Source organism: Salmo salar, unplaced genomic scaffold (genome assembly GCF_905237065.1).
Source record: "Salmo salar unplaced genomic scaffold, Ssal_v3.1, whole genome shotgun sequence".
Taxonomy (NCBI): domain Eukaryota; kingdom Metazoa; phylum Chordata; class Actinopteri; order Salmoniformes; family Salmonidae; genus Salmo; species Salmo salar.
The window spans coordinates 4,130-75,150 of record NW_025550560.1 but is presented as its reverse complement, the minus strand read 5'-3'; the positions used below and the strand labels follow the sequence as shown (position 1 = coordinate 75,150).

General features: G+C 40.1%; 4 protein-coding genes and 2 long non-coding RNA genes across 16 annotated transcripts in view; all 6 read left to right on the top strand.

Moving 5' to 3' along the window:
* Positions 1-15,300: 15,300 nt before the first annotated feature.
* Positions 15,301-17,961, top strand: LOC123739528 (uncharacterized). Of its 2 annotated transcripts, none has more exons than XM_045713868.1 (6): positions 15,301-15,413; positions 15,597-15,632; positions 15,898-16,197; positions 16,298-16,591; positions 16,732-16,815; positions 17,143-17,961. In XM_045713868.1, exons 1-6 carry the CDS (start codon positions 15,386-15,388, stop codon positions 17,283-17,285), a joined length of 885 nt encoding a protein of 294 aa, XP_045569824.1. In that variant the 5' UTR covers positions 15,301-15,385; the 3' UTR covers positions 17,286-17,961. The 2 variants fall into 2 exon arrangements, with proteins under 2 accessions (XP_045569824.1, XP_045569823.1); XM_045713867.1 differs by having other exon boundaries at positions 16,717-16,815.
* Positions 17,962-19,582: 1,621 nt separating this feature from the next.
* Positions 19,583-22,396, top strand: LOC106567180 (uncharacterized). Its single transcript, XM_045713869.1, has 5 exons — positions 19,583-19,955; positions 20,139-20,174; positions 20,448-20,747; positions 20,848-21,125; positions 22,235-22,396. Exons 1-5 carry the CDS (start codon positions 19,928-19,930, stop codon positions 22,394-22,396), a joined length of 804 nt encoding a protein of 267 aa, XP_045569825.1. The 5' UTR covers positions 19,583-19,927.
* A 16,827-nt stretch (positions 22,397-39,223) lies between these two features.
* LOC123723825 (uncharacterized) lies at positions 39,224-43,113 on the top strand. 3 transcript variants are annotated; one of them, XM_045713860.1, is made up of 10 exons: positions 39,224-39,380; positions 39,559-39,594; positions 39,861-40,160; positions 40,399-40,554; positions 40,680-40,778; positions 41,021-41,122; positions 41,230-41,257; positions 41,350-41,390; positions 41,478-41,509; positions 41,649-43,113. In XM_045713860.1, exons 1-10 carry the CDS (start codon positions 39,353-39,355, stop codon positions 41,808-41,810), a joined length of 984 nt encoding a protein of 327 aa, XP_045569816.1. In that variant the 5' UTR covers positions 39,224-39,352; the 3' UTR covers positions 41,811-43,113. The 3 variants fall into 3 exon arrangements, with proteins under 3 accessions (XP_045569816.1, XP_045569814.1, XP_045569813.1); XM_045713858.1 differs by having other exon boundaries at positions 40,261-40,554; positions 40,695-40,778; XM_045713857.1 differs by having other exon boundaries at positions 40,261-40,554.
* A 142-nt stretch (positions 43,114-43,255) lies between these two features.
* On the top strand, positions 43,256-45,628 carry LOC123739529 (uncharacterized). Its single transcript, XR_006767737.1, has 7 exons — positions 43,256-43,711; positions 43,838-43,867; positions 44,156-44,493; positions 44,585-44,692; positions 44,786-44,810; positions 44,911-44,954; positions 45,339-45,628. It is a non-coding gene; the product is annotated as an uncharacterized lncRNA (long non-coding RNA).
* A 4,968-nt stretch (positions 45,629-50,596) lies between these two features.
* LOC123723749 (uncharacterized) lies at positions 50,597-67,816 on the top strand. 7 transcript variants are annotated; one of them, XM_045713866.1, is made up of 10 exons: positions 50,597-50,721; positions 50,900-50,935; positions 51,203-51,502; positions 51,768-51,896; positions 52,037-52,120; positions 52,387-52,476; positions 52,584-52,611; positions 52,696-52,736; positions 52,824-52,855; positions 52,995-54,543. In XM_045713866.1, exons 1-10 carry the CDS (start codon positions 50,694-50,696, stop codon positions 53,151-53,153), a joined length of 927 nt encoding a protein of 308 aa, XP_045569822.1. In that variant the 5' UTR covers positions 50,597-50,693; the 3' UTR covers positions 53,154-54,543. The 7 variants fall into 7 exon arrangements, 6 of the variants coding, with proteins under 6 accessions (XP_045569822.1, XP_045569821.1, XP_045569818.1 ...); XM_045713865.1 differs by having other exon boundaries at positions 52,022-52,120; positions 52,995-54,150; XM_045713862.1 differs by having other exon boundaries at positions 51,600-51,896; positions 52,995-54,144.
* A 1,307-nt stretch (positions 67,817-69,123) lies between these two features.
* Positions 69,124-71,021, top strand: part of LOC123739530 (uncharacterized) — a 3,041-nt gene continuing 1,143 nt past the window's right edge. Inside the window, exons 1-5 of one of the 2 annotated variants that reach the window (XR_006767739.1) lie at positions 69,124-69,632; positions 69,811-69,846; positions 70,113-70,412; positions 70,513-70,806; positions 70,932-71,021. The exon at positions 70,932-71,021 is cut by the window's right edge and continues 9 nt beyond it. This is a non-coding gene — a long non-coding RNA (uncharacterized lncRNA). The remainder of the gene's footprint in view (positions 69,633-69,810; positions 69,847-70,112; positions 70,413-70,512; positions 70,807-70,931) is intronic. The other variant, XR_006767738.1, reaches the window with a different exon arrangement.

The window sequence follows — 71,021 nt, the reverse complement described above, 5'->3', positions numbered from 1 at the left end:
GATCTAGGTTGGGCAAAATTAAAAATGGCGGTGTTCGCTTTAGCAATCTCACTAGTATAAAGACCTCCTCCATTCCTGCCATTATTGAAAGAGATTGTGATACCTCACATCTCAAAATTGGGTTACTTAATGTTAGATCCCTCACTTCCAAGGCAGTTATAGTCAATGAACTAATCACTGATCATAATCTTGATGTGATTGGCCTGACTGAAACATGGCTTAAGCCTGATGAATTTACTGTGTTAAATGAGGCCTCACCCCTGGTTACACTAGTGACCATACCCCCCGTGCATCCGGTAAAGGCGGAGGTGTTGCTAACATTTACGATAGCAAATTTCAATTTACAAAAAAAAAACAATGACGTTTTCGTCTTTTGAGCTTCTAGTCATGAAATCTATGCAGCCTACTCACTCACTTTTTATAGCTACTGTTTACAGGCCTCCTGGGCCATATGCAGTGTTCCTCACTGAGTTCCCTGAATTCCTATCGGATCTTGTAGTCATAGCAGATAGTATTCTAATTTTTGGTGACTTTAACATTCACATGGAAAAGTCCACAGACCCACTCCAAAAGGCTTTCGGAGCCATCATCGACTCAGTGGGTTTTGTCCAACATGTCTCTGGACCTACTCACTGCCACAGTCATACTCTGGACCTAGTTTTGTCCCATGGAATAATGTTTTTCCTCATAATCCTGGATTATCGGACTACCATTTTATTGCGTTTGCAATTGCAACAAATAATCTGCTCAGACCCCAACCAAGGAGCATTAAAAGTCGTGCTATAAATTCTCAGACAACCCAAAGATTCCTTGATGCCCTTCCAGACTCCCTCTGCCTACCCAAGGACGTCAGAGGACAAAAATCAGTTAACCACCTAACCGAGGAACTCAATTTAACCTTGCGCAATACCCTAGATGCAGTTGCACCCCTAAAAATTCAAAACATCTGTCATAAGAAACTAGCTCCCTGGTATACAGAAAATACACGAGCTCTGAAGCAAGCTTCCAGAAAATTGGAACGGAAATGGCGCCACACCAAACTGGAAGTCTTCCGACTAGCTTGGAAAGACAGTACCGTGCAGTATCGAAGAGCCCTCACTGCTGCTCGATCATACTATTTTTCCAACTTAATTGAGGAAAATAAGAACAATCCGAAATTTCTTTTTGATACTGTCGCAAAGCTAACTAAAAAGCAGCATTCGCAAATGGAGGATGGCTTTCACTTCAGCAGTAATAAATTGATGAACTTCTTTGAGGAAAAGATCATGATCATTAGAAAGCAAATTACGGACTCCTCTTTAAATCAGGGTATTCCTCCAAAGCTCCATTGTCCTGAGTCTGCACAACTCTGCCAGGACCTAGGATCAAGGGAGATACTAAAGTGTTTTAGTACTATATCTCTTGACACAATGATGAAAATAATCATGGCCTCCAAACCCTCAAGCTGCATACTGGACCCTATTCCAACTAAACTACTGAAAGAGCTGCTTCCTGTGCTTGGCCCTCCTATGTTGAACATAATAAACGGCTCTCTATCCACCGGATGTGTACCAAGCTCACTAAAAGTGGCAGTAATAAAGCCTCTCTTGAAAAAGCCGAATCTTGACCCAGAAATGATAAAAAACTATCGGCCTATATCGAATCTTCCATTCCTCTCAAAAAATTTAGAAAAAGCTGTTGCACAGCATCTCACTGCCTTCCTGAAGACAAACAATGTATACAAAACGCTTCAGTCTGGTTTTAGACCCCATCATAGCACTGAGACTGCACTTGTGAAGGTGGTAAATGACCTTTTAATGACGTCAGACCGAGGCTCTGCATCTGTCCTCGTGCTCCTAGATCTTAGTGCCGCTTTTGATACCATCGATCACCACATTCTTTTGGAGAGATTGGAAACCCAAATTGGTCTACATGGACAAGTTCTGGCCTGGTTTAGATCTTATCTGTCGGAAAGATATCAGTTTGTCTCTGTGAATGGTTTGTCCTCTGACAAATCAATTGTAAATTTCGGTGTTCCTCAAGGTTCCGTTTTAGGACCACTATTGTTTTCACTATATATTTTACCTCTTGGGGATGTCATTCGAAAACATAATGTTAAATTTCACTGCTATGTGGACGACACACAGCTGTACATTTCAATGAAACATGGTGAAGCCCCAAAATTGCCCTCGCTAGAAGCCTGTGTTTCAGACATAAAGAAGTGGATGGCTGCAAACTTTCTACTTTTAAACTCGGACAAAACAGAGATGCTTGTTCTAGGTCCCAAGAAACAAAGAGATCTTCTGTTGAATCTGACAATTAATCTGGATGGTTGTACAGTCGTCTCAAATAAAACTGTGAAGGACCTTGGCGTTACTCTGGACCCTGATCTCTCTTTTGAAGAACATATCAAGACTGTTTCAAGGACAGCTTTTTTCCATCTACGTAACATTGCAAATATGAGAAACTTTCTGTCCAAAAATGACGCAGAAAAGTTGGTCCATGCTTTTGTTACTTCTAGGCTGGACTACTGCAATGCTCTACTTTCCGGCTACCCGGATAAAGCACTAAATAAACTTTGGTTAGTGCTAAATACGGCTGCTAGAATCCTGACTAGAACCACATTTTTTTATCATATTACTCCAGTGCTAGCCTCCCTACACTGGCTTCCTGTTAAGGCAAGGGCTGATTTCAAGGTTTTACTGCTAACCTACAAAGCATTACATGGGCTTGCTCCTACCTATCTTTCCGATTTGGTCCTGCCGTACATACCTACACGTACGCTACGGTCACAAGACGCAGGCCTCCTAATTGTCCCTAGAATTTCTAAGCAAACGGCTGGAGGTAGGGCATTCTCCTATAGAGCTCCATTTTTACGGAATAGTCTGCCTACCCATGTGAGAGACGCAGACTCAGTCTCAAACTTTAAGTCTTTACTGAAGACTTATCTCTTCAGTAGGGACTATGATTAAGTGTAGTCTGGCCCAGGAGTGTGAAGGTGAACGGAAAGGCTGGAGCATTGAACCGCCCTTGCTGTCTCTGCCTTGCCGGTTCCCCTCTCTCCACTGGGATTCTCTGCCTCTAACCCTATTACAGGGGCTGAGTCACTGGCGTACTGGTGTTCTTCCATGCCGTCCATGGGAGGGGTGCGTCACTTGAGTGGGCTGAGTCACTGACGTGGTCTTCCTGTCTGGGTTGGCGCCCCCCCTTGGGTTGTGCCGTAGCGGAGATCTTTGTGGGCTATACTCGGCCTTGTCTTAGGATGGTAAGTTGGTGGTTGGAGACATCCCTCTAGTGGTGTGGGGGCTGTGCTTTGGCAAAGTGGATGGGGTTATATCCTGCCTGTTTGGCCCTGTCCGTGGGTTTCATCGGATGGGGCCACAGTGTCTCCTGATCCCTCCTGTCTCAGCCTCCAGTATTTATGCTGCAGTAGTTTATGTGTCGGGGGGCTAGGGTCAGTCTGTTACATCTGGAGTATTTCTCTTGTCTTATCCGGTGTCCTGTGTGAATTTAAATATGCTCTCTCTAATTCTCTCTTTCTCTCTTTCTTTCTTTCTCTCGGAGGACCTGAGCCCTAGGACCATGCCTCAGGACTACCTGGCCTGATGACTCCTTGCTGTCCCCAGTCCACCTGGCCGTGCTGCTGCTCCAGTTTCAACTGTTCTGCCTGCGGCTATGGAACCCTGACCTGTTCACTGGACGTGCTTGTTGCACCCTCGACAACTACTATGATTATTATTATTTGACCATGCTGGTCATTTATGAACATTTTAACATCTTGACCATGTTCTGTTATAATATCCACCCGGCACAGCCAGAAGAGGACTGGCCACCCCTCATAGCCTGGTTCCTCTCTAGGTTTCTTCCTAGGTTTTTGGCCTTTCTAGGGAGTTTTTCCTAGGGAGTTTTTCCTAGCCACCGTGCTTCTTTCACATGCATTGCTTGCTGTTTGGGGTTTTAGGCTGGGTTTCTGTACAGCACTTTGAGATATCAGCTGATGTACGAAGGGCTATATAAATAAATTTGATTTGATCTTACAGTTTTTAACATGATGCTCCTATACTGCCTGCGTCTGAGTGATAGAACGGGGAGAACAGGCCATGGCTCAGGTTGCTGGGGTCCCTGATTATCTTCTTTGCCTTCCAGCGACACTTGTCTCTGATTGGGGATCATACTTAGGCAGCCCTTTTCCCACCTGTGATTGTGGGATCTTGTTTGTGTGTAGTTGCTTTCTGCACTGCATATAGCTTTCCATTCGTTTTCTGTTGTTTTATCCCGTTGTCATTTTTATTAAAAAATAAAATGTACGCCTACCACGCTGCTCCTTGGTCCAGTTCTTCAGAACAGCGTAGCAAATCAGCTATATTTTGGAGTGAGGCAATTTGATATGGGGATATCAAACAGAAAGAGAAACGCTACACTTATTTTCCAATCACTCATATTGATACCACATAAAACTAACAGATCAAAAACTACACGGAATCTGCTAATAATGTGTTGCCTACAGTTTGTAGAAGACAGCTAGCTACATTTTGAAGTGTTGCATTTTGATTCAAGTGGGTCGCCAACGAGGTAAGTGTAATGCAACACTTTTTCTTTTTACCACTTCCATCAATATCATGCTGAAATCAAAAGAACACGGTCAAATGTTTGGGCTGTAGCGTTGTTGGTTAGATGAGAACTTATAGAAGGCTTACAGTATTGGCCTATCTATATTTTGAAATGTCGGATGTTGATTTTCGTCAAGCGACTTTTATAGAGACCAAGAGACCAGGGCCTCCCGAGTGGTGCAGCACAATTGGCCAAGAGTCGTCCAGGTTAGGGGGTGGTTTGGCTGACCTGATTTCCTTGTCCCATTGGCCTCTAGAGACTCCTTGTGGCGGCCAAGTGCCTTCAAGCTGACTTCAGTTGCCAGCTGGACAGTGTTTCCTCCGACACATTGGTGCGGCTGGCTTCCGGGTTAAGCGAGCAGTGCGGCTTGGCAGGGTCGTGTTTCGAAGGATGCATGGCTCTCGACCTTCGCCTCTCCCGAGTCCGTAACATGTCTGGGAAGAAGTTGGTTGCTTAAACAGAAAATATCTATAACATCCGACAACTAAGAAAACCCAATAAATCAGTTACTGAACTATTTTTGATCATGTCTCTGCTATGTGGCTCAGTTGGTAGAGCATGGCACTTGCATCACCAGGTTTGTGGGTTTGATTCCCATGGGGGACAAGTATGAATGAAAATGTATGCACTCACTAAGTCGCTCTGGATAAGAGTGTATGTGTCACGTCCTGGCCAGTATAAGGGTTAATTGTCATTGTAGTTTGGTCAGGACGTGGCAGAGGGTATTTGGTTTATGTGGTTCGGGGTGGTGTGTTTGTTGTAGGGGATTTGATTTATGTATTCCGGGGTTTTTGGGCACTGTTCCTTGTTTATGTATTTCTATGTTGATCTTGCTGGTTGTATGTCTATGTTTGGTTAATTGGGGTTGGGACTCTCAATTGAAGGCAGGTGTTGTCAATTTGCCTTTGATTGAGAGTCCCATATATTAGGGTGTGTTTGTCTTTTGTGGGAGAATGTTTTTGCACTGCGTTTTGTACAGCCTGCAAAACTGTTGCTGTCGTGAGTATCATTTATTGTTTTGTTTTTTCACTGTGGATGCTTTGCGTGTGTCTCATTAAAAGAAAATGAGTATTCACAACTCTGCTGCATTTTGGTCTACTCCTCAACACCACGACATAAGACGTGACAGTATGATGAAAATGTATATTTAGGTTAAATTCTTGTTTGTATATGTGTACTGTATGTGCAAGGTGTACACAGTTACTGTCTTGTTTGAAAAGTACACTTTAATGGCAAGCAATTAAATCTTAATCACAAGGGTTCTCACATTTGAAATTGTTGTGTTCTAGTTACCTATATTTTGACTAAATTCAATTAAGGTGCACATTTTTTTATTTTATTTCACCTTTATTTAACCAGGTAGGCAAGTTGAGAACAAGTTCTCATTTACAACTGCGACCTGGCCAAGATAAAGCAAAGCAGTTCGACAACATACAACAACACAGAGTTACACATGGAGTAAAACAAATATTCAGTCAATAATACAGTAGAAAAATAAGTCTATGTACGATGTGAGCAAATGAGGTGAGATAAGGGAGGCAAAAGGCAAAAAAAGTCCATGGTGGCAAAGTAAACACAATATAGCACGTAAAACACTGGAATGGTAGATTTGTAGTAGAAGAAAGTGCAAAGTAGAAATAGAGATAATGGGGTGCAAAATAAAATAAATAAAATAAATATATACAGTAGGGGAAGAGGTAGTTGTTTGGGCTAAATTATAGATGGGGTGCAAAATAAAATAAATATATACAGTAGGGAAAGAGGTAGTTGTTTGGGCTAAATTATAGATGGGCTATGTACAGGTGCAGTGATCTGTGAGCTGCTCTGACAGCTGGTGCTTAAAGCTAGTGAGGGAGATAAGTGTTTCCAGTTTCAGAGATTTTTGTAGTTTGTTCCAGTCATTGGCAGCAGAGAACTGGAAAGATAGACGGCCAAAGGAGGAATTGGCTTTGGGGGTGACCAGAGAGATATACCTGCTGGAGCGCGTGCTACAGGTGGGTGCTGCTATGGTGACCAGTGAGCGGAAATAAGGGGGGACTTTACCTAGCAGGGTGTTGTAGATAACCTGGAGCCAGTGGGTTTGGCGACGATTATGAAGCGAAGGCCAGCCAACGGAAGCGTACAGGTCGCAGTGGTGGGTAGTATATGGGGCTTTGATGACAAAACAGATGGCACTGTGATAGACTGCATCCAGTTTGTTGAGTAGGCTATTGGAGGCTATTTTGTAAATTACATCGCCAAAGTCGAGGATCGGTAGGATGGTCAGTTTTACGAGGGTATGTTTGGCAGCATGAGTGAAGGATGCTTTGTTGCGAAATAGGAAGCCAATTCTTGATTTAACTTTGGATTGGAGATGTTTGATGTGAGTCTGGAAGGAGAGTTTACAGTCTAACCAGACACCTAGGTATTTGTAGTCCACATGTTCTAAGTCAGAACCGTCCAGAGTAGTGATGCAGGACAGGCGGGCAGGTGCAGGCAGCGATCGGTTGAAGAGCGTGCATTTAGTTTTACTTGTATTTAGGAGCAGTTGGAGGCCACGGAAGGAGAGTTGTATGGCATTGAAGCTTGTCTGGAGGGTTGTTAACACAGTGTCCAAAGAGGGGCCAGAAGTATACAGAATGGTGTCGTCTGCGTAGAGGTGGATCAGAGACTCACCAGCAGCAAGAGCGACATCATTGATGTATACAGAGAAAAGAGTTGGCCCAAGAAATGAACCCTGTGGCACCCCCATAGAGACTGCCAGAGGTCCGGACAACAGGCCCTCCGATTTGACACACTGAACTCTATCAGAGAAGTAGTTGGTGAACCAGGCGATGCAATCATTAGAGAAACCAAGGCTATCGAGTCTGCCGATGAGGATGTGGTGATTGACAGAGTCGAAAGCTTTGGCCAGGTCAATGAAAACGGCAGCACAGTATTGTTTCTTATCGATGGCGGTTACGATATCGTTTAGGACCTTGAGTGTGGCTGAGGTGCACCCATGACCAGCTCTGAAACCGGATTGCATAGCAGAGAAGGTGCGGTGGGATTTGAAATGGTCGGTAATCTGTTTGTTGACTTGGCTTTCGAAGACCTTAGAAAGGCAGGGTAGGATGGATATAGGTCTATAGCAATTTGGGTCAAGAGTGTCCCCTCCTTTGAAGCGGGGGATGACAGCAGCTGCTTTCCAATCTATGGGAATCTCAGACGACACGAAAGAGAGGTTGAACAGGCTAGTAATAGGGGTTGCAATAATTTCGGCAGATCATTTTAGAAAGAAACGCTCCAGATTGTCTAGCCCGGCTGATTTGTAGGGGTCCAGACTCTTTCAGAACATCAGCTGAATGGATTTGGGAGAAGGAGAAATGGGGAAGGCTTGGGCGAGTAGCTGTGGGGGGTGCAGTGCTGTTGACTGCAGTAGGGGTAGCCAGGTGGAAAGCATGGCCAGCCGTAGAAAAATGCTTATTGAAATTCTCAATTATAGTGAGTTTATCGGTGGTGACAGTTTCCTATCCTCAGTGCAGTGGGCAGTTGGGAGGAGGTGTTCTTATTCTCCATGGACTTTACAATGTCCCAGAACTTTTTTGAATTTGTGTTGCAGGAAGCAAATTTCTGCTTGAAAAAGCTAGCCTTAGCTTTTAACTGCCTGTGTATATTGGTTTCTAACTTCCCTGAAAAGTTGCATATCACGGGGGTTGTTTGATGCTAATGCAGAACGCCATAGGATGTTTTTGTGTTGGTTAAGGGCAGTCAGGTCTGGGGAGAACCAAGGGCTATATCTGTTCCTGGTTCTAAATTTCTTGAGTGGGGCATGCTTATTTAAGATGGTGAGGAAGGCATTTAAAAAAATAACCAGGCATCCTCTACTGACGGGATGAGGTCAATATCCTTCCAGGATACCAGGGCCAGGTCGATTAGAAAGGCTTGCTCGCTGAAATGTTTCAGGGAGCGTTTGACAGTGATGAGTGGAGGTCGTTTGACCGTAGACCCATTACGGATGCAGGCAATAAGGCAGTGATCGCTGAGATCTTGGTTGAAAACAGCAGAGGTGTATTTAGAGGGCAAATTGGTTGGGATGATATCTATAAGGGTGCCCGTGTTTACGGCTTTGGGGTGGTACCTGGTGGGTTCATTAATAATTTGTGTGAGATTGAGGGCGTCAAGCTTGGATTGTAGGATGGCTGGGGTGTTAAGCATGTCCCAGTTTAGGTCACCTAGTAGCACGAGCTGTGAAGATAGATGGGGGGCAATCAGTTCACATATGGTGTCCAGAGCACAGCTGGGGGCCGAGGGTAGTCTATAGCAGGCGGCAACGGTGAGAGACTTGTTTTTAGAGAGCTGGATTTTTAAAAGTAGAAGTTCAAATTGTTTGGGTACAGACCTGGATAGTAGGACAGAACTCTGCAGGCTCTCTGCAGTAGATTGCAACACCGCCCCCTTTGGCTGTTCTATCTTGTCTGAAAACGTTGTAGTTAGGGATGAAGATTTCAGAGTTTTTGGTGGACTTCCTAAGCCAGGATTTAGACACGGCTAGGACATCCGGATTGGCAGAGTGTGCTAAAGCAGTGAATAAAACAAACTTAGGGAGGAGGCTTCTAATGTTAACATGCATGAAACCAAGGCTATTATGGTTACAGAAGTCATCAAAAGAGAGCGCCTGGGGAGTAGGAGTGGAGCTAGGCACCGCAGGGCCCGGATTCACCTCTACATCACCAGAGGTACAGAGAAGTATGAGGATAAGGGTACGGCTAAAAGCTATAAGAATTGGTCGTCTGTGACGTCCGGAATAGAGAGAAAAAGGAGCAGGTTTCTGGGGGCGATAAAATAGCTTCATGGTATAATGTACAGACAAAGGTATGGTAGGAAGTGACAGTTTTACAGTACTCCAAAGCACATGTTTACCATAGTACACATCCCACTTGTAAATTTACTTGATAAATTACTTTCAAAATTGACAAACAGATCCAATTGGAAAGCCCAGTGTTCATGTGGAGAAGACTGGGAATTACCTCAATCTTCGATGTGATGCCAAGGCTGGCACCTCATGCTACTTTTATCTGAACAATGGTGACTCACATTTTATTAAACTACCCTACAGAGACAATGTCTGTGGGGAGACTGGCAGAAGAGGAACTGCAGAGGAAGAGGAGCTTGCTGGAGAGATCTTCATCACCTGTGCTGTGGAGCTGGTGACGGAGGGTGAAGATACTGTGACATCACAGCATAGTGAACCCCTCGGTATCACCATAGATGGTGAGGAAGACTAGAGCCCATCAATTTCTGTGATTTCAAAAGTGTCAATTTTCTATTGGTCTATTGTTGTATTGCAAGACAAATATATTATTATTGTACACATATCAATGTTTTATTTATTTCAGTTGTAAATCCTCCAGGAGCAACTAGTTCCCCGTCAGAGTTCAATTTAATCAAACCTGGTGAGGAGAAGACAAGCAGCAATGTCACAGCCCAAGGAAGAGGTGAATGAAATTGGTTTGGTTTTAGATTTACTTTGAAAATATTATGACAATCCTCTGTCTGTGTATTACTGTATTGCAAGACTAATACTGTATATAATTATTGTACATACTGTGTATATCATTGTTTTATTTACTTTGGTTGTAAATCCTCCTGGAGCCACCAGTTCCATCCCACTTGGAGAGGATAGGTCAGTCAGTAGTATAACTACACAAGGAGAAGGTGTATTAAATAAACATGGTTATTGTGACCTCAGTTTGTTGAAGTACATCAGCAAGTGCTTATTCAGATACTGTTTTTGATAGTGATGTCCTTATCCCTTCCTGAATCCGTATCAGATCCCCTTCTACCAGTATACCAGTCTTCGTGCCGTTGTCTGTGTTATAATTTTTTTAAACATTTTATTTCTCCTTTATTTAACCAGGTAGGCTAGTTGAGAACAAGTTCTCATTTGCAACTGCGTCCTGGCCAAGATAAAGCATAGCAATTCAATTTTGCAGCTCTTTCAGAACATCAGCTATCTGGATTTGGGTGAAGGAGAAATAGTGGGGGCTTTGGCGGGTTGCTGTGGAGGGTGCCGGGCAGTTGACCGGGGTAGGGGTATTCAGGTGGAAAGCATGGCCAGCCGTAGAGAAATGCTTGTTGAAATTCTCAATTATAGTGGATTTATCGGTGATCATCCTGCTGTTGGAATTTGTTCTGTGTCTTCTCAAATTAAATCAAATCAAATGTTATAAGTCACATGCACAGAACGAGCGTCTAACCGACAGTGCAGTTGAAAAAAATACGGATAGGAATAATAGACAAAAGTAACAAGTAATTTAAGAGGAGCAGTAAAACAAAATATATACACTGCTCAAAAAAATTAAGGGAACACTAAAACAACACATCCTAGATCTGAATGAATGAAATAATCTTATTAAATACTTTTTTCTTTACATAGTTGAATGTGCTGACAACAAAATCACACAAAAATAATCAATGGAAATCCAATTTATCAACCCATGGAGGTCTGGATTTGGAGTCACACTCAAAATTAAAGTGGAAAACCACACTACAGGCTGATCCAACTTTGATGTAATGTCCTTAAAACAAGTCAAAATGAGGCTCAGTAGTGTGTGTGGCCTCCATGTGCGTGTATGACCTCCCTACAATGCCTGGGCATGCTCCTGATGAGGTGGCGGATGGTCTCCTGAGGGATCTCCTCCCAGACCTGGACTAAAGCATCCGCCAACTCCTGGACAGTCTGTGGTGCAACGTGGCGTTGGTGGATGGAGCGAGACATGATGTCCCAGATGTGCTCAATTGGATTCAGGTCTGGGGAACGGCGGGCCAGTCCATAGCATCAATGCCTTCTTCTTGCAGGAACTGCTGACACACTCCAGCCACATGAGGTCTAGCATTGTCTTGCATTAGGAGGAACCCAGGGCCAACCGCACCAGCATATGGTCTCACAAGGGGTCTGAGGATCTCATCTCGGTACCTAATGGCAGTCAGGCTACCTCTGGCGAGCACATGGAGGGCTGTGCGGCCCCACAAAGAAATGCCACCCCACACCATGACTGACCCACCGCCAAACCGGTCATGCTGGAGGATGTTGCAGGCAGCAGAACGTTCTCCACGGCATCTCCAGACTCTGTCACGTCTGTCACATGTGCTCAGTGTGAACCTGCTTTCATCTGTGAAGAGCACAGGGCGCCAGTGGCGAATTTGCCAATCTTGGTGTTCTCTGGCAAATGCCAAACGTCCTGCACGGTGTTGGGCTGTAAACACAACCCCCACCTGTGGATGTCGGGCCCTCATACCACCCTCATGGAGTCTGTTTCTGACCGTTTGAGCAGACACATGCACATTTGTGGCCTGCTGGAGGTCATTTTGCAGGGCTCTGGCAGTGCTCCTCCTGCTCCTCCTTGCACAAAGGCGGAGGTAGCGGTCCTGCTGCTGGGTTGTTGCCCTCCTACGGCCTCCTCCACGTCTCCTGTTGTACTAGGCCTGTCTCCTGGTAGCGCCTCCATGCTCTGGACACTACGCTGACAGACACAGTAAACCTTCTTGCCACAGCTCGCATTGATGTGCCATCCTGGATGAACTGCACTACCTGAGCCACTTGTGTGGGTTGTAGACTCCATCTCATGCTACCACTAGAGTGAAAGCACCGCCAGCATTCAAAAGTGACCAAAACATCAGCCAGGAAGCATAGGAACTGAGAAGTGGTCTATGGTCACCATCTGCAGAACCACTCCTTTATTGGGGGTGTCTTGCTAATTGCCTATTTCCACCTGTTGTCTGTTCCATTTGCACAACAGCATGTGAAATGTATTGTCACCATCTGCAGAACCACTCCTTTATTGGGGGTGTCTTGCTAATTGCCTATAATTTCCACCTGTTGTCTGTTCCATTTGCACAACAGCATGTGAAATGTATTGTCACCATCTGCAGAACCACTCCTTTATTGGGGGTGTCTTGCTAATTGCCTATAATTTCCTACTGTTGTCTGTTCCATTTGCACAACAGCATGTGAAATGTATTGTCAATCAGTGTTGCTTCCTAAGTGGACAGTTTGATTTCACAGAAGTGTGATTGAGTTGGAGTTACATTGTGTTGTTTAAGTGTTCCCTTTATTTTTTTGAGCAGTATATATACGGGGGGGGTGCCGGTACAGAATCAATGTGCGGGGGCAACAGTTAGTTGAGGTAGTATGTCCATGTATGTTGAGTTAATTGAAGTGACTATGCATAGATGACAACATAGAGGGGCAGTATAGACGTGGTGCATGCCTTCTCATACTCATACACAAATTGTAATGGATGTAAGAACTTCATTTCATTACTCTTTTGTTTCTGAGGATGTTCCTCAGAAACTTGCAGTGTATTTTAGCTTTAAAAATTCTTCTAAACTTTAATTTCCGGCTTTGAAATTTCAGACTTGATTTGCCCTAAAAGAAATGTATCAATCCCAAGAAAAATATCCATTCATTATCATCCACATAATAATTCACATTTCCTGTTGCGGCAGGATTCTTTTCCTGCTGTAGCAAACTGGCTCAAATTAAGATCCTACATCTGTTTGTTCCGGAGGATTTTGTCATGTATTTTATTAGCTATACAACCTGGCGGCAGGATTTGTTTTCATCATACTTTTATCTCTGAAGTTGATCCACAAGGCAATGTCAAACGGAGGTAACAGTGGTCTATTTATTCATAAATATTTACTCATGCATGTTTTTACATTATCTGTTTGAATGTACTGGTGAATTGTCGGGTCTTGATCAAAACCATCTAAGCTGCGTTGTGTGTGTGTAGAACAATGCTCTTTACTCCCCACTGCTTGTTAATGTATTTTATATTATGCAAAGTGTTTCATGTGTAATGAGTTTATATGTCTAAAATACAGCTATTTTATTAGCATTTCATTTTTTCTGCTCATGGATGTTGTGTTTTCCAGTGGAAATAAAGCTTGTACATTATATTGTAAATCTTGTTGGAAATGTTTATTTTCTTTGGAAGTTGAGGAGCCACTCTGAGAGGAGACAGCATTGTGTTTAGATTACACAGCAGTTGAGATTCAAAGGTCTTCAACGGTCCGATGACTCATGATGTTCACAGTTGTACCTGAGCTTTAGCAGTGTGTCGAGTCTGTTTGTCACGTAGATGTGACCACAGTGAGGGTACTGATAATGCAGGTACACTTCTATTTCTAGAGATGAGAAGGCACCAACATCACCCCTGCAAACAGCTTGCTGTTTATACAGTATCTTCATACTGTATAAAGCTCATGTCTATTTCCATCAATAGAAATTACTTGTCAGAGAACATGAAGAGGTGTGGAATGACACAGTAATGGAATTGTGGTCATGATCTACATTTTAGTCATTTAGCAGATGCCCTTATCCAGAGCAACTTACAGTAGTGAATGCATACATTTAATTTCGTGCATTTCTTTTTTTTTGTACTGGCCCCCCCCGTGGGAATCAAACCCACAACTCTGGTGTTGCACACACCATGCTGGCGTTGCAAACACCATGCTCTACCAACTGAGCCACAGGGAAGACTAGGCTGAGATGTGCTACAATGTGCCATTGTGCTGGAGCTGGTCCCCTAACATGCTGTCCCTAGCCCTCAAACCCAGATGGATGAGAATGAGATCTATCATTCAACAATTTAAATAACCAACATGCCTGTTGTATTTGCTTCCAAAAAACTAAGTTAGCCAAAACACCACAAAGTAATGTGATCCATGTATGCAATCCAAGCCCAAAATTAGTTGGCACAGACTGATTACTCTGACTGGAAATATGTATTATGTAAACTAAATAACATGGATCAAGGTATCTGACATTTCCTCATTTGGAGAAGCATTAGTCACCTCCATTACAAAGCTATGAAAGTCATGGGGTGAAAAGCTCAAACAAGAAACTATCCATCAAATTGTCAAACTTCAAATAAACCCAATAGATCAGTAACTGAACTCATTCGATCATGTCAATGTGTGTGTTCTGTTGGCTTCTGAGAATATGAAAATCTACTTATGTCACTGATGGGGTGCTAAGTTTGAGAGGGTCTACACCAGAAGTTTATGGTTATAGGAGGAAGGTAAATAGTGTGCAATTAAGCTTGGAATGTGTTGAGTGCAGGGAAGCGATTACATGGGACAGGCATTGATAAGGGGAGAGGGCCATGGATTAGGGATGGAGGGGGGTTGAGGTCAGGTCAGGTTATGTTAAGGGAGAAATAGACATTTATGGCCCGTATCACTAGTGTCCTGCCTAGCAGTAAAGAACGATGTTTGTGCAGATATGTAGAAGGAGACTCAGCCCATGAGGAAAGGTTAAATATCAGTGCTTGTGTGAAAATGTCTTTGTCTAATGCAGCTGTATTGATACTCTCGGAAGAATATACTTGGTTAAGCTTTCATAATGTCTGTTGAGATGTTTCACTCTGAGAATTAGAACCACAGTTGTTAGGGTTATGTTGCTGTTAAGCTACTGCATATTTAGTTTTGGTTTTGTATTTGTGTGTGTATAGTTTAAAGTAACTCTTTGAAAAGTCAACAAGATTATTTGATCAATTAATTACAAGAGTTCTCATATTTCAAATAGCTGTGCTGTAGTTACCTATATTTTCAGGAAGTTTAATGTAGGGTGGACCACATGGACAGCTCCTTAGTGGTCAATGAAAATAAGGACATTTTCTTCAGCGTCACTAATGATCTGTCACAACATCAGACGTTAGTCTCCATATCCTACTCTAGGTTTTTCTGTGTCCTACCAAACACAGATCAGTTTTCTCACATGACAATCTATGTGTGGAGTTCACTTCACTGACGGAAGAAAGTGGAAAATATGTCTTTGTCTTATATTCTTCTCATTTGTGAGTATTCAATTATTTTAGTCTTTGGATCAATACGTCTTTACACTGATTTAAAGTTTTGGTAATGTGTTACTTAATGTACTGTATGCTTTATAACTTGTTCTAAGTATGTATGAGCCTTTATTATGCCTTATAGTAAGGCTTGTAAAATGTCTCACTAAGTTGTTTTTACCTTGTTCGAAGATGTTGCCGGTGTTGCGGTAAAAGAAAGTTGTGCAGGTACATATTACCAAATGTCACTTCATTAATTGTCCAGCTCAACAGCTATTGATTTATTTCAGGCATAAAATAATTTTTTGATGGCAGATTTGTACACTACTGTTTCACAACTAATATGGAGTAGCACAATGCTTAAAGTGCCATATCTTTATTAAGAAATGTATTTAGTTGCAAATAGAGAGACAAGGAAGTGATATCCACATACAAATACGTTCTGAATCAAGATTCTCGAAATGTCTTATATTCTCTCTATTTCTCTAAACAGATTCGGTTCCCACTCCCACTATTGTATTTTCCTCTGGGTACATCAATGTAGCTACACCTGTTACAGTACGCTGTGAGTCACCAAAAGGCACAGAGTGCAATTTCTACAGAGATCACGACCCCAACCCTATAAGAAAAGTGGATTACAAGCAGGGTGCTTGCCAGTTCAATTTGTTATGGAATGAGTTCAAAAAGTGGAACAAGACTGAAGTAGATCTCAGCTGTGTAATTCTACAGAATAGAGAAGATAATACGATCAAAACCTCAAAACCTAGTGATGCTCGAAGACTTAATGTGGGTGGTAAGTGACAGTTTTACAGTACTCCAAAGCACATGTTTACCAGGGTACACTTCCCTCTTGTTAACTGACTTCATAAATTACTTTTACAATTTACTAACAGATCCAATTGGAAAGCCCAGTGTTCATGTGGAGAAGATTAGGAATTACCTCAATCTTCGATGTGAGGCCAAGGCTGGCACCTCATGCTACTTTTATCTGAACAATGGTGACTCAAACTTCAAAAAACTACCCTTCATAGACAATGTCTGTGTGGGGAGAGTGGCAGAAGAGGAACTGCAGAGGAAGAGGAGCAGTGCTGGAGAGATCTTCATCACCTGTGCTGTGGAGCTGGTGGTAGAGGGTGAAGATACTGTGACATCACAGCATAGTGAACCCCTCGGTATCACCATAGATGGTGAGGAAGACTAGAGCCCATCAATTTCTGTGTTTTTAAATGTGTCAATCTTCTGTTGGTCTATTGTTGTATTGCAATACTAGTATATTATTATTTTACACATATCAATGTTTTAATTATTTCAGTTGTAAATCCTCCAGGAGCTACTAGTTCCCCATCAGCGTTCAGTTTAATCATAACTGGCCAGGAGGAGACAAGCAGCAATGTCACATCCCAAGAAAGAGGTGAGTAACATTGGTTAAGTTTAAGATTAACTGTGAAAATATTATCATGACAATCCTCTCTCTGTGTATTACTGTATGGCAAGACTAAAACTGTATATAATTATTGTACATACTGTGTATATCATTGTTTTATTTACTTTGGTTGTAAATCCTCCTGGAGCCACCAGTTCCATCCCACTTGGAGAGGATAGGTCAGTCAGTAGTATAACTACACAAGGAGAAGGTGTATTAAATAAACATTGTTATTGTGAGCTAAGTTTGTCTAAATACATCAGCAAGTGCCTATTCAGATACTGTTTTTGAGAGTGATGTCCCTTTCCCTTCCAGAATCCGCCTCAGAGATCCCCTTCTACCAGTATACCAGTCTTCGTGCTGTTGTCTATGTTATCATTCTGCTGATGGAATTTGTTCTGTGTCTTCTCTGGTATAGACGTGGTACATGCCTTCTCATACTCATACACAACATGTAACGGATGTAGAAACTTCATTTGATTGAAATGAGAATTTTCACAGCAGGAAATGCAGACTTGCAGTGCATTTGAGCATTAAAAATGCCTCTCATGTTTGTAATTTCTGCTTTGAAATGTCAGACTTGATTTGACCGAAAAGAAATGTATCAACCCCACCAAAAATATCCATTAATTATCATCCACATAATAATTCACATTTCCTTTTGCTGAAGAATTAATTTCCTGCTGTAGCAAACTGGCTCAAATTAAGATCCTACATCTATTTGTTGTTCCGAAGGCTTTTGTCATGTCTTTTATTAGCTATACAACCTGGCGGTATGATTTGTTTTCATCATACTTTTATCTCTGAAGTTGATCCACAAGGCAATGTCACTCGGAGATAAGAGTGGTCCATTTTTTCATAAATATTACTCATGCATGTTTTTATATTATCTGTTTGAATGTACTGGTGAATTGTCGTGTCTTGACCAAAACCCAACTAAGCTGCAATATGAGTGTGTAGAATAATGCTCTTTACTCCCCACTGCTTGTTAATGTATTTTATATTATGCAAAGTGTTTCATGTGTAATGAGTTTATATGTCTAAAATACAGCTATTTTATTAGCATTTAATTTTTTCTTCTCATGGATGTTGTGTTTTCCCAGTGGAAATAAAGGTTGTACAGTATATTGTAAATCTTGTTGGAAATGTTTAATTTATTTGGAAGTTGAGGAGCCACTCTGAGAGGAGACAGCATTGTGTTTAGATTAGACAGCAGTTGAGTTTCAAAGGTCTTCAACGATCTTCAGCGGTCCGATGACTCATGATGTTCACTGTTGTACATGAGATTTAGCAGAGTGTGTCGAGTCTGTTTGTCACGTAGATGTGACCACAGTGAGGGTACTGATAATGCAGGTACACTTCTATTTCTGGAGATGAGAAGGCACCAACATCACCCCTGCAAACAACACCGCAAACGGCTTGCAATACATATCTTCATACTGTATGAAGCTCATGTCTATATCCATCAATATAAATGACCTGTCAAAGAACATGAAGCGGTGTGGAAAGACACAGTAATGGAATTGTGGTGATGATCTAGGCTGAGATGTGCTACAATGAGCCATTGTGCTGCAACTGGTCCCCTAACACTCTGTCCCTAGCCCTCAAACCCAGATGGATGAGAAAAACATCTATCATTCAACAATTTAAATAAATAACATGCCTGTTGAATAATTTCTGGATATATTGCAAGATTCACATAAAAAAATGTCCAACCTTTAAAAAGAAACTGGTGCGTCCTACAAGGAGTTGATGTCAATGTTATCCAGCACTATCCAGTACTCTTACAGAAATGTTATTTATTTGAGAAACAATCCATAACCTTTCCACCTGTGGTTTACCAAAAAATGTGAAACAATTTATTGGTGGTGATGAAATAAAAAACAACAAAAATATATTTGGATTCCTGTTTTCCATTTCTTCAATGCTTGGATTTGCTTCCAAGAAACGAAGTTCGCCAAAACACCACAAAGGTATGTGATCCATGTATGCAATCCAAACCAAAAATTAGTTGGCACAGACTGTTTACTCTGACTGGAAATATGTATTATGTAAACTAAATAGACATGGATCAAGGTATCTGCCATTTCCTCATTTGGAGAAGCGTTAGTCACCTCCATTACAAAGCTATGAAAGTCATGGGGTGAAAAAGCTCAAACAAGAAACTATCCATCAAATTGTCCAACTTCAAATAAACCCAATAGGTCAGTAACTGAACTCATTTGATCATGTCAATGTGTGTGTTGTTTTGGGTTTTGAGAATATGAAAATATACATATTAATGTCACTGATGGAATGATAAGGTTTAGAGGGTCTACACCAGAAGTGAATGGTTATAGGAGGAAGGTATATAGTGTGAGCAATTAAGCTTGGAATGTGTTTAGTGCAGGGAAGTAATTACATGTGGAAGGCATTGATAAGGGGAGAGAGCCATGGATTAGTGATGGAGGGGGGTTGAGGTCAGGTCAGGTCACTTTAGGGAGAAGTAAAAGTATATGGCCCGTATCACTAGTGTCCTGCCTAGCAGTAAAGAACGATGTTTGTACAGATATGGAGAAGGAGACTCAGCCTATGAGGAACAGTTAAATATCAGTGCTTGTGTGAAACTGTTTTTGTCTAATGCAGCTGTATTGATACTCTGGGAAGAATAAACAAGGTTAAGCTTTCATAATGTCTTTTCAGTTTTTTTACTCTGAGAATTAGAACCTAACAGTTGTTAGGGTGATGTTGCTTTTAAGCTTCTGCATATTTAGTTTTGGTTTTGTTTATTTGTGTGTGTATAGTTTAAAGTAACTCTGAAAAGTCAACAAGTTTATTTGATCAATTAATCACATGAGTTCTCATATTTGAAATAGCTGTGCTGTAGTTACCTATATTTTCAGGAAGTTTAATGTAGGGTGGACCACATGGACAGCTCCTTAGTGGTCAATGAAAATAAGGACATTTTCTTCAGCGTCACTAATGATCTGTCACAACATCAGACGTGAGTCTCCATATCCTCCTCTGTAGGTTTTTCTGTGTCCTACCAAGCACACATCAGTTTTCTCACATGACAATCTTTGTGTGGAGTTCACTTCACTGACGGAAGAACGTGGAAAATATGTCTTTGTCTTATATTCTTCTCATTTGTGAGTATTCAATTATTTTAGTCTTTGGATCAATATCTGTTTACACTGATTTTAAGTTTTGATAATATGTTACTTAATGTACTGTATGCTTTATAACTTGTTCTAAGTATGTATGAGCCTTTATTATGTCTTATAGTAAGGCTTGTAAAATGTCTCACTAAGTTGTTTTTACCTTGTTCGAAGATGTTGCCGGAGTTGCGGTAAAAGAAAGTTGTGCAGGTACATATTACCAAATGGCACTTCATTAATTGTCCAGCTCAACAGCTATTGATTTATTTCAGGTATAAAAGTATTTTTTTGATGACAGATTTGTACACTACTTTTCACAACTAATATAGAGTAGCACAATGCTAAAAGTGCATTATCTTTATTAATCAATGTATTTAGTTGCAAATAGAGAGACGAGGAAGTGATACTCCACATACAAATACGTTCTGAATCAAGATTCTTATCACTCACAATTTCATAGATTCTCTCTATTTCTCTAAACAGATTCGGTTCCCACTCCCACTATTGTATTTTCCCCTGATTACATCAATGTAGCTACACCTGTTACAGTACGCTGTGAGTCACCAGAAGGCACAGAGTGCAATTTCTACAGAGATCACGACCCCAACCCTATAAGAACAGTGGATTACAAGCAGGGTGCTTGCCAGTTCAAGTTGTTGTGGAATGAGTTCAAAAAGTGGAACAAGACTGAAGTAGATCTCAGCTGTGTAATTCTACAGAACAGAGAAGATAAAACGATCAAAACCTCAAAACCTAGTGATGCTCGAAGACTTAATGTGGGTGGTAAGTGACTGTTTTACAGTACTCCAAAGCACATGTTTACCAGAGTACACTTCCCACTTGTTAATTGACTTCATAAATTACTTTCACAATTTACTAACAGATCCAATTGGAATGCCCAGTGTTCATGTGGAGAAGATCGGGAATTACCTCAATCTTCGATGTGAGTGCAAGGCTGGCACCTCATGCTACTTTTATCTGAACAATGGTGACTCACACTTCAAAAAACTACCCTACAAAGACAATGTCTGTGTGGGGAGAGTGGCAGAAGAGGAACTGCAGAGGAAGAGGAGCAGTGCTGGAGAGATCTTCATCACCTGTGCTGTGGAGCTGTTGGTAGAGGGTGAAGATACTGTGACATCACAGCGTAGTGAATCCTCGGTATCACCATAGATGGTGAGGAAGACTAGAGCCCATCAATTTCTGTGATTTCAAATGTGTCAGTCTACTGTTGGTCTATTTGTTGTATTGCAAGAATAATATATTATTATTGTACACATATCAATGTTTTAATTATTTCAGTTGTAAATCCTCCAGGAGCTACTAGTTCCCCATCAGCGTTCAGTTTAATCATAACTGGTCAGGAGGAGACAAGCAGCAATGTCACAGCCCAAGGAAGAGGTGAGTAACATTGTTTTGGTTTTAAATTAACTGTTAATAGTCCTAAGAACTTCAAATTGCAAGTTTAGTGAATGACTCTGCTTCTAAATGTACAACTATTGATACGTTTCTGACATCTCTAACCTGTTAAGTATCTCGATAGTCACTGTTAGTAAAGCTAATTTGCACAAACATTCTAGTCATTGTAAGGTCAGGTTATACTGTACAAATGACTCACTGTCATTGAGCCTTCATTCAGTTTCTTCAGGTCCAGTGTTCCTCGTCATCATCAGTCTGGGTGCTGGTTCCCTTTTCCTGGTTCTGCTAGCTGGGTCTGTGCTGTGTGTTCTCCAACGAAATTGTGGTGCGTGCTTTCAGATAGGTTTAGTCATAACACATTCTTATTATGTTCCAAATGCTACTTTGAGTTATTTTCAAAATTTCTAAATTATCTCTATGCATCTTTTGAAGGGGTTCAATGCAGGCCTGTAAATACTGGGTAAGACTGGTGTATTCATTTTAGATTCACAATATATTATCTTTATTCATGCACAGCTATATCTTTCTGACTGTACTGCATTGTCTCGACAGAAGCCCACCTGATCAGCAAGACCAAACCCCACCTTGTGTCTGTGAGTATGAGAGTTAGCTAAATCACCACTGCCTTTATCTTCTTTTGTTCAGTGTTTTATTTTCCCTCATTCTCTCATTTGAAACAGATTCTGTCATCACAAAGCCGTCTAGGGATGAGGTGAGTTGGTTTGAACCAGTGCAGTGTGAAGTAGCCTAATATGCACTTTACTACCACGATATCAAGCAATATTGCCAATAGCACCAATTACAACCCTACTGTGCACACAGCTCAAAGTGACTTGAGCTCTCTCTTACAGGAAGAGGACAGTAGTCTGCAATACGCTACTGTGACATCTACCAGTGACCAAGCTAGTCTTCAATATGCAACAGTGACATCTACCGGTAACCAAGTTGGACCTGGGCGCACCAAGATCAAGTTTGAAAAAGCTGGAGAGTACGCCCTCTTAGCAGAATCATAGAAGAAGAAACATTTTCTGGATAACATGTTTTGCCATAGTTTACAGTTACAATCCTATCTTTTTTTCTTCGTATTGGATCATAATTTACTCATAGTACAAAAACAAATCCTGCCACAATAACAAAGACTAAAGATATCTACTCCTTTCTGAAAACAAGCAGCTTCAACTATTTGCATTTTAGGTTAATATAAATAAATTAAAAATAAACTTTGTCTGAAATATAAAATAAATATTTTCCTAAATTGAGTTACCCAATCTAGTCAGCAGTCACCAATCAGTAGTCACCAATCTATTTCACTCCTTGACAAGAGTCAAGAGAGACTCAAATCCACAAGAGGGTAGAACACATGTCAAACTTTGCTTGTTACATCTCTACATCTCTCTCTCCTTTTCTGATCTCTCGCTCTTTACATCTCTCTCTTTAAACATGTCTGGAGTATATTAGTTTTCAGTGGTGGAAAAAGTACCCAACTGTCATACTTAAGTAAAAGTAAAGATACCTGAATAGAAAATGACTCAAGTAAAAATGAAAGTATTTGGTTTAATATATTCTTAAGTATCAAAAGAGAAAGTATAACTAATTTCAAATTCCTTATATTAAGCAAACCAGAATGCACCATTTTCTTTTTTTTCTTATTTTTTACGGAAGGCCTAGGGACCACTTCCACACTCAGCTATCATTTACAAACAAATCATGTCAGTTTAGTGAGTCCGCCAGATCAGAAGCAGTAGGGATGACCAGGGATGTTCGGTTGATAAGTGCGTGAATTTGACTATTTTCCTGTCCTACTAAGCATTCAAAATGTAACTAGTACTTTTGGGTGTCAATGAAAATGTATGGAGTAAAAATTACACTGTTTTCTAAAGTAATGTAGTTAACTAAAAGTAAAAGAAGTCAAAAATATGAATAGTAAAGTATAGATACCCAAAAAAACGACTTAAGTATTACTTTAAAGTATTTTTACTTAGGTACTTTACACCACTGTTGGTTGAAAAAAATATGTTTTGTTATTATCACGGTTCACTTACAGTATTTGCCTTTACTTCCACCTGATGATACACTACCTCCACATTTCCTCTCCCTGCTTCCTGATTTACAGATCTGCTACTCTATGGACCCCACCTCTTCCTGTAGTCTGTCAACATCTGTTCCTCTCAGAACAATTTCATTCTCACACTGGGCTATAAATAGATGTGCAAAGGTTTTACGATAGGATTCATTTAAACAAGTATACTTGATGCATGTGTAAATAAACACCTTTCTTGATTTATAAGTAAATTATTCATGTGCAAAGCTTCAACTAGAGACTAATGAAACCCACATGATAATTGCAACAATTAAATCATATTTCAAATCATTTTTTTTTTCTTACAAGTGGTTCCTGCCAGTTAGGCCTGGTTAGGCCCAACCAAATCTCGAAAACCCAGAACAAAATCTTGCATGAACATAACTCTTATAACGCCTGTGCTCCCGACAGACAAAAACATGTTTGTTACTGATCTTAGGACAGAATAGGCCCACCCAGATCAGTCTTATCTACACCTGCAATTGGAGCACATTACAAACCTATGACAGCTATAGGTATGAAAGTGGATATGACAATTATGCACCATCACAGAAGGGTCATAGGTGGGAGCTATTGTTTCACCATAAAAGGAGAGAGGAGAGACACAAAATACAGTGTGTCACTCTCACACTCACTACTATGGCATTGCCTGAGTCATTATCTACAGCCAACAGCTCCTGTGTATATTTCAAAAAAACATTTTTGAGAGCATGTGAAAATAGTCGACCCCGAAAGCAAATCTCATTTCCATATATCCTGTTTCACTTCTCTCTCTGCATTATGCATAATAACAGGTGGCAGGTTTGGGACCTTCAAAGAACTCCTAACCATGATCCAATGAATGTGCTGCTGGTGCCTTATGTGTGAGTTATGTATTATTAATAATATAATTATTGTACTGTATAATAAAATGTAAAATAATTTACTTTCATAACAATATCCCTAATTGTACTTTTGGTTGGAATAACAATGAACTACATTGCTTGTAGTCTCTCTTGACCTACAATTAACAGATGCAGGTGCGTTTCTCTTGCTATTTTGTCATTCAACATTAGGAATGCACTTTTGTGATTTGCATGGTTATCAAAGGCTGGGAAATAAATGTTGAGCTCTTAAGAAGTGAATAATCTTGCATTTTGAATTAGTTTTAGAATGGACACAAATCTTAGTTTTTTCACTTTGATGTTATCATTCCTATCTTTCCTCAACTATCTCTCTCTTTCCTCAACTATCTCTCTCTTTCCTCAACTATCTCTCTCTTTCCTCAACTATCTCTCTCTTTCCTCATCCTTCAAGGGGACAAGGAGAATCAGACAAACACTTGGAATACCCAGGAGAAGAAGCACCAGATCTCAGTAAGCCTGAAGTTTGTGACCCTGACTGAAGTGGTTGAGCTGAGCTGCGAGTCCTCTGCCCTTGTAGAGGGTCAGCAGTGATTGTTCTATGTGGATTCTAAACTCAAGGAGCTTGGTCGCTCAAATGCCAGCCACAACCAATGCTCCCTCCCAGTTAAGGGGTCAGAGCTGCTTGGGTGGAAGCCAGAGGGCTGTGGTCAAAAGTCACCATCCAGTGTCATTACGAAAAGCTCTCACCTCCCAGCAAAAATGTCACAGTGGTGGTGTGGAACACAAGTAAGAAAGATTACATGAGAAATTTAATGCATAGATTCCTGATTTAGGTGATTCATCCATTTGGTCAAAAATACATTTTACTCTGTTACAGACATGCTGACTAAGTACATCATCGGATGTATGGCCCTGATAGGATTCATGATTCTACCTGCAGTATTCATATTCTACATCACCTGTCTCCTCTCACTGAAAGCAAAGAGTATGTGAACCTGGTATCTAACAGCCTTTTAAACGTATTAGCAAAACCGATCAGACAGAATCACTCATTTATTCCATTGTTTTACTGTCATAGGGAACGGACACCTCGTCATAACAAGGTGAATAGTGTTGGTTGTGTGTTGAACCGCATGATTATGACAGCATACAGAACATACAGTTTAAATGTGAATGCCTGTCTCACCTAACCATGTCTTTCAGATCGCCCAGTGACCAGACATTGCCAGGAGACACTACCGTAACAAGTATGTATGATGCCACAGTGAAGTGTACGTGTGTTGGCCTATAATTATAGAGATATTTACCACAGTCCCGTTTTAACAGCACATTTCTGTGATTCTGTTAACACAGCAAGTGACCCCACAAATCCTGTAGAATCTCCACAGGAAAAGAAGGCAATACCATGACATAATTATGTTTTTATGTAGCTGCCTCACGCTCTTCCTCTACTTTACCACCATAGTGCTTTTTTTGGTTTTCTGTGCATAAACAGTACAGTGGGCTGGCACACAACACATAAGTATGTTATAAATGAAAAACAGTTGGAATGGTGGTTTATTGAAGGATTTGATGATTTGATGTTTTCTTTCAAATAGTGATTTGTCCTCATCCCTTTGTTGCAATAACAGGAAGGTGAAGATGATTGGTGCTATGCCACCGTTTCCCATGCTGATGCTCCTCCATCCTACTCAGTCAAGTTTGAGGAAGGCCATGACTATGCCACAATGGTCATATACTGACCAGCATGTGCCGACCTGAATGGACATGAAAGGACTTCCACATAGATAGATTGTTTGACTTTAACACCTCCATTTAAATTTTCTTTCCAATAAATCAATTGCACTAATCTATTTGCAATGTAATTTTGATCATCCAATTTGTCACTTTAAGAGAACAATTAAGTTTTTGTATTCCACCATCCGCTTAATTTCTGTTTGTCTCGTGTGCACCTGTCAGTCCCAGTCGCAGGAAACAGTAACATAGCGCTCGCTACTTTTCGCTGACCAGGCATTCATCTTTGCTTACCTGCCTAATGCTTCTAAATGTAAGCCATTGACTTAAATCAAGAATTACTTACTTAAATTCCACGAGGGTTAAGTCTACTCCAAATGTGCACGGTCCGTGGATGAATTGGCAAGTTTTCAACCCGTTTTCTCACGGTGTGGTGGTTACAAACTACTCCACTACTACCCGTCCGTAGCAATACAAGACACGTTTATACCACTAGATGGCAATGTTGAATCCTGTTTTGCAACAATTTTAAGAGCTCCTCGTAGGCAGGGAAAACCCTTTTTGGACATTTCTGTTATTGGAATAGGCTATCATCAAAATAAATCAATTGTACAATACCATTGGAAATTAATGTTGAAAGTTGCATTTGTGTTCCTAAAATGTAAATTGAAAAGGTATTATCACTGCTTCCTGTTGACAAGCCATTTTGATAAATAGCCTAATGTCAAAACACAGTTTAGAGATTGATTAGACACTAGAGATTAGAGAGTTTAATAGTCAAATCATGCACAGGGTTGCAGATGTAATTACAGGGCACGAGCTCCAACAATGCAGGACAAAGTGAAATAAAATAATACAAATAGATAATAATACAAATATAAAAAATAATAATTACATTTTAACAACTGTGTAATTGATAGATGTCCATTGGGGGTGGGGACAGGGTTAACGTCCATTAGAGGGGATGAGAAATGTCCACAGGAGGAGCAGCAGGGTGAGTAGGTGACTAGTCGTGCCTATTCAGCATAACACATGTCTATTGGGGGGAGGGCAGGGTAAAAATGTCCTTTGAGGTGGGGGGTAGAAGCCTGATGGTCTGGGGGAAGAAGCTATTGGCCAGTCTTACAGTTTTTACCATGATGCTCCTATACTGCCTGCGTCTGAGAGATAGAACGGGGAGAACAGGCCATGGCTCAGGATGCTGGGGTCCCTGATTATCTTCTTTGCCTTCCAGCGACACTTGGTGTTGTAGGTGTCCAAATCAATAAGCAATATGCAGAAACAGTTCGTTACATATTGAAAACCTAAACCTAAAATCTACTATCTACACATGTGCACCAATTGTAATCATATTACTTGTATTTTTTTAAACGAGCACCTTATAAACTGCACACGCACCAAAACCCTGGTGTTTTGACAAGTGGCAATAAATCACTGATATCAATTAGGTGGGAGGGATTAAGGTTGTAGCGCTGTTGAAACTAACACAACTAAAAACAACACATGGAAACTGGAGATATTTAATTACATCACTGGTTAGAGAACAACATGCAGAAGTCAGAAATCATCTACATTTTAGAGTGAGGCAATTTGATTTGGGGGTCTCCAAAACAGAAAGAGAAACGCTACACTTATTTCCAATCACTCATAATTGTAGAAGTCAGAAATCATGTCACACCCTGACCTTAGAGAGCCTTTTTTATTCTCTATTTTGTTAGGTCAGGGTGTGACTTGGATGGGCATATCTATGTTTCTATTTCTTTGTTGGCCTAGTATGGTTTCCAATCAGAGGCAGCTGTTCATCGTTGTCTCTGATTGGGGATCATACTTAGGCAGCCCTTTTTCCCACCTGTGATTGTGGGATCTTGTTTGTGTGTAGTTGCTTTCTGCACTGCATATAGCTTTACATTTGTTTTCTGTTGTTTTTTCCCGTTTTCATTTTTATTAAAAAAGAAAATGTACGCCTACCACGCTGCACCTTGGTCCAGTTCTTCAGACGAGCGTAACAAATCAGCTATATTTTGGAGTGAGGCAATTTGATATGGGGGTCTCAAACAGAAAGAGAAACGCTCCACTTATTTTCCAATCACTCATATTGATATCATATTGAAATCAGTTGCACGAGGGGGAGATAAGGTTGCAAGTCCTGTTAAAACTAACACAGATCAAAAACTACACGGAATCTGCTAATAATGTGTTGCCTACAATTTGTAGAAGACAGCTAGCTACATTTTGAAGTGTTGCATTTTCATTCAAGTGGGTCGCCAACGAGGTAAGTGTAATGCAACACTTTTTCTTTTTACCACTTCCATCAATATCATGCTGAAATCAAAAGAACACGGTCAAATGTTTGGGCTGTAGCGTTGTTGGTTAGATGAGAACTTAGAAGGCTTACAGTATTGGCCTATCTATATTTAGGAATGTCGGATGTTGATTTTCGTCAAGCGACTTTTATAGAGACCAAGAGATCATGGAGTCCCGAGTGGTGCAGCACAATTGGCCAAGCGTCGTCCAGGTTAGGGGATGGTTTGGCTGACCTGATTTCCTTGTCCCACCGTGCTCTAGAGACTCCTTGTGGCGGCCAGGTGCCTTCAAGCTGACTTCAGTCGCCAGCTGGACAGTGTTTCCTCCGACACATTGGTGCGGCTGGTTTCCGGGTTAAGCGAGCAGGGTGGCTTGGCAGGGTCGTGTTTCGAAGGATGCATGGCTCTCGACCTTCGCCTCTCCCGAGTCCGTAACATGGCTGGGGAGAAGTTGGGTGCTTAAACAGAAAATATCTATAACATCCGACTACTAATAAAACCCAATAAATCAGATACTGAACTATTTTTGATCATGTCTCCGTTATGTGTCTCAGTTGGTAGAGCATGGCACTTGCATCACCAGGTTTGTGGGTTTGATTCCCATGGGGGACAAGTATGAATGAAAATGTATGCACTCACTAAGTTGCTCTGGATAAGAGTGTATGATGAAAATGTATATTTAGGTTACATTTTTGTTTGTGTATGTGTACTGTATGTGCAAGGTGTACACAGTTACTGTCTTGTTTGAAAAGTCAACTTTAATGGCAAGCAATGAAATCTTAATCACATGGGTTCTCACATTTGAAATAGTTGTGCTCTAGTTACCTATATTTTCACTAAAATCAATTAAGGTGCACATCAGGGACAGTCCTTTAGTGGTCAGTCAAATAAGGTAAATTTATTCAACGTCACTAGTGATCTGTTACAACATCACTTCTGAGTCTCCATATCCTGCTTTCTAGGTTGCTCTGTGTCCTAAGCACACATCATTTTTTACACATAATCTGTGTTCACCTTTTTATTGGAAGAAAATATCATATTTTCCACGATCTTCTATTCACTTGAGTTTTCAATTGTTACTTTTATTTTTGATCAATGATCTATTTACACAGATATTTTAAGTAGCCCATTCCATATTTTAGACGGAAACACTTTTTTTGGTTTTACAGATGTGGCTAGTGTTGCAGAAAAAGGTTGTGCAGGTATGTATGAATTACAGAATGACACTCCTTATGATTGTCCAGCTCAATGTCAGCCATTAAATATAATCAGTGTCTTTGAGGCACAAAAGCCTTTCTTGTCGCCGGAGTTTTGTACAGCTATGGAGGTAGTTAAGAATTTTGACTGGAATAATAATGTTTTATAGTCGCAAATAGAGAAATATGGAAGTGATACTCCACATGCAAAACACCTTTTAAATCAAGGAACAATTCAAGTTTTCATAGATTCTCTTTCGCTCTAATCAGATTCTGTTCCCACTCCAACCATTGCATTATCCCCTTGGTACATCAGTGTAGCTACTCCGCCTATTACAGTACACTGTGAGTTACCAGAAGGCATTGTTTGATGAACAATCCATAAACTTTCCTCCTGTGGTTTACCAAAACAAGTCAAAGAATTTATTGGTGGTGATGAAATAAAAAACAACTCAAATATATTTGGATTCCTGTTTTCGATTTCTTCAATGCATGGATTTGCTTTCAAAAAACGAAGTTAGCCATAAATCCACAAACGTAATGTTATCTATGGATGCAATCCAAGCCATAACTTAGTTGGCACAGACTGGTTACTCTGACTGAAAATATTTATTATGTAAACTAAACAGACATGGCTCAAGGTACCTGCAATTTCCTCATTTGGAGAAGCATTAGTCACCTCCATTACAAAGCTATAAAAGTCATTAGGTGAAAAAGCTCAAACAAGAAACTATCCATCAAATTGTCCAACTTCAAATAAACTCAATAGATCAGTAACTGAACTCATTTGATCATGTCAATGTGTGTGTTGTCAACGGATTACCAGGACGTGTACTCAGAGCATGTGCGGAACAACTGGCAAGTGTCTTCACTGACATTTTCAACCTCTCCCTGACCGAATCTGTAATACCTACATGTTTAAAGCAGACCACCATAGTCCCTGTGCCCAAGGAAGTGACGGTAGCCTGCTTAAATGATTACCATACTGTAGCACTCACGTCGGTAGCCATGAAGTGCTTTGAAAGGCTCACATCAACAGCATCCTCCCGGATAGACGAGACCCACTCCAGTTCGCATAACACCCTAACAGATGACGCAATCTCAATCGCACTCCACACTGCCCTTTCCCACCTGGACAAAAGGAACACCTATGTGAGAATGCTGTTCATGCCCCCCTTGGGTTGTGTCGTGGCGGAGATCTTTGTGGGCTATACTCGGCCTTGTCTCAGGATGGCAAGTTGGTGGTTGAAGATTTCCCTCTAGTGGTGTGGGGGCTGTGCTTTGGCAAAGTGGGTGTGGTTATATCCTGCCTGTTTGGCCCTGTCTGGGGGTATCATTGGATGGGGCCACAGTGTCTCCTGACCCCTCCTGCCTCAGCCTCCAGTATTTATGCTGCAGTAGTTTGCGTCGGGGGGCTAGGGTCAGTCTGTTACATCTGTAGTATTTCTCCTGTCTTATCCGGTGTCCTGTGTGAATTTAAGTATGCTCTCTCTAATTCTCTCTTTCTCTCTCCCTAGGACCATGCCTCAGGACTACCTGGCATGATGACTCCTTGCTGTCCCCAGTCCACCTGGCCGTGCTGCTGCTCCAGTTTCAACTGTTCTGCCTGCGGCTATGGAACCCTGACCTGTTCACCGGATGTGCTACCTGTCCCAGACCTGCTGTTTTCAACTCTCTAGGGACAGCAGGAGCGGTAGAGATACTCTCAATGATAGGTTATGAAAAGCCAACTGACATTTACTCTTGAGGTGCTGACTTGTTGCACCCTCGACAACTACTGTGATTATTATTTGACCATGCTGGTCATTTATGAACATTTGAACATCTTGGCCATGTTCTGTTATAATCTCCAACCTGCACAGCCAGAAGAGGACTGGCCACCCCTCATAGCCTGGTTCCTCTCTAGGTTTCTTCCTAGGTTTTGGCCTTTCTAGGGAGTTATTCCTAGCCACCGTGCTTCTACACCTGAATTGCTTGCTGTTTGGGGATTTAAGCTGGGTTTCTGTACAGCACTTTGAGATATCAGCTGATGTAAGAAGGGCTATATAAATACATTTGAATTGATTCGATTCATTGACAATAGCTCAGCGTTCAACACCGTAGTTGCCACAAAGCTCATCACTAAGCTAAGGACCCTGGGACTTAACAACTCCCTCTGCATCTGGGTCCTGGACTTCCTGACCGGACGCCCACAGGTTGTAAGGGTAAGCAACAACACATCTGCCATGCTGATCCTCAACACTTGGGACCCTCCGGGTGCATGCTTAGTCCCCTCCTATACTCCCTGTTCACGCACGACTGCGTGACCAAGCACGACTCCATCATTAAGTTTTCTGATGACACATAGGTGGTAGGCCTGATCACCGACCACAATGAGACAGCCTATAGGGAGGAGGTGTGCCAGGCAGTGTGGTGCCAGGACAACAACCTCTCAATGTGAGCAAGACAAAGGAAATGATCGTGGACCACAGAAAAAGGGTGGCCGAACAGGTCCTCATTAAAATCAACGGGGCTGTAGTTGAGCGGGTCAAGAGTTTCAAATTCCTCGGTGTCCTCATCACCAACAAACTATCATTGTCCAAACACACTAAGACAGTTGTTTTCCCCGTCAGGAGACTGAAAAGATTGGTCATCGGTCCACAGATCCTTAAAAAGTTCTACAGCTGTACCATCAAGAGCATCCTGACTGGTTGCATCACCACCTAGTATGGCAACTGCTCGGCATCAAACTGTAAGGCGTTAAAGAGGGTAGTGTGTACGACCCAGTACATCACTGGGGCCAAGCTTCCTGCCATCCAGGACCATATACAAGGCGGTGTCAGAGGGAGGCCCAAAATTGTCAAAGACTCCAGTCACCCAAGTCACAGACTGTTCTCTCTGCTACTGCACAGCAGGTGGTACCGGTGCGCCTGCTGAGGAGTTCACTTCACTTACCAAAGAAAGTGGAAAATATGTCTTTGTCTTATATTCTTCTCATTTGTGAGTATTCAATATTTTTGGTCTTTGGACCAATATGTCTTTACACCGATTTTGGTAGTATGTTATGTAAATTATGCTTTATAATTGTTCTAAGTATGTATGAGCCTTTATTACGTCTTATAATAAGGCTTGTAAAATGTCTCACTAAGTTGTTTTTACCTTGTTCAAAGATGTTGCCTGTGTTGCGCTAAAAGAAAGTTGTGCAGGTACATATTACCAAATGTCACTTCATTAATTATCCAGCTCAACACCTATTGATTTAATTCAGGCATAAAAGTATTTTTTTGATGACAGATGTGTACACTACTTTTCACAACTAATATAGAGTAGCACAATGCTTAAAGTGTCATATCTTTAATTAAAAACAATACATTTTTAGTTGCAAATAGAGACATTTAGGTGATGCTCAGCATACAAATACATTATGAATATGATTCTTATCTTTCACAATATCTTATATTCTCTCTATTTCTCTAAACAGATTCGGTTCCCACTCCCACTATTGTATTTTCCCCTGGGTACATCAATGTAGCTACACCTGTTACAGAACGCTGTGAGTCACCAAAAAGCACAGAGTGCAAGTTCTACAGAGATCTCGACCCCAGCCCTATAAGAAAAGTAGATTACAAGCAGGGTGCTTGCCAGTTCAATTTGTTATGGAATGAGTTCAAAAAGTGGAACAAGACTGAAGTAGATCTCAGCTGTGTAATTCTACAGAATAGAGAAGATAATACGATCAAAACCTCAAAACCTAGTGATGCTCGAAGACTTAATGTCGGTGGTAAGTGACAGTTTTACAGTACTCCAAAGCACATGTTTACCATAGTACACATCCCACTTGTAAATTGACTTGATAAATTACTTTCACAATTTACAAACAGATCCAATTGGAAAGCCCAGTGTTCATGTGGAGAAGACTGGGAATTACCTCAATCTTCGATGTGAGGCCAAGGCTGGCACCTCATGCTACTTTTATCTGAACAATGGTTACTCACACTTTATTAAACAACCCTACAAAGACAATGTCTGTGTGGTGAGAGTGGCAGAAGAGGAACTGCAGAGGAAGAGGAGCTTGCTGGAGAGATTTTCATCCCCTGTGCTGTGGAGCTGGTGACAGAGGGTGAAGATACTGTGACATCACAGCATAGTGAACCCCTCGGTATCACCATAGATGGTGAGGAAGACTAGAGCCCATCAATTTCTGTGATTTCAAATGTGTCAATTTTCTGTTGGTCTATTGTTGTATTGCAAAACTAATATATTATTATTGTACACATATCAATGTTTTATTTATTTCAGTTGTAAATCCTCCAGGATTAACTAGCTCCTCATCAGTGTTGAATTTAATCAAACCTGGTGAGGAGAAGACAAGCAGCAATGTCACAGCCCAAGGAAGAGGTGAATGAAATTGGTTTGGTTTTAGATTTACTTTGAAAATATTATCATGACAATCCTCTGTCTGTGTATTACTGTATTGCAAGACTAATACTGTATATAATTATTGTACATACTGTGTATATCATTGTTTTATTTATTTTGGTTGTAAATCCTCCTGGAGCCACCAGTTCCATCCCACTTGGAGAGGATAGGTCAGTCAGTAGTATAACTACACAAGGAGAAGGTGTATTAAATAAAGATGGTTATTGTGAGCTCAGTTTGTCTAAATACATCAGCAAGTGCCTATTCAGATACTGTTTTTGTTAGTTATGTCCCTTTCCCTTCCAGAATCCGTCTCAGAGATCCCCTTCTACCAGTATACCTGTCTTCATGCCGTTGTCTGTGTTATCATTTTTTTAAAACATTTTATTTCACCTTTATTTAACCAGGTAAGCTAGTTGAGAACCAGTTCTCATTTGCAACTGCGTCCTGGCCATGATAAAGCATAGCAATTCGACACATACAACAACACAGAGTTACACATGGATTAAACAAAACATATAGTCAATAATACAGTAGAAAAAAAGAAAACAAAAAGTCTATATACAGTTAGTGTAAATGAGGTAAGATAACGGAAATAAGGCAATAAATAGGCCCTGGTGTCGAAGGAATTACAATATAGCAATTAAACACTGGAATGGTAGATTTGCAGAAGATGAATGTGCAAGTAGAGATACTGTTGTGCAAAGGAGCAAGATAAATAAAATAAATACAGTAAGGGGATGAGGTAGATGGATGGGCTGTTTACAGATGGGCTATGTAAAGGTGCAGTGATCTGTGAGCTGCTCTGACAGCTGGTGCTTAAAGCTAGTGAGGGAGATATAAGTCTTCAGCTTCTGTGATTTTTGCAGTTCGTTCCCGTCATTGGCAGCAGAGAACTGGAAGGAAAGGCGACCAAAGGAGGAATATGCTTTGGGGGTGACGAGTGAGATATACCTGCTGGAGCACGTGCTACGAGTGGGTGCTGCTATGGTGACGAGTGAGCTGAGATAAAGCGGGGATTTACCTAGCAGAAACTTGTAGATAACCTGTACCCAGTGGGTTTGGCGACGAGTATGAAGCGAGGGCCAACCAACGAGAGTGTACAGGTCGCGGTGGTGGGTAGTGAATGGGGCTTTGGTGACAAAACGGATGGCACTGTGATAGACTGCATCCAATTTGTTGAGTAGAGTGTTGGAGGCTATTTTATAGATGACATCGCCAAAGTCGAGGATCGGTAGGATGGTCAGTTTTACGAGGGTATGTTTGGCAGCATGAGTGAAGGATGCTTTGAGGCGATACAGGAAGCCGATTCTTGATTCAATTTTGGATTGAAGATGCTTAATGTGAGTCTGGAAGGAGAGTTTACAGTCTAACCAGACACCTAGGTATTTGTAGTTGTCCACGTATTCTAAGTCAGAGCCGTCCAGAGTAGTGATGCTGGACGGGCGGGCAGGTGCGGGCAGTGATCGATTGAATAGCATGCATTTAGTTTTACTTGCATTTAAGAGCTGTTGGAGGCCACGGAAGGAGAGTTGTATGGCATTGAAGCTCGTCTGGAGGTTAGTTAACACAGTGTCCAAAGAGGGTCCAGAAGTATACAGAATGGTGTCGCCTGCGTAGAGGTGGATCAGAGAATCACCAGCAGCAAGAGCAACATAATTGATGTATACAGAGAAGAGAGTCGGCCCGAGAGTTGAACCCTGTGGCACCCCCATAGAGACTGCCAGAGGTCCGGACAACAGGCCCTCTGATTTGACACACTGAACTCTATCAGAAAAGTAGTTGGTAAACCAGGCAAGGCAATCGTTTGAGAAACCACGGCTGTCGAGTCTGCCAATAAGAATGTGATTGACAGAGTCGAAAGCCTTTGCCAGGTCAATGAATATGGCGGCACAGTAATGTCTCTTATCGATAGCGGTTATGATGTCATTTAGGACCTTGAGCGTTGTTGAGGTGCACCCATGACCAGCTCTGAAACCAGCTTGCATAGCGGAGAAGGTACGATGGGATTCGAAATGGTCCGTAATCTGTTTGTTAACTTGGCTTTCAAAGACCTTAGAAAGACAGGGTATGAAAGATATAGGTCTGTAGCAGTTTGGGTCTAGAGTGTCACCCCCTTTGAAGAGGGGGGATGACTGCGGGCAGCTTTCCAATCTTTGGGAATCTCAGACGACACGAAAGAGAGGTTGAACAGGCTAGTAATAGGGGTTGCAACAATTTCGGCAGATAGGTTTAGAAAGAGAGGGTCCAGATTGTCTATCCCGGCTGATTTGTAAGGGTCCACATTTTGCAGCTCTTTCAAAACATCAGCTATCTGGATTTGGGTGAAGGAGAAATGGTGGGGGCTTTGGCGGGTTGCTGTGTAGGGTGCCGGGCAGTTGACCAGGGTAGGGGTCGCCAGGTGGAAAGCATGGCCAGCCGTAGAGAAATGCTTGTTGAAATTCTCAATTATAGTGGATTTATCGGTGATCATCCTGCTGTTGGAATTTGTTCTGTGTCTTCTCAAATTAAATCAAATCAAATGTTATAAGTCACATGCGCAGAATACAACAGGTGTAGACCTTACAGTGAAATGCTTACTTACGAGCGCCTAACCGACAGTGCAGTTGGAAAAAATACGGATAGGAATAATAGACAAAAGTAACAAGTAATTTAAGAGGAGCAGTAAAACAAAATATATATATACGGGAGGGGGGGGCCGGTACAGAGTCAATGTGCGGGGCAACAGTTAGTTGAGGTAGTATGTCGATGCATGTTGAGTTAATTGAAGTGACTATGCATAGATGACAACAGAGAGTGGCAGTATAGACGTGGTGCATGCCTTCTCATACACAAATTGTAATGGATGTAGGAACTTCATTTCATTACTCTTTTGTTTCTGAGGATGTTCCTGCACAGCAGGAAATGCAAACTTGCAGTGCATTTGAGCTTTAAAAATGCTTCTAAACGTTGTAATTCCCGGCTTTGTAATTTCAAACTTGATTTGCCCTAAAAGAAATGTATCAATCCCAACAAAAATATCCATTAATTATCATCCACATAATAATTCACATTTCCTGTTGCTGCAGGATTATTTTCCTGCTGTAGCAAACTGGCTCAAATTAAGATCCTACATCTGTTTGTTGTTCAGGAGGCTTTTGTCATGTCTTTTATTAGCTATACAACCTGGCTGTATGATTTCTTTTCATCATACTTTTATCTCTGAAGTTTATCCGCAAGGCAATTTCAAACGGAGGTAATAGTGGTCTATTTATTCATAAATATTTACTCATGCATGTTTTTAATATTACCTCTTTGAATGTACTGGTGAATTGTCGGGTCTTGACCAAAACCCAACTAAGCTGCAATATGTGTGTGTAGAACAATGCTCTTTACTCCCCATTGCTTGTTAATGTATTTTATATTATGCAAAGTGTTTCATGTGTAATGAGTTTATATGTCTAAAATACAGCTATTTTATTAGCATTTCATTTTTTCTGCTCATGGATGTTGTGTTTTCCTGTGGAAATAAAGTTTGTACATTTTATTGTAAATCTTGTTGGAAATGTTTATTTTCTTTGGAAGTTGAGGAGCCACTCTGAGAGGAGACAGCATTGTGTTTAGATTACACAGCAGTTGAGATTCAAAGGTCTTCAACGATCCGATGACTCATGATGTTCACTGTTGTACCTGAGCTTTAGCAGAGTGTGTCGAGTCTGTTTGTCACGTAGATGTGACCACAGTGATCATACAGGTACACTTCTATTTCTAGAGATGAGTAGAAGGCACCAACATCACCCCTGCAAACAACTTGCTATACATATCTTCATACTGTTTGAAGCTCATGTCTATTTCCATCAATATAAATGACTTGTCAGAGAACATGAAGAGGTGTGGAAAGACACAGTAATGGAATTGTGGTCATGATCTACATTTTACATTTTAGTCATTTAGCAGATGCCCTTATCCAGAGTTACTTACAGTAGTGAATGCGTATATTTAATTTCGTGCATTTGTTATTTTTTGTTGTTGTACTGGCCCCCCATGGGAATTAAACCCACAACTCTGGTGTTGCACACACCATGCTGGCGTTGCAAACACCATGCTCTACCAACTGAGCCACAGGGAAGACTAGGCTGAGATGTGCTACAATAAGCCATTGTGCTGCAACTGGTCCCCTAACACGCTGTCCCTAGCCCTCAAACCCAGATGGATGAGAATGAGATCTATCATTCAACAATTTAAAAAAATAACATGCCTGTTGGATTTGCTTCCAAAAAACTAAGTTAGCCAAAACACCACAAAGTAATGTGATCCATGTATGCAATCGAAGCCAAAAATTAGTTGGCACAGACTGTTTATTCTGACTGGAAATATGTATTATGTAAACTAAATAGACATGGATCAAGGTACCTGCCATTTCCTCATTTGGAGAAGCATTAGTCACCTCCATTACAAAGCTATGAAAGTCGTGGGGTGAAAAAGCTCAAACAAGAAACTATCCATCAAATTGTCAAACTTCAAATAAACCCAATAGATCAGTAACTGAACTCATTTGATCATATCAATGTGTGTGTTGTGTTGGGATCTGAGAATATGACAATATACATATTCATGTCACTGATGGAGTGCTGAGGTTTAGAGGGTCTACACCAGAAGTGAATGGTTATAGGAGGAAGCTATATAGTGTGAGCAATTAAGCTTGGAATGTGTTGAGTGCAGGGAAGCGATTACATGTGGCAGGCATTGATAAGGGGAGAGAGCCATGGATTACTGATGGAGGGGGGTTGATGTCAGGTCAGGTCATGTTAAGGGAGAAATATACGTTTTTGGCCCGTATCACTAGTGTCCTGCCTAGCAGTAAAGAACGATGTTTGTACAGATATGTAGAAGGAGACTCAGCCCATGAGGAAAGGTTAAATATCAGTGCTTGTGTGAAAATGTCTTTGTCTAATGCAGCTGTATTGATACTCTGGGAAGAATAAACTTGGTTAAGCTTTCATAATGTCTGTTGAGATGTTTTACTTTGAGAATTAGAACCACAGTTGTTAGGGTGATGTTGCTGTTAAGCTACTGCATATTTAGTTTTGGTTTTGTATTTGTGTGTGTATAGTTTAAAGTAACTCTTTGAAAAGTCAACAAGATTATTTGATCAATTAATTACAAGAGGTCTCATATTTGAAATAGCTGTGCTGTAGTTACCTATATTTTCAGGAAGTTTATTGTAGGGTGGACCACATGGACAGCTCCTTAGTGGTCAATGAAAATAAGGTCATTTTCTTCAGCGTCACTAATGATCTGTCACAACATCAGACGTGAGTCTCCATATCCTCCTCCTCTGTAGGTTTTCTGTGTCCTACCAAACACACATCAGTTTTCTCACATGACAATCTATGTGTGGAGTTCACTTCACTGACGGAAGAAAGTGGAAAATATGTCTTTGTCTTATATTCTTCTCATTTGTGAGTATTCAATTATTTTAGTCTTTGGATCAATATGTCTTTACACTGATTTTAAGTTTTGGTAATATGTTACTTAATGTATGCTTTATAACTTGTTCTAAGTATGTATGAGCCTTTATTATGCCTAATAGTAATGCTTGTAAAATGTCTCACTAAGTTGTTTTTACCTTGTTCAAAGATGTTGCCGGTGTTGCGGTAAAAGAAAGTTGTGCAGGTACATATTACCAAAAGTTACTTCATTAATTATCCAGCTCAACAGCTATTGATTTATTTCAGGCATAAAATTATTTTTTTGATGACAGATTTGTACACTACTGTTTCACAAGTAATATAGAGTAGCACAATGCTTAAAGTGCCATATCTTTATTAAGAAATGTATTTAGTTGCAAATAGAGAGACAAGGAAGTGATATCCATATACAAATACATTCTGTATCAAGATTCTCAAAATATTTTATATTCTCTCCATTTTTCGAAACAGATTCGGATCCCACTCCCACTATTGTATTTTCCTCTGGGTACATCAATGTAGCTACACCTGTTACAGTACGCTGTGAGTCACCAGAAGGCACAGAGTGCATTTTCCACAGAGATCACCAACCCAACCCTATAAGAACAGTGAATTACAAGCAGGGTGCTTGCCAGTTTAATTTGTTATGGAATGAGTTCAAAAAGTGGAACAAGACTGAAGTAGATCTCAGCTGTGTAATTCTACAGAACAGAGAAGATAAAACTATCAAAACCTCAAAACCTAGTGATGCTCGAAGACTTATAGTGAGTGGTAAGTGACAGTTTTACAGTACTCCAAAGCACATGTTTACCAGGGTACACTTCCCACTTGTTAACTGAATTCATAAATTACTTTCACAATTTACTAACAGATCCAATTGGAAAGCCCAGTGTTCATGTGGAGAAGACTGGGAATTACCTCAATCTTCGATGTGATGCCAAGGCTGGCACCTCATGCTACTTTTATCTGAACAATGGTGACTCAAACTTAAAAAAACTACCCTTCGTAGAAAATGTCTGTGTGGGGAGAGTGGCAGAAGAGGAACTGCAGAGGAAGAGCAGCAGTGCTGAAGAGATCTTCATCATCTGTGCTGTGGAGCTGGTGGTAGAGGGTGAAGATACTGTGACATCACAGCATAGTGAACCCCTCGGTATCACCATAGATGGTGAGGAAGACTAGAGCCCATCAATTTCTGTGATTTCAAATGTATCAATCTTCTGTTGGTCTAATGTTTTATTGCAAGACTTGTATATTATTATTGTACACATATCAATGTTTTATTTATTTCAGTTGTAAATCCTCCAGGAGCTACTAGTTCCCCATCAGCGTTCAGTATAATCAAACCTGTTCAGGAGGAGACAAGCAGCAATGTCACAACCCAAGGAAGAGGTAAGTAGCATTGGTTTGGTTTTAAATTAACTGTTAGTAGTCCTAAGAACTTCAAATTGCAAGTTCAGTGAATGACTCTGCTTCTAAATGTACAGCTTTTGATACGTCTCTAACATCTCTAACCTGTTAAGTATCTCGATAGTCACTGTTAGTAAAGCTAATTAGCACAAACATTCTAGTCATTGTAAGGTCAGGTTATACTGTACAGATGACTCACTGACTCACTGTGAGCCTTCATTCAGTTTCTTCAGGTCCAGTGTTCCTCATCATCAGTCTGGGTGCTGGTTCCCTTTTCCTGGTTCTGCTAGCTGGGTCTGTGCTGTGTGTTCTCCAAAGCAATTGTGGTGCGTACTTTCAGATCGGTCTACTCATAATACATTCTTATTTTGTTCCAAATGCTACTTTGAGTTATTTTCAAAATTGCTAAATTATCTCAATTTATCTTTTGAAGGGGTTCAATGCAGGCCTGTAAATACTGGGTAAGACTGGTGTATTCATTTTAGATTCACAATATTTTTTCTTTATTCATGCACGGCTATATCTTTCTGACTGTACTGCATTGTCTTGACAGAAGCCCACCTGAGCAGCAAGACCAAACCCCACCTTGTGTCTGTGAGTATGAGAGTTAACTAAACCACCACTGCCTTTATCTTCTTTTGTTCAGTGTTTTATTATCCATCATTCTCTCATTTCAAACAGATTCTGTCATCACAAAGCAGTCTAGGGATGAGGTGAGTTGGTTTGAACCAGTGCAGTGTGAAGTAACCTAATATGCACTTTACTACCACGATATCAAGCAATATTGCCAATAGCACCAATGACAACCCTACTGTGCACACAGCTCAAAGTGACTTGAGCTCTCTCTTACAGGAAGAGGACAGTAGTCTGCAATATGCTACTGTGACATCTACCAGTGACCAAGCTAGTCTTCAATATGCAACAGTGACATCTACCGGTAACCAAGTTGGACCTGGGAGCACCAAGATCAAGTTTGAAATAGCTGGAGAGTACGCCCTCTTAGCAGAATCATAGAAGAAGAAACATTTACTGGATAACATGTTCTGCCATAGTTTACAGTTACAATCCTGTCTTTTTTTCTTCGTATTGGATCATAATTTAGTCATTGTACAAAAAAATACTGCCACAACAACAAAGACTAAAGATATCTACTCATTTCTGAAAACAAGCATCTTCAACTATTTGCATTTTAGGTTCATATAAATAAATTAAAAATAAACTTTGTCTGAAATATAAAATAAATATTTTCCTAAATTGAGTTACCCAATCTAGTCAGCAGTCACCAATCAGTAGTCACCGATCTATTTCACTCCTTGACAAGAGTCAATAGAGACTCAAATCCACAAGAGGGTAGAACACATGTCAAACTTTGCTTGTTACATCTCTACATCTCTCTCTCCTTTTCTGATCTCTCGCTCTCTACATCTCTCTCTTTAACCATGTCTGGTGTAAATTAGTTTTCAGTGGTGGAAAAAGTACCCAACTGTCATACTTAAGTAAAAGTAAAGATACCTTAATAGAAAATGACTCAAGTAAAAATGAAAGTCACCCAGTAAAATTCTACTTGAGTAAAAGTCTATAAGTATTTGGTTTAAAATATACTTAAGTATCAAAAGTGAATGTACAACTAATGTCAAATTCCTTATATTAAGCAAACCAGAATGCACCATTTTCTTTTTTTTCTTATTTTTTACGGAAGGCCTTGGGACCACTTCCACACTCAGCTATCATTTACAAACAAATCATGTCAGTTTAGTGAGTCCGCCAGATCAGAAGCAGTAGGGATGACCAGGGATGTTCGGTTGATAAGTGCAGGAATTTGACTATTTTCCTGTCCTACTAAGCATTCAAAATGTAATGAGTACTTTTGGGTGTCAATGAAAATGTATGGAGTAAAAATTACAATGTTTTCTTAAGAAATGTAGTTAACTAAAAGTAAAAGAAGTCAAAAATATGAATAGTAAAGTATAGATACCCCAAAAAACTACTTAAGTATTACTTTAAAGTATTTTTACTTAAGTACTTTACTTCCGCCTGATGATACACTACCTCCACATTTCCTCTCCCTGCTTCCTGATTTACAGATCTGCTACTCTATGGACCCAACCTCTTCCTGTAGTCTGTCAACATCTGTTCCTCTCAGACCAATTTCATTCTCATACTGGGCTATAAATAGATGTGCAAAGGTTTTAAGATATGATTCATTTAAACAAGTATACTTAAACAAGTATGCATGTGTAAATGAACACCTTTCTTGATTTATAAGTAAATTATTCATGTGCAAAGCTTCAACTAGAGACTAATGAAACCCACATGATAATTGCAACATTTAAATAATATTTTAAATCGTTTATTTTTTTTGCAGTTAGAAGTGGTTCCTGCCAGTTAGGCCTGGTTAGGCCCAACCAAATCCTCGAAAACCCATGAACAAAATCTTGCATGAACATAACTCTCATAACCCCTGTCTCCCAACAGAGGTAACTGATCTTAGGACAGAATAGGCCCACCCAGATCAGTCTTATCTACACCTGCAATTGGAGCACATTACACACCTATGACAGCTACAGGTATGAAAGTGTATATGAAAATTATGCACCATCACAGAAGGGTCATAGGTGGGAGATATTGTTTCACCATAAAAGGAGAGAGGAGAGACACAAAATACAGTGTGTCACTCTCACACTCACTACTGTGGCATTGCCTGAGTCATTATCTACAGCCAACAGCTCCTGTGTATATTTCTAAAAACATTTTTGAAAGCATGTGAAAACAGTCGACCCCGAAAGCAAATCTCATTTCCATATATCCTGTTTCACTTCTCTCTCTGCATTATGCATAATAACAGGTGGCAGGTTTGGGACCTTCAAAGAACTCCTAACCATGATCCAATGAATGTGCTGCTGGTGCCTTTATGTGTGAGTTTTGTATTATTAATAATATAATTATTGTACTGTATAATAAAATGTAAAATAATTTACTTTCATAACAATTTCCCTAATTGTACTTTTGGTTGGAATAACAATGAACTACATTTCTTGTAGTCTCTCTTGACCTACAATTAACAGATGCAGGTATGTTTCTCCCCTTCTCTTGCTTGTTTTGTCATTCAACATTAGGGATGCACTTTTGTGATTTGCATGGTTATCAATGGCAGGGAAATAAATGTTGAGCTCTTTAAGAAGGGAATAATCTTGCATTTTGAATTAGTTTTAGAACGGACACAAATCTTAGTTTTTTTCACCATAATGTTATCATTCCTGTCTTTCCTCAACTATCTCTCTCTTTCCTCAACTATCTCTCTCTTTCCTCAACTATCTCTCTCTTTCCTCAACTATCTCTCTCTTTCCTCATCCTTCAAGGGGACAAGGAGAATCAGACAAACACTTGGAATACCCAGGAGAAGAAGCACCAGATCTCAGTAAGCCTGAAGTTTGTGACCCTGACTGAAGTGGTTGAGCTGAGCTGTGAGTCCTCTGTCCTTGTAGAGGGTCAGCAGTGTTTGTTCTAGGTGGATTCTAAACTCAAGGAGTTTGGTCGCTCAAATGCCATGCCAACCAATGCTCCCTCCCAGTAAAGAGGTCAGAGCTGCTTGGGTGGAAGCCCAGAGGGCTGTGGTCAAAGGTCACCGTCCAGTGTCATTACGAAGAGGAGGAGGGCGTCCACTCACCTCCCAGCAAAAATGTGGTGTGGAACACAAGTAAGAAAGGTTACATGAGAAATGTAATGCATAGATTCCTGATTTAGGTCATTCATCCATTTGGTCAAAAATACATTTTACTCTGTTACAGACATGCTGACTAAGTACATCATCGGATGTATGGCCCTGATAGGATTCATGATTCTACTTGCAGTATTCATATTCTGCATCACCTGTCTCCTCTCACTGAAAGCAAAGAGTATGTGAACCTAGTATCTAACAGCCTTTTAAACGTATTATCAAAACCGATCAGACAGAATCACTCATGTATTCCATTGTTTTACTGTCATAGGGAACGGACACCTCATCATAACAAGGTGAATAGTGTTGGTTGTGTGTTGAACAGCATGATTATGACAGCATACAGAACATACAGTTCAAATGTGAATGCCTGTCTCACCTAACCATGTCTTTCAGATCGCCCAGTGACCAGACATTGCCAGGAGACCCTACCGTAACAAGTATGTATGATGCCACAGTGAAGTGTACGTGTGTAGGCCTATTATTATAGAGATATTTACCACAGTCCCGTTTTAACAGCACATTTCTGTGATTCTGTTAACACAGCAAGTGACACAACAAATCCTGTAGAATCTCCACAGGAAAAGAAGGCAATACCATGACATAATTATGTTTTTATGTAGCTGCCTCACGCTCTTCCTCTACTTTGCCACCATAGTGCTTTTTTGGATGTCTGTGCATAAACAGTACATTTGGCTGGCACACAACACATAAGCATGTTATAAATGAAAAACAGTTGGAATGGTGGTTTATTGAAAGGATTTGATGATTTGATGTTTTCTATCAAATCGTGATTTGTCCTCATCCCTTTGTTGCAATAACAGGAAGGTGAAGATGATTGGTGCTATGCCACCGTGTCCCATGCTGGTGCTCCTCCATCCTACTCAGTCAAGTTTGAGGAAGGCCATGACTATGCCACAATGGTCATATACTGACCAGCATGTGCCGACCTGAAAGGACATGAAAGGACTTCCACATAGATAGATTGTTTGATTTTAACACCTCCATTTCAATTTTCTTTCCAAGAAATCAATTGCATGCGTCTATTTGCAATGTAGTTTTGATCATCCAATTTGTCACTTTAAGAGAACAATAAAGTTTTTGTATTCCACCATCCGCTTAATTACTGTTTGTCTCGTGTGCACCTGTCAGTCCTATTCGCAGGAAACAGTAACACGCTGCTTTTCGCTGACCAGGCACTCATCTTTGCTTACCTGCTGAATGCTTCTAAATGTAAGCCATTGACTTAAAGTAATAATTACTTCTTAGGCTACTCTCTGGTTTCTCAATTAAATTGAAATCACATGTTAAGTAACCTACTTTTATAAAATCCATAAGGGTTCAGTCTACTCCAAATGTGCACGGTCCGTGGATGAATTGGCAAGTTTTCTAACCGTTTTCTCACGGTGTGGTGGTTACAAACTACTCTACTTCTGCCCCAACGTAGCAATACAAGACATGATTATACCACTAGATGGCAATGTTGAATCCAGTTTTGCAACAATTTTAAGAGCTCCTCGTAGGCAGGGAAAACCCTTTTTGGACATTTCTGTTATTGGAATAGGCTATCATCAAAATAAATCAATCGTACAATACCATTGGAAATTAATGTTGAACGTAGCATTTGTGTTCCTAAAATGTAAATTGAAAAGGTATTGTCGCTGCTTCCTTTTGACAAGCCATTTTGATAAATAGCCCAATGTCAAAACACAATTTAGAGATTAGATTAGACATTAGAGATTAGAGAGTTTAATAGTCACATAATACACAGGGTTGCAGATGTAATTACAGGGCACGAGCTCCAACAATGCAGGACAAAGTGAAATAAAATAATACAAATAGATAATAATACAAATATAAAAAATAATAATTACATTTTAACAACTGTGTAATTGATAGATGTCCATTGGGGGTGGGGACAGGGTTAACGTCCGTTAGAGGGGATGGGAAATGTCCACAGGAGGAGCTGCAGGGTGAGTAGGTGACTAGTCGTGACTATTCAGCATAATACATGTGTATTGGGGTGAGGGCAGGGTAAAAATGTCCTTTGAGGTGGGGGGTAGAAGCCTGATGGTCTGGGGGAAGAAGCTATTGGCCAGTCTTACTGTTTTTACCGTGATGCTCCTATACTGCCTGCGTCTGAGTGATAGAACGGGGAGGACAGACCATGGCTCATGTGGCCGGGGTCCCTGATTATCTTCTTTGCCTTCCAGCGACACTTGGTGTTGTAGGTGTCCAAATCAATAAGCAATATGCAGAAACAGTTCGTTATATATTGAAAACCTAAAATCTACTATCTACACATGTGCAGCAATTGTAATCATATTACTTGTATTTTTTTAAACTAGCACCTTATAAACTGCACATGCACCAAAACCCTGGTGTTTTGACAAGTGGCAATAAATAACTGATATCGGTAAGGTGGGAGGGATAAAGGTTGTAGCGCTGTTGAAACTAACACAACTAAAACAACACATGGAAACTGGAGATATTGTCACGGGTGTCGTAGGGTTTAGACCAAGAGGCAGCAGGAAAATGTATACTCATCTTCTTTTATTAAAGGACAAAGAAGGAAAACCCAAAACAAACACGTATACAAAAAACCACGACGACAAAGAACAGGCCGGTAAGGCATAAAGCTATACACAGCAACAATCTCCCACAAAAATCCCATGACAAAAACACTTCTAAATATAGGACCTTCAATCAGAGGCAACGATAGACAGCTGCCTCCAATTGAAGGCCCCAGCCCCATTACGAAAACATAGAAATACAAACACCTAGAAAGAACATAGAAAAACTAACATAGAACAATAACCAAAACCCTGGAGTAATAAATCAAATACCCCTCTACATACATAACCACCCCGAACCATAAAAACCAAATACCCCCTCTACATGAACACATACACAAACACACCTTGAACCACATAAAACAAATACCCCATGGCACGCCCTGACCAAACTACAAGAACAAATAACCCCTTTACTGGTCAGGACGTGACAGATATTTATTACATCACTGGTTAGAGAACAACCTGCAGAAGTCAGAAATCAGCTACATTTTGGAGTGAGGCAATTTGATTTGGGGGTCTCAAAAACAGAAAGAGAAACGCTACACTTATTTTCCAATCACTCATATTGATATCACATTGAAATCAATTGCATGAGGGGGAGGTAAGGTTGCAAGTCCTGTTTAAACTAACACAGATAAAAAACTACACGGAATCTGGTAATAATGTGTTGCCTACAATTTCTAGAAGACCTCTAGCTACATATTGAAGTGTTGCATTTTGATTCAAGTGGGTCGCCAATGAGGTAAGTGTAATGCAACACTTTTTATTTTTACCACTTCCATCGATATCATGCTGAAATCAAAAGAACAGGGTCAAACGTTTGGGCTGTAGCGTTGTTGGTTAGATGAGAACTTATAAAAGGCTTACAGTATTGGCCTATCTATATTTAGGAAAGTCGGATGTTGATTTTCGGCAAGCGACTTTTATAGAGACCAAGAGACCAGGGACTCCCGAGTGGTGCAGCACAATTTGCCAAGAGTAGGGGAGGTTAGGGGAGGGTTTGGTTAGGGGATGGTTTGGCTGACCTGATTTCCTTGTCCCATTGGGCTGTAGAGACTCTTTGTGGCGGCCAGGTGCCTTCAGGCTGACTTCAGTCGCCAGCTGGACAGTGTTTCCTCCGACACATTGGTGCGGCTGGCTTTCGGGTTAAGCGAGCAGTGCGACTTGGCAGGGTCGTGTTTCGAAGGATGCATGGCTCTCGACCTTCGCCTCTCCCAATTTCGTATCATGGCTGGGGAAAAGTTGGGTGCTTAAACAGAAAATATCTATAACATCCGACTACTAATAAAACCCAATAAATCAGTTTCCGAACTATTTTTGATCATGTCTCTGTTATGTGGCTCATTTGGTAGAGCATGGCACTTGCAACACCAGGTTTGTGGGTTTGATTCCCATGGGGGACAAGTATGAATGAAAATGTATGCACGCACAGTAAGTCTATAAGTCGCTCTGGATAAGAGTGTATGATGAAAATGTATATTTAGGTTAACTTTGTTGTTTCTGTATGTGTACTGTATGTGCAAGGTGCACACAGTTACTGTCTTGTTGGAAAAGTCAACTTTAATGGCATGCAATTAAATCTTAACATGGGTTCTCACATTGGAAATAGTTGTGCTCTAGTTACCTATATTTTGACTAAATTCAATTAAGGTGCACATCAGGGACAGTCCTTTAGTGGTCAGTCAAATAAGGTACATTTATTCAACGTCACTAGTGATCTGTTACAACATCACTTCTGAGTCTCCATATCCTGCTTTCTAGGTTGCTCTGTGTCCTAAGCACACATACTTTTTTACACATTATAATCTATGTGTTCACCCATTTACTGAAAAAGAAAGTGGAAAATATGATCTTATCTTCTATTCATTTGTGAGTTTTCAATTATTACTTAAATTTTTTATCAATGATCTATTTACACAGATATTTTAATTAGCCCATTCCATATGTTAGACTGAACCACCTTATTTGGTTTTACAGATGTGGCTGGTGTTGCAGAAAAAGGTTGTGCAGGTATGTATGAATTACAGAATGACACTCCTTATGATTGTCCAGCTCAATGTCAGCCATTAAATATAATCAGTGTCTTTGAAGCACAAAAGCCTTTCTTGTCGACAGAAGTTTTGTACAGCTATGGAGTCAGTTAAGAATTTTGACTTGAATAATAACGTTTTATAGTTGCAAATAGAGAAATACGGAGGTGATACTCCACATGCAAAACACCTTTTAAATCAAGGAACAATTCAAGTTTTCATAGAATGTCTTTCACGCTGAACAGATTCTGTTTCCACTCCAACCATTGTATTATCCCCTTGGTACATCAGTGTAGCTACTCCGCCTATTACAGTACACTGTGAGTTACCAGAAGGCATTGTTTGAGGATCAATCCATAAACTTTCCTCCTGTGGTTTACCAAAACATGTGAAACAATTTATTGGTGGTGATAAAAATATATATATATATTTGGATTCCTGTTTTCCATTTCTTCAATACTTGGATTTGCTTCCAAAAAACGAAGTTAGCCATAAATCCACAAAAGTAATGTGATCTATGGATGCAATCCAAGCCATAACTTAGTTGACACAGACTGGTTACTCTGACAGGAAATATGTATTATGTAAACTAAATAGACATGGATCAAGGTACCTGCCATTTCCTCATTTGGAGAAGCATTAGTGACCTCCATTACAATGCTATAAAAGTCGTGGGGTGAAAATGCTCAAACAAGAAACTATCCATCAAATTGTCCAACTTCAAATAAACCCAATAGATCAGTAACTGAACTCATTTGATCATGTCAATGTGTGTGTTGTGTTGGGTTCTGAGAATATGAAAATATACATATTCATGTCACTGATGGAGTGCTGAGGTGTAGAGGGTCTACACCAGAAGTTTATGGTTATAGGAGGAAGGTAAATAGTGTGTGAAATTAAGCTTGGAATGTGTTGAGTGCAGGGAAGCGATTACATGTGGCAGGAATTGATAAGGGGAGGGAGCCATGGATTACTGATGGAGGGGGGTTGAGGTCAAGTCACCTTAATGGAGAAATAAAAGTACATGGCTCGTATCACTAGTGTCCTGCCTAGCAGGAAAGAACGATGTTTGTACAGATATGTAGGAGGAGACTCAGAAAATGAGGAATGGTCAGTGCTTTTGTGAAATCTTGGTTAAGCTTTTATGTCCGTGGAGATTTTTCCACTGAGAAATATAACCTAACATTTGTATGGGTGATGTTGCTGTTAAGCTACTGCATATTTAGTTTTGGTTTTGTTTATTTGTGTGGGAAGAGTTTAAAGTTACTCTTTGAAAAGTCAACTAGTTAATTTGATCAATTAATCACAAGAGTTCTCATATTTGAAATAGCTGTGCTGTAGTTACCTATATTTTCAGGAAGTTTAATGTAGGGTGGACCACATGGACAGCTCCTTAGTGGTCAATGAAAACAAGGTAATTTTCTTCAGCGTCACAGGTGATCTGTCACAACATCAGACGTGAGTCTCCATATCCTCCTATGTAGGTTTCTGTGTCCTACCAAGCACACATCAGTTTTCTCACATGACAATCTATGTGTGGAGTTCACTTCACTGACGGAAGAAAGTGGAAAATATGTCTTTGTCTTATATTCTTCTCATTTGTGAGTATTCAATTATTTTGGTCTTTGGATCAAAATCTCTTTACACTGATTATAAGCTTTGTTAATGTGTTACTTAATGTATGCTTTATAACTTGTTCTAAGTATGTATGAGCCTTTATTATGCCTTATAGTAAGGCTTGTAAAATGTCTCACTAAGTTATTTTTACCTTGTTCGAAGATGTTGCCGGTGTTGCGGTAAACGGAAGTTGTGCAGGTACATATTACCAAAAGTCACTTCATTAATCGTCCAGCTCAACAGCTATTGATTTATTTCAGGCATAAAATACTTTTTTTGATGAGAGATTTGTACACTACTTTTCACAATAGAGTAGCACAATGCTTGAACTGCCATATCTTTATTAAGAAATGTATTTTGTTGCAAAAAGAGAGACAAGGAAGTGATACTCCACATACAAATATATTCTGAATCAAAATTCTTATCACTCACAATTTCATAGATTCTCTCTATTTCTCTAAACAGATTCGGTTCCCACTCCCACTATTGTATTTTCCTCTGGGTACATCAATGTAGCTACACCTGTTACAGTACGCTGTGAGTCACCAGAAGGCACAGAGTGCAATTTCTACAGAGATCATGACCCCAACCCTATAAGAACAGTGGATTACAAGCAGGGTGCTTGCCAGTTCAAGTTGTTGTGGAATGAGTTCAAAAAGTGGAACAAGACTGAAGTAGATCTCAGCTGTGTAATTCTACAGAAGAGAGAAGATAAATCGATTAAAACCTCAAAACCTAGCGATGCTCGAAGACTTATAGTGAGTGGTAAGTGACTGTTTTACAGTACTCCAAAGCACATGTTTACCAGAGTACACTTCCCACTTGTTAACTGACTTTATAAATTACATTCACAATTTACTAGCAGATCCAATAAGAAAGCCCAGTGTTCATGTGGAGAAGATTGGGAATTACCTCAATCTTCGATGTGAGGCCAAGGCTGGCACCTCATGCTACTTTTATCTGAACAATGGTGACTCAAACTTCAAAAAACTACCCTTAATTGACAATGTCTGTGTGGGGAGAGTGGCAGAAGAGGAAATGCAGAGGAAGAGGAGCAGTGCTGAAGAGATCTTTATCACCTGTTCTGTGGAGCTGTTGGTAGAGGGTGAAGATACTGTGACATCACAGCGTAGTGAATCCCTCGGTATCACCATAGATGGTGAGGAAGACTAGAGCCCATCAATTTCTGTGATTTCAAATGTGTCAATCTTCTGTTGGTCTATTGTTGTATAGCAAGACTAATATATTATTATTGTACACATATCAATGTTTTAATTATTTCAGTTGTAAATCCTCCAGGAGCTACGAGTTCCCCATCAGAGTTCAGTTTAATCAAACCTGTTCAGGAGGAGACAAGCAGCAATGTCACAGCCCAAGGAAGAGGTGAGTGACATTGTTTTGGTTTGAGATTAACTGTTAGTAGTCCTAAGAACTTCAAATTGCAAGTTCAGTGAATGACTCTGCTTGTAAATGTACAGCTATTGATACGTCTCTAACATCTCTAAACTGTTAAGTATCTCGATAGTCACTATTAGTAAGGCTTATTTTCACAAACATACTAGTCATTGTAAGGTCAGGTTATACTGTACAGATGACTCACTGTCAGTTTTGTCAGGAGCCACATTCACTAATCGTTTCTTCACGTCCAGGGTTCCTCGTCATCATCAGTCTGGGTGCTGGTTCCCTTTTCCTGGTTCTGCTAGCTGGGTCTGTGCTGTGTGTTCTCCAACGCAAGTGTGGTGCGTGCTTTCAGATAGGTTTAGTCATAACACATTCTTATTGTGTTCCAAAGGCTACTTTGAGTTATTTTCAAAATCGCAAAATTATCTCTATGTATCTTTTGAAGGGGTTCAAGGCAGGCCTGTAAATACTGGGTAAGACTGGTGTATTCATTTTAGATTCACATTATTTTTCATGTACAGCTATATCTTTCTGACTGAACTGCATTGTCTTGACAGAAGCCCACCTGAGCAGCAAGACCAAACCCCACCTTGTGTCTGTGAGTATGAGAGTTAACTAAACCACCACTGCCTTTATCTTCTTTTGTTCAGTGTTTTATTATCCATCATTCTCTCATTTCAAACAGATTCTGTCATCACAAAGCTGTCTAGGGATGAGGTGAGTTGGTTTGAACCAGTGCAGTGTGAAGTAGCCTAATATGCACTTTACTACCACGATATCAAGCAATATTGCCAATAGCACCAATGACAACCCTACTGTACACACAGCTCAAAGTGACTTGAGCTCTCTCTTACAGGAAGAGGACAGTAGTCTGCAATACGCTACAGTGACATATACCAGTGACCGAGCTAGTCTTCAATATGCAACAGTGACATCTACCGGTAACCAAGTTGGACCTGGGCGCAGCAAGATCAAGTTTGAAATAGCTGTAGAAGAAGAAACATTTACTGGATAACATGTTTTGCCATAGTTTACAGTTACAATCCTATCTTTTTTTCTTCATATTGGATCATAATTTACTCATAGCACAAAGAACACTGCCACAACAACAAAGATATCTACTAATTTCTGAAAACAAGCAGCTTCAACTATTTGCATTTTAGGTTAAATGAAATAAATGAAAAATAAACTTTGTATGAAACATAGAAGAAATATTTTCCTATATTGAGTTACCCAATCTAGTCAGCAGTCACCAATCAGTAGTCACCAATCTATTTCACTCCTTGACAAGAGTCAATAGAGACTCAAATCCACAAGAGGGTAGAACACATGTCAAACTTTGCTTGTTACATCTCTACATCTCTCTCTCCCTTTCTGATCTCTCGCTCTCTACATCTCTCTCTTTAACCTTGTCTGGTGTATATCAGTTTTCAGTGGTGGAAAATTACTCAACTGTCATACTTGAGGAAAAGTAAAGATACCTTCATAGAAAATGACTCAAGTAAAAGTCACCCAGTAAAATTCTACTAGAGTAAAACTCTATAAGTATTTGGTTTAAAATTGTCACGACACCGACGGATGGTGGTGCCCCTCCTCGGCCGGGCGGAGCTCGGCGGTCGTCGTCGCCGGCCTACTAGCTGCCATCGATCCTTTTTTGTTTCACTTTCTGTTGGTTAGGTCTAGGTAGGCACGCACCGGTTTTGGGTTAGTTATTAGTAGGGGGGTTATTTAATTTAGCGTAGGATGTCTGTGTTTGTGCGTGATTATGTTTCTTGTCCATTTCGTGTGCTTGAGGAACGTGTGCTGGTTTTCCTCTGCCTGTGGTTGGTTTCTTTGTGTTCACCACCGCAGAAGTATTTAAGGGCTTCGTCCCTATTTTTTGGCGACCATATCTACTTTCTGGAATAAAGAAGTGTGGTCAAGAATTCTCTGTCTCCTGCGCCTGACTCTACCTCTCCTGCTTTCTTGAGCCAGCCCGTGACAAAAATATACTTAAGTATGAAAAATAAAAGTATAAATAATTTCAAATTCCTTATTTTAAGCAAACCAGAGTCCACCATTTTCATTTTTTTCTCTTTTTTTTTACGGAATGCCAGGGGCACACTCCAACACTCAGCCATCATTTACAAACAAATCATGTCAGTTTAGTGAGTCCGCCAGATCAGAAGCAGTAGGGATGACCAGGGATGTTCGGTTGATAAGTCTGTGAATGTCACTATCTTCCTGGCCTGCTAAGCATTCAAAATGTAATGAGTACTTTTGGGTCTCAAGGAAAATGCATGGAGTAAAAAGTACAATATTTTCTTAAGAATGCAGTGAACCAAAAGGTAAAGTAGTCAAAAATATAAATAGTAAAGTATAGATACCCCAAAAAGCTACTTAAGTATTATTTTAAAGTATTTTTACTTAAGTACTTTACACCACTGTTAGTTTAAAAAATATGTTTTGTTAATAAAATGGTTTACTTACAGTATGTGCCTTGACTTCCACCTGTTGATACACCACCTCCATATTTCCTCTCTCTGCTTCCTGATTTACATATCAAATCAAATCAAATCTTCTTGGTCACATACACATGTTTAGCAGATGTTAATGTGAGTGTAGCGAAATGCTTGTGCTTCTAGTTCCGACCATGCAGTAATATCTAACAAGTAATCTAACAATTTCACAACAAATTCCATTTACACACAAGTGTAAAGGAATGAATAAGAATATGTACATATAAATATATGGATGAGCAATGGCCGAACGGCATAGGCAAGATGCAATAGATGGTATAGAGTACTCTATATACCTATGAGATGAGTAATGTAGGGTATGTAAACATTATATAACGTGGCATTGTCTAAAGTGACTAGTGATACATTTATTACATCCAATTTTTTATTATTAAAGTGGCTAGAGATTTGAGTCAGTATGTTGGCAGCAGCCACTCAATGTTAATGATGGCTGTTTAACAGTCTGATGGCCTTGAGATAGAAGCTGTTTTTCAGTCTCTCGGTCCCAGCTTTGATGCACCTGTACTGACCTCGCCTTCTGGATGATAGCGGGGTGAACAGGCAGTGGCTCGGGTGGTTGTTGTCCTTGATGATCTTTTTGGCCTTCCTGTGACATCGGGTGGTGTAAGTGTCCTGGAGGGCAGGTAGTTTGCCCCCGGTGATGCGTTGTGCTGACCTCACTACCCTCTAGAGAGCCTTACGGTTGTGGGCGGAGCAGTTGCCGTACCAGTTGGTGATACAGCCCGACAGAATGCTCTCGATTGTGCATCTGTAAAAGTTTGAGTGTTTTTAGTGTTTCTTCAGCCTCCTGAGGTTGAAGATGCGCTATTGCGCATTCTTCACCACGCTGTCTGTGTGGGTGGACCATTTCAGTTTGTCCATGATGTGTACGCCAAGGAACTTATAACTTTCCACCTTCTCCACTACTGTCCCATCGATGTGGATAGGGGGATGTTCCCTCAGCTGTTTCCTGATGTTCACGATCATCTCCTTTGTTTTGTTGACAGTGAGTGTGAAGTTATTTTCCTGACACCACACTCCGAGGACCCTCATCTCCTCCCTCTAGGCCGTCTCGTCGTTGTTGGTAATATCTGATACTCTGTGGACCCTCACCTCCTTCCTGTAGGCCGTCTCGTCGTTGTTGGTAATATCTGATACTCTGTGGACCCTCACCTCCTTCCTGTAGGCCGTCTCGTCGTTGTTGGTAATATCTGATACTCTGTGGACCCTCACCTCCTTCCTGTAGGCCGTCTCGTCGTTGTTGGTAATATCTGATACTCTGTGGACCCTCATCTCCTTCCTCTAGGCCGTCTCGTCGTTGTTGGTAATATCTGATACTCTGTGGACCCTCACCTCCTCCTGTAGTCTGTCAACATCTGTTCCTCTCAGACCAATTGCATTCTCATACTGGGCTATAAATAGATGTGCAAAGGTTTTAAGATGTGATTCATTTGAACAAGTATACTTGATGCATGTGTAAATGAACAGCTTTCTTGATGAATAAGTAAATTATTCATGTGCAAAGCTTCAACAAGAGACAAATTAAACCCACATGATAATTGCAACAATTCAATAATATTTTAAATTGATTTTTTTGCAACTACAAGTGGTTCCTGCCAGTTAGGCCTGGTTAGGCCCAACATAATCTCGAAAACCCAGAACAAAATCTTGCATGAACATAACTCTCATAACCCCTGTCTCCCAACAGAGGTAACATGTTTGTTACGGATCTTAGGACAGAATAGGCCCACCCAGATCAGTCTTATCTACACCTGCAATTGGAGCATATTACAAACCTATGACAGCTACAGCTATGAAAGTGTGTATGAAAATTATGCACCATCACAGAAGGTTTATAGGTGGGAGCTATTGTTTCACCATAAAGGTAGAGAGGGGAGACACAAAATACAGTGTGTCACTCTCACACTCACTACTGTGGCATTGCCTGAGTCATTATCTACAGCCAACAGCTCCTGTGTATATTTCTAAAAACATTTTTGAGAGCATGTGAAAATAATTGGCCCCAAAAGCAAATCTCATTTCCATATATCCTGTTTCACTTCTCTCTCTGCGTCATCATTGTGTGTAGGTGGCAGGGAAGTAAGGCGCAGGAGAAACCAACTTGGTATAACTGGAGTAGTTTAATAAAGAAATAAAAAACCAAAACCAACATACTAAAATAAAATAACATGGGTAAAAATTACCCGTCGCACACCAATACAAAATACACGAGCACATAACAAACAAACAATCTCTGACAAGGACTTGAGGGGAAACAGAGGGTTAAATACACAACATGTAATGAATGGGATTGGAACCAGGTGTGTATGAAGACAAGACAAAACCAATGGAAAATAAAAAATGGACCAATGATGGCTAGAAGACCGGTGACGTCGAACGCCGAGCACCACCCGAACAAGGAGGGGCATCGACTTCGGTAGAAGTCGTGACACTCTGCATTATGCATAATAACAGGTGGCAGGTTTGGGAACTTCAGAGAACTCTTAACCATGATCCAATTAATGTGCTACTGGTTCCATATGTGTGAGTCATGTATTATTCATAATATAATTATTGTACTGTATAATACAAAGTAAAATAGTTTACTTTCATAACAATATCCCTAGTTGTACTTTTGGTTGGAATAACAATGAACTACATTTCTTGTAGTCTCTCTTGACCTACAATTAACTGATGCAGGTGTGTTTCTCCCCTTCTCTTGCTTGTTTTGTCATTCAACATTAGGGATGCACTTTTGTGATTTGCATGGTTATCAATGGCTGGGAAATAAATGTTGAGCTCTTCTTACAGCTCTTTAAGGATAGGGGGCAGTATTGACAATTTCGGAAAAAATATGTGCCCATATTAAACTTCCTCCTACTCAAACTCAGAAGCTAGGATATGCATATTATTAGTAGATTTGGATAGAAAACACTCTGAAGTTTCTAAAACTGTTTGAATGATGTCTGTGAGTATAACAGAACTCATATGGCAAGCAAAAACCTGAGAGAAATCCTACCAGGAAGTGGAAATCTGGATGCATGGGCTCTCTTCAAGTCGTTCTCGTAAAAAAGCGATAATATTCCGACCGGGAATCTGCGTTTAGGTAAAAAGACGAAAGAAAATAAAGCACGGGGTCGACTCGTGCACGCGCCTAAGCCCATTGTCCTCTGATCGGCCACTTGCCAAAAGCGATAATGTGTTTCAGCCTGGGGCTGCCTCGATATCATTCAGCTTTTTCCCGGGCTCTGAGAGCCTATGGGAGCCGTAGGAAGTGTCACGTTACAGCAAAGATCCTCAGTCTTCAATAAACAGAGAAAAGAAGAACAAGATCTTGTCAGAGAGGGCACTTCCTGTTAGGAATCTTCTCAGGTTTTTGCCTGCCATATGAGTTCTGTTATACTCAACGACACCATTCAAACAGTTTTAGAAACTTTAGGGTGTTTTCTATCCAAAGCCAATCATTATATGCATATTCTAGTTACTGGGCAGGAGTAGTAACCAGATTAAATCGGGTACGTTTTTTATCCGGCCGTGTCAATACTGCCCCCTACCCCCAACAGGTTAAGTTTCTCCCCTTCTCTTGCTATTTTTGTCATTCAACATTAGGGATGCACTTTTGTGATTTGCATGGTTATCAATGGCTGGGAAATAAATGTTGAGCTCTTAAGAAGGGAATAATCTTGCATTTTGAATTAGTTTTAGAACGGACACAAAACGTAGTTTTTTTTACTATGTCTGGGCTAGGGGGCAGTATTTTCACGGCCGGATGAAAAACGTACCCAATTTGAACAGGTTACTACTCTGGCCCAGAAACTAGAATATGCATATTATTAGTAGATTTGGATAGAAAACACTCTGAAGTTTCTAAAACTGTTTGAATTGTGTCTGTAAGTATAACAGAACTCATATGGCAGGCAAAAACCTGAGAAAAATACAAGCAGAAAATGAAAATCTTGTGCCTGTACATTTTTCAAGTCATTGCCAATGGAACACACAGTGACTAAGGACTCATTTTGCACTTCCTAACGCTTCCACTAGATGTCAACAGTCTTTAGAAAGTTGTTTGAGGTGTCTATGATGAACAGAGACCGAATGAGAATGCTGGGAAGTTGGTCACCCAGGGAATGACATCACTTCCTTGGCGCACGTTCACGAGAGAGGTAGCTCTGTTCCAAAACGTTTTTCAAGACACAGGAACCGTCCGGTTGAAATATTAGGGAATCTTCACGTTCTAAAGGCCCTAAAGATTTATGCTATACAACGTTTAACATGTTTGAACGAACGTAAATAGATTTTTGTTTTACTTTTCGTCGTCACATTTTCCGCGCACTTCCTACATTCGGAGTAGCTGAACTGAACGCGCGAACAACAAGGAGTTATTTGGACATAAATTATGAACTTTATCGAACAAACAACATTTGTTGTGGACCTGGGATTCCTGGAATTGCCTTCTGATGAAGATTATTTAAGGTAAGTAAATATTTCTAATGCTATTTATGCATTTAGATGACTCCAAAATGGCGGCTATCTGTATTGCGTAGTGTATTTTTCTGAGCACAGTACTCAGATTATTGCAAAGTGTGCTTTCCCAGTAAAGTTATTTTGAAATCTGTCAATGCGGTTGCATTCAGGAGATGTTTATCTATAATTCTTTGAATAACAGTTTAATATTTTATCAACGTTTATGACGAGTATTTTTGTAAATTGTAGTACTGATTCACCGGAAGTTTTGGGGGAAATACATTTTCTGAACGTCACGCGCCGATGTAGAATGCTGTTTTTGGATATAAATATGAACTTGATAGAACAATAAATGCATGTATTGTCTAGCATAATGTCCTAGGAGTGTCATCTGATGATTGTCAAAGGTTAGTGCATCATTTTAGCTGGTTTTCTGCTTTTGGTGATGCCTGTCCTTGCATTGAAAATGGCTGTGTGTAATTTTTTGTCTATGTACTCTCCTAACATAATCTAACTTTATGCTTTCGCCGAAAAGCCTTTTTGAAATCGGACAACGTGGTTGGATTAAGGAGATGTTTATCTTTAAAATGGTGTAATATAGTTGATTGTTTGAAAAATTGAAATAATTAGATTTTTGCTATCTTTTCAAGCAATCCCGTTACCGGGATGAGAACGGGAAGGGGGTCCCGTAGAGGTTTTCATTCCTATCTTTCATCAACTATCTCTCTCTTTCCTCATCCTTCAAGGGGACAAGGAGAATCAGACAAACACTTGGAATACCCAGGAGAAGAAGCACCAGATCTCAGTAAGCCTGAAGTTTGTGACCCTGACTGAAGTGGTTGAGCTGAGCTGCGAGTCCTCTGCCTTTGTAGAGGGTCAGCAGTGTTTGTTCTATGTGGATTCTAAACGCAAGGAGCTTGGTCGCTCAAATGCCAGCCCAACCAATGATCCCACCCAGTAAAGGGGTCAGAGCTGCTTGGGTGGAAGCCCAGAGGGCTGTGGTCAAAGGTCACCGTCCAGTGTCATTACGAAGAGGAGGAGGGCGTCCACTCACCTCCCAGCAAAAATGTCACAGTGGTGGTGTGGAACATAAGTAAGAAAGATTACATGAGAACTGTATTGCATAGATTCCTGATTTAGGTCATTCATCCATTTGGTCAAAAATACATTTTACTCTGTTACAGACATGCTGACTAAGTACATCATCGGATGTATGGCCCTGATAGGATTCATAAATCTACTTGCAGTATTCATATTCTGCATCACCTGTCTCCTCTCACTGAAAGCAAAGAGTATGTGAACCTGGTATCTAACAGCCTTTTAAACGTATTAGCAAAACCGATCAGACAGAATCACTCATTTATTCCATTGTTTTACTGTCATAGGGAACGGACGCCTCGTCATAACAAGGTGAATAGTGTTGGTTGTGTGTTGAACAGCATGATTATGACAGCATACAGAACATACAGTTTAAATGTGAATGCCTATCTCACCTAACCATGTCTTTCAGATCGCCCAGTGACCAGACATTGCCAGGAGACCCTACCGTAACAAGTATGTATGATGCCACAGTGAAGTGTACGTGTGTAGGCCTATTATTATAGAGATATTTACCACAGTCCCGTTTTAACAGCACATTTCTGTGATTCTGTTAACACATCAAGTGACACAACAAATCCTGTAGAATCTCCACATGAAAAGAAGGCATGACATAATTATGTTTTATGTAGCTGCCTCACGCTCTTCCTCCACTTTGCCACCATAGTGCTTTTTTGGTTTTCTGTGCATAAACAGTACAGTGGGCTGGCACACAACACATAAGTATGTTATAAATGAAAAACAGTTGGAATGGTGGTTTATTGAAGGATTTGATGATTTGATGTTTTCTTTCAAATAGTGATTTGTCCTCATCCCTTTGTTGCAATAACAGGAAGGTGAAGATGATTGGTGCTATGCCACCGTGTCCCATGCTGATGCTCCTCCATCCTACTCAGTCAAGTTTGAGGAAGGCCATGACTATGCCACAATGGTCATATACTGACCAGCATGTGCCGACCTGAAAGGACATGAAAGGACTTCCACATAGATAGATTGTTTAATTTTAACACCTCCATTTCAATTTTCTTTCCAATAAATCAATTGCATGCGTCTATTTGCAATGTAGTTTTGAACATCCAATTTGTCACTTTAAGAGAACAATAAAGTTTTTGTATTCCACCATCCGCTTAATTTCTGTTTGTCTCATGTGCACCTGTCAGTCCCAGTCGCAGGAAACAGTAACATAGCGCACGCTACTTTTCGCTGACCAGGCATTCATCTTTGCTTACCTGCTGAATGCTTCTAAATGTAAGCCATTGACTTAAAGTAATAATTACTTCTCAGGCTACTCTCTCGTTTCTCAATTAATTTGAAATCACATTTTAAGTCAGCTGCTTTTATAAATTCCATGAGGGTTAATGTTGAACGTTACATTTGTGTTCCTAAAATGTAAATTGAAAAGGTATTGTCGCTGCTTCCTGTTGACAAGCCATTTTCATAAATAGCCCAATGTCAAAACACAGTTTAGAGATTAGATTAGACATTAGAGATTAGAGAGTTTAATAGTCACATCATACACAGGGTTGCAGATGTAATTACAGGGCACGAGCTCCAACAATGCAGGACAAAGTGAAATAAAATAATACAAATAGATAATAATACAAATATACATAATAATAAATACATTTTAACAACTGTGTCATTGATAAATGTCCATTGGGGGTGGGGACAGGGTTAACGTCCATTAGAGGGGATGGGAAATGTCCACAGGAGGAGCTGCAGGGTGAGTAGGTGACTAGTCGTGACTATTCAGCATAATACATGTGTATTGGGGGGAGGGCAGGGTAAAAATGTCCTTTGAGGTGGGGGGTAGAAGCCTGATGGTCTGGGAGTAGAAGCTATTTGCCAGTCTTACAGTTTTTACCATGATGCTCCTATACTGCCTGCGTCTGAGTGATAGAACGGGGAGAACAGGCCATGGCTCAGGTTGCTGATGTCCCTGATTATCTTCTTTGTCAGGTTGTAGCGCTGTTGAAACTAACACAACTAAAAAAAACACATGGAAACTGGAGATATTTTTTACATTACTGGTTCGAGAACAAACGTCAGAAGTCATTAATCACCTACATTTTGGAGTGAGGATATTTGATTTGGGGGTCTCCAAAACAGAAAGAGAAACGCAACACTTATTTCCAATCACTGATATTGATATCACATTGAAATCAATTGCACGAGGGGGAGATAAGGTTGCAAGTCCTGTTAAAACTAACACAGATCAAAAACTACACGGAATCTGGTAATAATGTGTTGCCTACTATTTATAGAAGACAGCTAGCTACATTTTGAAGCGTTGCATTTTGATACAAGTGGGTCGCCAACGCGGTATGGGTAATGCAACACTTTTTCTTTTCATGCTGAAATCAAAAGAACAGGGTAAAACGTTTGAGCTGTAGCGTTGTTGGTTAGATGAGAACTTAGAGAAGGATTACAGTATTGGCCTAACTATATTTTGGAATGTCGGATGTTGATTTTCGGCAAGCTACTTTAATAGAGACCAAGAGACCAGGGCTTCCCGAGTGGCGCAGCACAATTGTCCAAGAGTCGTCCAGGTTAGGGGAGGGTTTGGCTGACCTGATTTCCTTGTCCATTGCGCTCTAGAGACTCCTTGTGGAGGCCAGGCGCCTGCAAGCAGACTTCAGTCGCCAGCTGGACAGTGTTTCCTCCGACACATTGGTGCGGCTGGCTTCCGGGTTAAGCGAGCAGTGCGGCTTGGCAGGGTCGTGTTTCGAAGGACGCATGGCTCTCGACCTTCGCCTCTCCCGAGTCCGTAACATGGCTGGGGAGAAGTTAGGTGCTTAAACAGAAAATATCTATTACATCCGACTACTAATAAAACCAAATAAATCAGTGACTAAACTATTTTTGATCATGTCTCTGTTATGTGGCTCAGTTGGTAGAGCATGGCACTTGCAACACCAGGTTTGTGGGTTTGATTCCCATGGGGGACAAGTATGAATGAAAATGTATGCACTCACAGTAAGTCTTTAAGTTGCTCTGGATAAGAGTGTATGATGAAAATGTATATTTAGGTTACTCTTTTGTTTGTGTATGTGAACTGTATGTGCAAGGTGCACACAGTTACTGTCTTGTTTGAAAAGTCAACTTTAATGGCAAGCAATTAAATCTTAATCACGTGGGTTCTCACATTTGAAATTGTTGTGCTCTAGTTATCTATATTTTCACTAAAATCAATTGAGGTGCACATCAGGGACAGTCCTTTAGTGGTCAGTCAAATAAGGTACATTTATTCAACGTCACTAGTGATCTGTCACAACCTCACTTCTGAGTCTCCCTATCCTGCTTTCTAGGTTGCTCTGTGTCCTAAGCACACATACTTTTTTACACATTATAATCTATGTGTTCACCTTTTTATTGAAGGAAGAAAGTGGAAAATATGATCTTATCTTCTGTTCATTTGTGAGTTTTCAATTATTACTTTTATTTTTGATCAATGATCTATTTAATCAGATATTGTAAGTAGCCCATTCCATATGTTAGACTGAAACACCTTATTTGGTTTTACAGATGTGGCTAGTGCTGCAGAAATAGAAGGTTGTGCAGGTATGTATGAATTACAGAATGCCACTCCTTATGATTGTCCAGCTCAATCTCAGCCATTAAATATAATCAGTGTCTTTGAGGCACAAAAGCCTTTCTTGTCAACAGAAATTTTGTACAGCTATGGAGTCAGTTAAGAATTATGACTTGAATAATAATGTTTTATAGTTGCAAATAGAGAAATATGGAAGTGATACTCCACATGCCAAACACCTTCTAAATCAAGGAACAATTCAAGGTTTCATAGATTCTCTTTCGCTCTAATCAGATTCTGATCCCACTCTATCCATTGTATTATCCCCTGGGCACATCAGTGTAGCTACTCCACCTGTTACAGTACACTGTGAGTTACCAGAAGGCATTGTTTGATGAACAATCCCTAACCTTTCCACCTGTGGTTTACCAAAACAAGTCAAAGAATTTATTGGTGGTGATGAAATAAAAAACAACTAAAATATATTTGGATTCCTGTTTTTCATTTCTTCAATGATTGGATTTGCTTCTAAAAAACGAAGTTAGCCAAAAATCCACAAAAGTAATATGATCTATGGATGCAATCCAAGCCATAACTTAGTTGGCACAGACTGATTACTCTGACTGGAAATATTTATTATGTAAACTAAACAGACATGGATCAAGGTATCTGCCATTTCCTCATTTGGAGAAGCATTAGTCACCTCCATTACAAAGCTATAAAAGTCGTGGGGTGAAAAAGCTCAAACAAGAAACTATCCATCAAATTGTCCAACTTCAAATAAACCCAATAGATCAGTAACTGAACTCATTTGATCATGTCAATGTGTGTGTTGTGTTGGATTCTGAGAAAATGAAAATATACATATTCATGTCACTGATGGAGTGCTGAGACTTTAGAGGGTCTACACCAGAAGTGAATGGTTATAGGAGGAAGCAATATAGTGTGAGCAATTAAGCTTGGAATGTGTTGAGTGCAGGGAAGCAATTACATGTGGTAGGCATTGATGAAGGGAGAGAGCCATGGATTACTGATGGAGGGGTGTTGAGGTCAAGTCAGGTCACCTTAAAGGAGAATTATAAGTTTATGGCCCGTATCTCTTGTGTCCTGCCTAGCAGTTGTTAGGGTGATGTTGCTGTTAAGCTACTGCATATTTAGTTTTGGTTTTGTTTATTTGTGTGTGTATAGTTTAAAGTAACTGAAAAGTCAACAACTTTATTTGATCGATTAATCACAAGATTTCTCATCTTTGAAATAGCTGTGCTGTAGTTACCTATATTTTCAGGAAGTTTAATGTAGGGTGGACCACATGGACAGCTCCTTAGTGGTCAATGAAAATAAGGTCATTTTCTTCAGCGTCACTAATGATCTGTCACAACATCAGACGTGAGTCTCCATATCCTCCTCTGTAGGTTTTCTGTGTTCTACCAAGCACACATCAGTTTTCTCACATGACAATCTATGTGTGGAGTTCACTTCACTGACGGAAGAAAGTGGAAAATATGTCTTTGTCTGATATTCTTCTCATTTGTGAGTATTCAATTATTTTAGTCTTTGGATCAATATCTCTTTACACTGATTTTAATTTTTGGTAATATGTTACATAATGTATGCTTTATAACTTGTTCTAAGTATGTATGAGCCTTTATTATGCCTTATAGTAAGGCTTGTAAAATGTCTCACTAAGTTGTTTTTACCTTGTTCAAAGATGTTGCCGGTGTTGCGGTAAAAGAAAGTTGTGCAGGTACATATTACCAAATGTCACTTCATTAATTGTCCAGCTCAACAGCTATTGATTTATTTCAGGCATAAAAGTATTTTTTTGATGACAGATTTGTACGCTACTTTTCACAATAGAGTAGCACAATGCTTAAAGTGCCACATCTTTAATAACAAATGTTTTTAGTTGCAAATAGAGAGACAAGGAAGTGATACTCCACATACAAACACATTCTGAACCAAGATTCTTATCACTCACAATTTCATAGATTCTCTCTATTTCTCTAAACAGATTCGGTTCCCACTCCCACTATTGTATTTTCCTCTGGGTACATCAATGTAGCTACACCTGTTACAGTACGCTGTGAGTCACCAAAAGGCACAGAGTGCATTTTCTACAGAGATCATGACCCCAAACCTATAAGAAAACTGGATTACAAGCAGGGTGCTTGTCAGTTCAAGTTGTTGTGGAATGAGTTCAAAAAGTGGAACAAGACTGAAGTAGATCTCAGCTGTGTAATTCTACAGAACAGAGATAAATTGATTAAAACCTCAGAACCTAGTGATGCTCGAAGACTTATACTGAGTGGTAAGTGTCAGTTTTACAGTACTCCAAAGCACATGTTTACCAGAGTTCACTTCCCACTTGTTAATTGACTTGATAAATTACTTTCACAATTTACAAACAGATCCAATTGGGAAGCCCAGTGTTCATGTGGAGAAGATTGGGAATTACCTCAATCTTCGATGTGAGGCCAAGGCTGGCACCTCATGCTACTTTTATCTGAAAAATGGTGACTCACACTTCAAAAAACTACCCTACAAAGACAATGTCTGTGTGGGGAGAGTGGCAGAAGAGGAACTGCAGAGGAAGAGGAGCAGTGCTGGAGAGATCTTCATCACCTGTGCTGTGGAGCTGGTGATAGAGGGTGAAGATACTGTGACATCAGAGCATAGTGAACCCCTCGGTATCACCATAGATGGTGAGAAAGACTAGAGCCCATCAATTTCTGTGATTTCAAATGTGTCAATCTTCTATCGGTCTATTGTTGTATTGCAAGACTAATATATTATTATTGTAGACATATCAAAGCTTTATTAATTTCAGTATTAAATCCTCCAGGAGCTACTAGTTCCCCATCAGAGTTCAGTTTAATCAAACCTGTTCAGGAGGAGACAAGCAGCAATGTCACAGCCCAAGGAAGAGGTGAGTAACATTGGTTGAGTTTTAGATTAACTGTGAAAATATTATCATGACAATCCTCTCTCTGTGTATTACTGTATTGCAAGACTAATACTGTATATTATTATTGTACATACTGTGTATATCATTGTTTTATTTACTTTGGTTGTAAATCCTCCTGGAGCCACCAGTTACATCCCACTTGGAGAGGATTGGTCAGTCAGTAGTATAACTACACAAGGAGAAGGTGTATTAAATAAACATGGTTATTGTGAGCTCAGTTTGTTGAAGTACATCAGCAAGTGCCTATTCAGATACTGTTTTTGAGAGTGATGTCCCTTTCCCTTCCAGAATCCGCCTCAGAGATCCCCTTCTACCAGTACACCAGTCTTCGTGCTCTTGTCTATGTTATCATTCTGCTGATGGAATCTGTTCTGTGTCTTCTCTGGTATAGACGTGGTGCATGCCTTCTCATACTCACACAAATTGTAACGGATGTAGGAACTTCATTTGATTACTCTTTTATTTCTGAGAATGTTCCTGCACAGCAGGAAATGCAAACTTGCAGTGCATTTGAGCATTAGAAATGCTTCAAAAGTTTGTAATATCTGCTTTGAAATTTTCAAACTTGATTTGCCCTAAAACAAATGTATCAACCACAACAAAAATTTCCATTAATTATCATCCACATAATAATTCACATTTCCTGTTCCTGCAGGATTATTATCCTGCTGTAGCAAACTGGCTCAAATTAAGATCCTACATCTGTTTTTTGTTCAGAAGGCTTTTGTCATGTCTTTTATTAGCTATACAACCTGGCTGTATGATTTGTTTTCATCATACTTTTATCTCTGAAGTTAATCCGCAAGGCAATGTCAAACGGAGGTAAGAGTGGTCTATTTATTCATAAATATTTACTCATGCATTTTTTGGGGGATTATCTGTTTGATGTACTGGTGAATTGTCGTGTCTTGACCAAAACCCATCTAAGATGCAATTTGTGTGTGTGGAACAAAGCTCTTTACTCCCCACTGTTTGTTAATGTATTTTATATTATGCAAAGTGTTTCATGTGTAATGAGTTTATATGTCTAAAACAGAGCAATTTTATTAGCATTTCATTTTTTTCTGTTCATGGATGTTGTGTTTTCCAGGGGAAATAAAGCTTGTACATTATATTGTAAATCTTGTTGGAAATGTTTAATTTATTTGGAAATTGAGGAGCCACTCTGAGAGGAGACAGCATTGTGTTTAGATTACACAGCAGTTGAGTTTCAAAGGTCTTCAACAATCTACAGCGGTCCAATGACTCATGATGTTCACTGTTGTACCTGAGCTTTAGCAGAGTGTGTCGAGTCTGTTTGTCACGCAGATGTGACCACAGTGAGGGTACTGATCATACAGGTACACTTCTATTTCTAGAGATGAGGAGAAGGCACCAACATCACCCCTGCAAACAACACCGCATACGGCTTGCAATACATATCTTCATACTGTATGAAGCTCATGTCTATATCCATCAATATAAATGACCTGTCAAAGAACATGAAGAGGTGTGGACAGACACAGTAATGGAATTGTGGTCATGATCTAGGCTGAGATGTGCTACAATGAGCCATTGTGCCGCAACTGGTCCCCTAACACTCTGTCCCTAGCCCTCAAAACCAGATGGATGAGAAAAACATCTATCATTCAACAATTTAAATAAATAAAATGCCAGTTGTATAATTTCTGGATATATTGCAAGATTCACATAATAAAAAATGTCCAACCTTTAAAAAGAAACTGGTGCGTCCAACAAGGAGTTTATGTCAATGTTATCCAGCACTATCCAGTACTCTTACAGAAATCTTAATTATTTGAGAAACAATCCATAACCTTTCCACCTGTGGTTTACCAAAACATGTGAAACAATTTATTGGTGGTGATGAAATAAAAAACAACTAAAATATATTTGGATTCCTGTTTTCCATTTCTTCAATGCTTGGATTTGCTTCCAAAAAACGAAGTTAGCCAAAAATCCACAAAAGTAATGTGATCTATAGATGCAATCCAAGCCATATCTTAGTTGGCACAGTCTGATTACTCTGACTGTAAATATGTATTATGTAAACTAAACAGACATGGATCAAGGTACCTGCCATTTCCTCATTTGGAGAAGCATTAGTGACCTCCATTACAAAGCTATAAAAGTTGTGGGTTGAAAAAGCTCAAACAAGAAACTATCCATCAAATTGTCCAACTTCAAATAAACCCAATAGATCAGTAACTGAACTCATTTGATCATGTCAATGTGTGTGTTGTGTTGGGATCTGAGAATATGAAAATATACATATTCATGTCAATGATGGAGTGCTGAGGTTTAGAGGGTCTACACCAGAAGTTTATGGTTATAGGAGGAAGCTATATAGTGTGAGCAATTAAGCTTGGATTGTGTTGAGTGCAGGGAAGCAATTACATGTGGCAGACATTGATGAAGGGAGAGAGCCGTGGATTACTGATGGAGGGGTGTTGAGGTCAAGTCAGGTCACCTTAAAGGAGAATTATAAGTTTATGGCCCGTATCTCTTGTGTCCTGCCTAGCAGTTGTTAGGGTGATGTTGCTGTTAAGCTACTGCGTATTTAGTTCTGGTTTTGTTTATTTGTGTGTGTAGATTTCAAAGTTACTCTTTGAAAAGTCAACAAGTTTATTTGATCAATTATTCACTAAAGGTCTCATATTTGAAATAGCTGTGCTGTAGTTACCTATATTTTCAGGAAGTTTAATGTAGGGTGGACCACATGGACAGCTCCTTAGTGGTCAATGAAAATAAGGTCATTTTCTTCAGCGTCACTAATGATCTGTCACAACATCAGACGTGAGTCTCCATATCCTCCTCTGTAGGTTTTCTGTGTTCTACCAAACACACATCAGTTTTCTCACATGACAATCTATGTGTGGAGTTCACTTCACTGACGGAAGAAAGTGGAAAATATGTCTTTGTCTTATATTCTTCTCATTTGTGAGTATTCAATTATTTTGGTCTTTGGATCAATATGTCTTTACACTGATTTTAAGTTTTGGTAATATGTTACTTAATGTATGCTTTATAACTTGTTCTAAGTATGTATGAGCCTTTATTATGTCTTATAGTAAGGCTTGTAAAATGTCTCACTAAGTTGTTTTTACCTTGTTCAAAGATGTTGCCGGTGTTGCGGTAAAAGAAAGTTGTGCAGGTACATATTACCAAATGTCACTTCATTAATTGTCCAGCTCAACAGCTATTGATTTATTTCAGGCATAAACATATTTTTTGATGACAGATTTGTACGCTACTTTTCACAATAGAGTAGCACAATGCTTAAAGTGCCACATCTTTAATAAGAAATGTATTTAGTTGCAAATAGAGAGACAAGGAAGTGATACTCCACATACAAACACATTCTGAACCAAGATTCTTATCACTCACAATTTCATAGATTCTCTCTATTTCTCTAAACAGATTCGGTTCCCACTCCCACTATTGTATTTTCCTCTGGGTACATCAATGTAGCTACACCTGTTACAGTACGCTGTGAGTCACCAGAAGGCACAGAGTGCATTTTCTACAGAGATCACCACCCCAACCCTATAAGAAAACTGGATTACAAGCAGGGTGCTTGCCAGTTCAATTTGTTATGGAATGAGTTCTAAAAGTGGAACAAGACTGAAGTAGATCTCAGCTGTGTAATTCTACAGAACAGAGAAGATAAAACGAGCAAAACCTCAAAACCGAGTGATGCTCGAAGACTTATAGTGAGTGGTAAGTGACAGTTTTACAGTACTCCAAAGCACATGTTTACCAGAGTACACTTCCCACTTGTTAACTGACTTCATAAATTACTTTCACAATTTACCAACAGATCCAATTGGAAAGCCCAGTGTTCATGTGGAGAATATTGGGAATTACCTCAATCTTCGATGTGAGGCCAAGGCTTGCACCTCATGCTACTTTTATCTGAACAATGGTGACTCACACTTCAAAAAACTACCCTACAATGGCAATGTCTTTGTGGGGAGAGTCGCAGAAGAGGAACTGCAGAGGAAGAGGAGCAGTGCTAGAGAGATCTTCATCACCTGTGCCGTGGAGCTGGTGGTAGAGGGTGAAAATACTGTTACATCACAGCATAGTGAACCCCTCGGTATCACCATAGATGGTGAGGAAGACTAGAGCCCATCAATTTCTGTGATTTCAAATGTGTCAATCTTCTGTTGGGTTGTTGTTGTAGTGCAAGACTAGTATATTATTATTGTACACATATCAATGTTTTAATTATTTCAGTTGTAAATCCTCCAGGAGCTACTAGTTCCCCATCAGAGTTCAGTTTAATCAAACCTGTTCAGGAGGAGACAAGCAGCAATGTCACAGCCC

Coding starts and splice junctions, on each gene's coding strand:
- LOC123723749 (XM_045713861.1), top strand. CDS start 50,694: ATGTCTTTGTCTTATATTCTTCTCATTT. Junction 52,121..52,386: donor TGTCACAGCCCAAGGAAGAG/GTGAGTGACATT, acceptor CTTCACGTCCAG/GGTTCCTCGTCATCATCAGT. Junction 52,856..52,994: donor CAAAGCTGTCTAGGGATGAG/GTGAGTTGGTTT, acceptor TCTCTCTTACAG/GAAGAGGACAGTAGTCTGCA.
- LOC106567180 (XM_045713869.1), top strand. CDS start 19,928: ATGTCTTTGTCTTATATTCTTCTCATTT. Junction 20,748..20,847: donor TCGAAGACTTAATGTGGGTG/GTAAGTGACTGT, acceptor ATTTACTAACAG/ATCCAATTGGAATGCCCAGT. Junction 21,126..22,234: donor CACAGCGTAGTGAATCCTCG/GTATCACCATAG, acceptor TCTCTCTTACAG/GAAGAGGACAGTAGTCTGCA.
- LOC123723825 (XM_045713857.1), top strand. CDS start 39,353: ATGTCTTTGTCTTATATTCTTCTCATTT. Junction 40,555..40,679: donor CCTCGGTATCACCATAGATG/GTGAGGAAGACT, acceptor TATTTATTTCAG/TTGTAAATCCTCCAGGAGCT. Junction 41,510..41,648: donor CAAAGCAGTCTAGGGATGAG/GTGAGTTGGTTT, acceptor TCTCTCTTACAG/GAAGAGGACAGTAGTCTGCA.
- LOC123739528 (XM_045713867.1), top strand. CDS start 15,386: ATGTCTTTGTCTTATATTCTTCTCATTT. Junction 15,633..15,897: donor GGTAAAAGAAAGTTGTGCAG/GTACATATTACC, acceptor TTCTCTAAACAG/ATTCGGTTCCCACTCCCACT. Junction 16,592..16,716: donor CCTCGGTATCACCATAGATG/GTGAGGAAGACT, acceptor TAATTATTTCAG/TTGTAAATCCTCCAGGAGCT.